Consider the following 72089-nt stretch of genomic DNA (forward strand, 5'->3'; position numbering starts at 1 on the left):
AGCAAGGTTGGGGGGGGGGGGAAACATGTACTTTAGGACTGTTTGCATTAAGTATCGGCTGCACATTTCACACCGTGTCTGTTATGTACACATATGGTGGGTGCAATTGCACAGTGTGCCTGCAATAAACCCTACCTGACAACAACAACAAAAACCCAACACGAATCGTGGTTGCGATAGGCGGGTGCTGGCCAGATGTGAGTTCAACGTCTGCACCCGAGTCACGAGCCGCATGGTTTACAGGGTTATACCTAATCAATGAAACTGAAACTTGCAGCTTGAATGCCTTGAAAAAAAATTCTAGTTGCACGTTAGATTATGGTGCGATTGTCTACGGTGAGCTAACTGACAAACACGCTATGGCATTATATAGCCCTGCGTGTGGCTGACTGTTGTAGCATCTTTGGCACGACCTATGGGAGTGAAGGTTACAGTTTCAGAAGAACTAGCGAAACTTTAACCTTGTGACAACACCCTAACAGCGGACACGAGATGCTGCTTTGCAAGTAGCTGTGTTTTTAAAAAAATATATATAAAGAAAAATGTATGTTAACGATAGCTTAAAGCAATAGATTTGTCTGTTTGATTCCCTACCAGATATGATGAATAATGGCTGACACATTGGCAACATTCACGCAGTATTTTTTTTGTTGTTGCTAAGAGATATCTAGTGATTTACAATTAAGGTTGACCGTGTTTATGCATTTGCTCAGCCAGAGGGCCTTCTGGGATTCAATAATTTCGGCAGTATTTATTCAAAACAAGCAAACTTAAGACCGCTTTCAAGACATGGCATCTCCTAACCGATGCAGAATTATCTTTGGAGGCAAGCAAGGGTTGGTGGATAACACACACATTAGTGATACTCGCAAAGCTGCTGGGCTACAGGGTCACCATCTCCTGGCTTGCAAAGGTATGATGGTAGTACGCCAAGTGGATTCATAGCCATCTGTATTCCATCTGTACGGGGATTAAGTGTTACCCCCCCTACCTCACATGATAGAGATTTTCTACAGGTCCTCTGGTTTCCTCCCACATGTATAACCGCTTGGACAAAACGTCCCAATAGGGGCCACATAGCTTGGGCTATGCATTGTTGGTGAAAACTGCACCTTTGTCTTGATTTTATTTATAACAAGTCACTCGACCTCAACTGCATCGATGTTTTATCGTGAGCACATTATTCATAAACAAGATCATGTTATCGCATGTGGTGTCATCTCATTACGGGTGACATAATTAAGTTCAGAAATAACTTGACGGTGAATATACAGTATTAACTTAAAAAAAACGCGTGTTGAGGTCTAGTACCTCGAGGGCCTGGGGTGCCTTGCCAGGTTCCCCTGCCCGGACCCCCTTCATCACCCTGGGAAAGGGAATCGCGGTGAGACCGTGGTGGGCCTCAATCACTCCTAACAATCATTATCAGCCATGATATATCCACTGCTGGATGAAGAACACGGTTTATTTGATGTATGTGTGCTCGAAACAGTGTATAGCAATGCGTGTTTAAAGATAATAATGAATAAAAGTGGAAAAGGAACTTTTAAAAATGCAGCCCAGCATAATATGATCACGTAAAAAAAAGTATAGCTTCATGCGTTTATTATTATGAAGTTCCAGATATCATTACTATCTTATTGTACAGTAGTAATAGTTTGGAAGCAATTAAATAATGTTTTACATTTGCACGCTTGTAAAATTACAAAAAAAATGTGTTAAAATTCCAACTTTGGCCATAATTTTTAATCTGCTGCCATGGCAGCAAGTGGCATAACAATAACTACCAACCCATGAAATAAACACGACTGACAACCGGCTCAGAAAGCAACGGACCGTGGAGAGAGCAAACATGAACGAAATCAGCCATCTCAACAGTGCTTTGAGACTAACCGCAGAGAATTAGGTAAAGCTGAAGAGACACATCGGCAAGGGCGCTTGCCCAAAGCCAGCTGTGTGATCACAGGCTCCCGATAACTCCCTCTCATCCTGCAGGGGTTATCCCTTCCTTCCGCCACGCACACAACGGCATGTGCAGTGTTTCCTCACTCCACGTTGTGCACCCAGGGCCTGTTCAGATGCGTACCATGTACTGTGGTTTTTTGTTGTTGTTGGGTCCTTCTTTGCCAGCCGGATGGATGCTGCCATGGTGCAATCAGTTTTATTTTGAGTAAGGGCCCATTGAACTAAAGATTATTTTTTGTTTTGGTTAGCACAACTTGACTTGAAAACCAAAGGTCGCCTATTTAAATTTGCCCCGTGAAACACTCCCCACTACAGGTAGTCGATTGGCAGGTTACATATGGTGGGGTATAGTGTGGGTAGTCCCACCTCTCAAGAGGTCTGGCCAACGAGGAAGAGTAGGCCAAAAATATCCTCTAGAGCAGTGGTGGGTAACCTGTGGCCCACGGAGCCCCTCGTGGTGGCCTGGTCTATGTGTGTATAGGGTGATGCGTGGGGTCATGATTAGTGCATAAGCACGATGTTAAGCTTGTGGCCCGCTGAGGTCAAGGAGGGCCGCTCATGGGGCTAACTAACAAATCCAGGTTGCCCATCACTGCTACAGAGGGACCCTACTGAGCCTTACGGCCAGCAGTGGCGTGAGCAAACAGTTGCAAGACTGCACCTGTACCGATTGCCAAATGTGGAAAATAGTTTTCCCCTCCGTAGTAAAGCAAGGCTGCTGCTGCTGTGATTCCCCAAGCAGGATGCGGGGAGTTGAGCTACGTTGTGGCTGGGCTATTGTGTGAAGAGCCCAAGGTGCAATTGCTGCTTTCACTGAGTGTGGACTCTCTTGCCAGTGTGGGGGGGGGGGGACTGACGCCCGGAAGTGTCACGTGGCTCATTTGTAAAACGAACCTGGCTCTCAGTACCACAACGACTTCCAGGTCAAGCCTAACAAAGTACTCTCATTACGTGCTATTGTGACGCACAAGCCCTTTCCCATTAAGCTGTCTGGGACACTGTTTGATGTGTTACGTGTGAGGAGTTGTCAAATTTCCTTGTGAACACGATCGATTAACAACGCAATGGTTCTTTAAATTTACAGTATAGTCATTGATAGAACGAAGGGACGTTATCTTCCAACCGATTTGTACACTACTACATTGGGTTTAACATGCATTTCCATACAGTGCATAGTTTAAAACAAGAGACGAGCATGGGAAAAAAATCAGCTATCGTGGAAACTAAGTACAGAAGTTAATGAAGAATAAATGTGAATCCACTTATTGGCGAACAATTGTGATGCTTTGGATGGATATGGACTTTGATGTAATCTGTGTAGTTAGCTAACGCGTGCATTACCGGCCAATTTCACCTGCTTATAATCTCCCATTGATCTTTCTAGTTAAAATTAAATCACATTTGTCGACATTCAATTATATGTATAGGAGCAGAATTATAAACTTTTGACACATTTTCAAACGTATGTGCAAGATGTGCTATACACATATCTGACTACATTTTCTATACGCCAACCATTACATCTTGAAACGCATGCATAATGCTATTTATGGCGATTAAACCATTGCATTCTGAAGCATACGCGTTCGGGTATGTGTCGACGAACTACGTGAATTATAAAGCATGAAGGGCTCTTTTAAAGACACTGTTTTCACAAAAAACAGTGACTATATATGGGCACACGAGTCTTTAAGCTATGAACGTCGGTTTTTGGTGGAATTTCATGGTGGTTATTCTTTTCAATAGCCCCGCTACGCCTGAGGGTGCATGAGTCAATTCGTAAAGATACCGGCTCTATTTATGAATGTTTACACAGATTATGATTGGCGACAAGCCTAAAGACAGGGAGTCTGAACAGGACCGGCTTGGATTTATGGTCTGAGGAGTTGCAGCTCAGTCTGGTCTCAAGAAGATGGCTTTGCATGATCATACAGGCAGAAGCTAGATATTGTGTCGTCACGGATAAGAGCACTGTGGATTACTGACGGTAGAAGAGTATTTTAGTTTGTTCCTATACACCACTGTCGGTGCATTCCTTCACACTCTACTGATAAGCACCTTCATTATGTTGAAAATGTCACAATTCATGCAAATGTTCAAAGTTGTACTCCCAGACGTGATCGTGCAAAACACATTGTGAGATGGAAGAGGTATTTTTTTTTGTTTCAAAGCATAGTTCATACGTAGATAGGCTCACAAGGCGAAGTGTCTTGCAACACAGAGGGCTAACATAAGGATATTCAGGAAGAGTTCACAAGCTTCTTGATGTGATTCAGGTAATGTTAGGTTCGAGAGGTAAGAGAGTGGTGTTCCAAAGCTGAGCCAAGTGAAGAAAGAAAGGAACAGATTAAATGTTGTGCACTGCAGAAAAGGTGGTTGCATGCAGTATTGGTGAAAGGAGTTATGTAGTGGCACTCAGAAGTAAATATAAGTCGCTCGGCTCTTTTGAGGACAGACCGTGATGGGAGTGATCTCGCCGCCACGGTGGTGAGATGTTAACTACCTCGCCGCCTAGTACGCAGGAGGTCGTGCGTTCGATCCTGGCCCTGACGCCTGCTGTATATTTGGAGTTTGCGTGTCTCTCTCTCACTCCCCATGGTCACGTGGATTTTTCTCCGGGTCCTCTGGTTTTTCCCTCCACATTTAGAAACACGCTTTTAGAGTATTTGGCTGGTATACATTTGCACATGTTAAGCCACTTTGTTGAGCTATCATTTGTATCCAGGTTGCTTCTGATAAAGAGTTGTATAGCTCAGTTGGCTTTACCTGATAAAATAAAAATAAAATATTTAAGTATTTTGATTTAAAGCTTTCGTAACTGCAAGGATTCATATTCTTGGTTCTTTCGGTAAAGTCACCACGTAGAAGGGAAACAATAAAATAATAAACCATATAAAACAATCAAATTCTCACGACGTTTCGACTGCAACACAAGCAATCATCATCAGGTGTGAAAACCACAGCAAGAAAATTTTCTTGAAAGAACCAAGAATATAATGTTTAAGTAGTTTATAGTTTAGATAGCGGAGAGATGAAGCAAGAAATCAATGATGAGAGAGTGGCAGTCACAAATCAGAATATAATATTTGAAAGCCAGAATACAGGTTTAAGGTAAGCAGGCAACTGTGGAAAATATATGTTTACCTGCGTAGTAATTTACTTTTCAGTTTATAGTCTACCACTCGACTTAATATCACCTCCAATCCGAGACATGCCACTGTGACTTTTGAGTATTTTTTTGTTGTTGTTGTTGATGTGAATCAAATAGTGAACATAATACATCTATTTTCCCATGGACATGCACGTATTTGGTATTATTAGAGTTTCCTGAGGATGTGAATAATTACAAATCAATGTTCTGATATAATAAATTATAGATGGATAAATGAATTATGACGGTGGTGAAGAAAAGCCAAAGGAAAAATAAACAATCAGTCTTTCAAACAGCATGCCCCTTTATCCTTTCAATCTCCCTACGTAAGATACAATTGTTAGAAAGGAAACATATAAAAATTGTTACATTAAAATTACACTTAAAAGCTACTTGTGGAAAATTATATAAATTCTGGCGTTGATATAAGAATTTACACGTGTACAATCTCGGTAGATCTTTAATCACACATGAGAGAGAAAAAGTGTTTCCCATCGATTTATAAATGTGCAGAGAGGGAAAAAAAACTCCTTACAACGCCCTTCCTGCCCAGCACAAGGCTCGGCTCCTGCATTGTGTTCTGCAAAATATCCGGCTTTCGATACCCATTGGTGGGCAAGCAGGGCGAGTGCAAAAAAAACAAATCACTCGCACAATACAACACACATACTGCCAGGGAGTGGCATGCCAGCAGCGAGGCCACGCACATCTCACACAGCATGCATTGCTGGCCGTGACTGATATGCGACACAAGCGGGGGGGGGGGGGGAAAGGGAGACTCTTTAAAAGGCTGGTGGCCAACTGCTCCCTCCGTTAAATGTGCAATGCAATGGCATTCTGTAATGCGTGGGTGAGCTGATCAAGTGAATTAATTTAAAGGTTTTATGCAATATCAGCGCTTGAGTTACACATGAAATGCCCAGCTGAGCAGGTGAGACTAGCTGATATGGAGGGATTGTGTTGCGTTACAAATGCTGGCATCGACATGTGTTCGTCAAAGTCAGACACACAATGTTAGACATTTACCCCTTGTTTTACTACATTATTGAAGACGACATTTCGTTGTGTATTGCGAGATAAATTTAAGTTTCAGCTTCAGCGTATTGAATAATCATTAGTATATCATTTACTTGCAAGTTATTGCCGTTACAGAAAATTTCCAAGGACTCAAAGGGCATTTTTGTAAGTGCACAAGGAAGGAATTGTTATTTCAATGTTTGTAATTTTCCAAAAGTGGATCATTTTTAACTTTTACCAAAATGTTGTTACGTTACTAAAAAATGGTGTACACTTTTTTTTATTTGGTGCTCGTATTAAACCAGATGGTTCAATTTTACTTCACAGTTTCAGTGAGCCAAGGTTGGATTTGAAATGCGGAACCCTTACACGTGAGTTTTTTTTGCTGAGGTGCCCGGTGTTTATTGGCTGCGAGGCTATCCAGCTGATATTCCTGCGTGGGTTTTTGCGGTTGTGCTGTTCAGCTCGGGTTGTAACTCCCAGCACGTGCAGCAAAACATTGGACGTGAAGTGAAGTCCAATGTTTTGCTGCACGTGCTGGGAGTTTCATATTAACGACACTAAAGTTGAAAGTTCTATTGAGCTCACAATCCACAACGAAATGTTGTGTTCAATAACGGAGTAAAACAAGGAGCGAAATGTCAGACATCATACCGAACAACACGTGGTACAACCTGAAAACACACCAGAGATCCAGATGTAAACAAACTATAACACTGTAATAGTTGGGTCTACATTTTAACAAGCCAATAATTATGATGCTGCTGGTGCTACTGATGCTCATGACGATGATGAAGCTATTGTTTTAGATGATAAGGTTATACTGATGACAATCAACGTGATGATGATAATGATGAATTTAGTTATCCATCAGAGCCCCACAGAGTCTGATGGTCTGTTTTTTTAAATGCACACTGCTTTGGGTTGTTTTAGATAATGTTATCTTAATGAGTGCGTTTGTAATTGCGAGGAAACCAGATTAAGTGGTGGAAGAATTCACCATGCAACGCAGACTGTCAGACAAAGAATCGGAGGACATACCTGAGAGGACGACCATCACGGGGGGAGGGGGTAGAGAAAATAGATCAGTTCGTCAGTTCGTGTGCAGAAGCGATATAGATTATGAGTTGGTGATGGCATGGGGGGAAGCCTTCATCTACCAGTGGATAAACATGTACTGATAACGATGGCGATGATGACATTGACAACATGATCAGAAACACGTGTACAAATAGGGTTCCATATATAAGATATTTAACTCAATCAGCATAATGCCCAGTGGTGTACTGACGGCAGAATAATAAAAGTGGTAAGTAGAGGTGGAGGGAGCAGGGCAAGCCTTCTGTGCGGCGTTGCACGCGTAGGTTGCGTGCCAACGGGGTTTTATACAGAGCAGCTGCTTTGACAACAAAGTGCTGATTTTGAGTTCAACGCTAGCCCATGCGTCATGGCCTCTATAAATAGAAGGCCGCCAACATGTCTGAGCTACGTGAGGAAATCCAACACCTACCCGTCGCGTGAACGGATATTTGAGGCAGAAGAGGCAAGTTTTAAATTAATTTATCTCTTTCCCCCATGAGTTCGCTCACTTATAAATTGATGATCAAACGAAAAGTACCGCAACACAAACCCAGCACTGATGTAATACTAGACGCATTGGGCTCATGAGTGCAAGTGACACGTTCAATTTATATATATAGTTTTTATCTGACAACTTCATTTTCTTGAATGCTAAATCGTTGGCTAACTCGGACAATAGATCTTAGTGCTTCATTAACATGCCAAGGACTGCTTTGGTAAGTGATGTAGAATCACATGCCTTCCTTATGAACAAACACCGCTCTACTACGGAAAAATATACAATACCGTAGGCTCATGCTATAGGGGAACGCCCTGTAGTTCAGGCCCTGCTTGTTTAATGAATGTACATTCACAGTGAAAAACAAACACTGATACAGCAGCACATAATACTGAACATTTGTTTGCGTTTCTATGGTGTGTGTGTGTCTCTTTGTATATATTTGTTCGTTGCATTTCTAGGACTTAAAAATCTGAGCCAAATGCTCTCTGGAGAAGGCATGGGGTAGGAGTGGGAGGGTAAGAAGGGAGCTGCCGTTGAGGTATTTATAATTAATAATGAATCCCCCCACAGTTTGACGATGAATGAAAAATGTAGTTCTTAGCAGCAACACAAATATTGACGGTAATGCTTTTAATCGCTCTTCGTTTGTCCTGGTGTCAGCAACCTCGATGGTAATCAGTGGGTTTATTTTAGTTTTTTATATATATACAGTACTCCGTTGTGCCCATCTGTTCTTCTGGTCCTGTTCGCTCAGCACTCGTCTGCTGTGTGGTGTTGCGATTTAATGCGTGGCTACCATTTGGAAGATTGGGAGCAACAAACTCTTTCTAAGGGATCAATTCAACCAATTACCCCCCTTGGATCAATACTTTTACAGCACTTCCACTTTGTTACAAGAGGTTACCCTCTGGTGCAAATCTCCCTTTCCCATCATACGAATGTAGAATTTGTATTTTTTACCACTGGCTCAGTGTCATCAGTATAGATGAGCGCTCCCCACGTTAGAGTTTAATGACTTCTTTTTACTTTTGAGATTGACAGTTCTAGATATATTTAGTGGGTTTTTTTTAACTCAAGGGTTCTGTGGTGACTGCATTTGTTTCAGGGAAAATATTTATATCAAAACACTGATCGGTGCTGCCTGCTAAAACCAGCCTGCATGATATCCTGTGCTCATACCTAAGATGCATCTTGTGTTCCATCTGTCCAGCACAGACGGGTATACAGTACTCGTATGTCGTTTGCAAGATTAGATCCTTCACTTTTACAGGGATCAAAATATAAGTAAAATTGAATGCCGTCAAATGAGAGTTATTCGGCATTGAAAAATCTGGTAAAAGCCAATATGGTTTAATAATTACGGAATAGCACATTACTTCCATACAAAATGTGCAATGACAATTAACAGTGCATTTGACACTTTGCGCGGGTCGCTTAGGAATCCCATGATTTTTTTGTTGGACCTTTCACTGACGCAATATCCAATCTTGACAAAGGTGTTGGTTTTGACTCCGCGTAGTCTTCTCACATTGGTGCCAGGTCGTAGCTTCACCCGCAATAGAGGCAGAAGGTGTGGATGTAAGAGACAGAATGCATGCTGTACTGTGATCAATTTAACACGTAAGCCTTCGCGACCAAAATTATCCATGATGACGTTTTTTATTTTGGGGGTTAGATTGTATCAACGTCGTACTCGAATTGTAAATGTGGGTTTGCTCTCCAACACTGCTGGTGTGCTGAACCAGTAACTAATTGGCATATTTTGTTTACATGACAAACCTTACTAATTGGCAGTGTCGGGTAGTGGCTGTTCGAACGACACATTTATATGTACGCGGTCTAACCCACAACAACTTCTATTATATTCTTAGCTTTTTCGGTAAAGTCACGTTGAAGGGAAACAATAATATATATAAAATAAAATAATATATTTTATAATTTTATTGTTTCCCTTCAACGTGACTTTACCGAAAGAGCTAAGAATATGAATTACTGCAGTCACGAAAGCTTTAAATCAAAATTGAACTTCTATTATCTTCTTTGGTTCTTTCGCTAAAGTCACGTAGAATGAGAATAACGTAATAAAATAATAAAATAAAATAACACAATAAAATTCTCACGACGTTTCTATTATGCCCTGATCGCTTGCGATATGGTATGGCGATGAGTGGCGCCTTACTTGGAATGCAGTTGATGCAGTTAGAGTTGGGAGAGACCAGGTCTAGCCAACCTTTTGGCAGCTGCTCAAGTAAAGGTCTCTGCCCCCCGCCACGCGCACAGTGTGGAGGAGCAGGACTGGCGTTGATGTCACAGTGACGCCAAAAAATATCTGCCTTGTTGCCCGTCGACGCATTGCAAATTGGGCGTGAGAAGGCGTTCACTGGGGATTTCCACGTGCTTTCTGAACGCCGTGGCAGCATGGCGCGAACACGTTAGCTATTACGCAGTCATAAAAAGTCAAGCTCTCGCCATGCTTAGTTGAGCTAATGATGTCACAATACAACCACTGTTGACGTCTGCAGAAATGCCGACCATTTTATATACCAAGAATGTTTTTTTTAGTTTTGAGTTGAACCTCAACTGGGATTTGAACTCTTAACCTTTTGACTGTGAGATGGCCACCCTGCCTCAGCCAGCCAGTTTGAGAGCAGCAGCAGCAAGATTTGTGATTTCTAATGGATGGGCAACTATTGGAGTGTAGCTGCTAACCTTGCTGTATGGTGGCCCTAACAGTAAGGATGAAGGGACCACTCCCAGAAAATAGTCTATGGTGTGAGGACAGGGCGATTTATATTGGAAGCACAACGTCTATGCAGTTAACGTGTCTCTAAATTCAGTGGAGAGGCAGACATGGAGGCTTGGACATTTTTCAGCAAAGGCCTTTGCTGTGTTCGCCTCTTGAAAAATATGATTCTTCCGTCCGGTGGACACTCGTCAGCTGTTTCCCGAAACAGTTTGGAGGACCGTTCCAGTTCAGCGCATGCAGACACTTATACAACTGACTGTCAAGCCAAGGAACCCACGTATGTAACATAGGTGTGGTACAAGAAATACTGAAGCTAATAATAATACTGTCAACAAAAAATACAATTATGTTACTATTAATACATTCAGAAGTCAAAGAGTCGCCATGCTCACGGGGATTGTGTGAATTCCATATCTCCATGATGGACAAGAAAATGGTATTTATTCCAGTGACCTCACGTTGGTGAAGGACTAATTTGACCCCTGATTAGAATGCCAACATATAACCCTCCAAATAACGTGCCGTCTTCTCGGCCAACACAAACCACTTAATATCTTATTATAGTTTTGTGTGCGTGTTTAAAATATATATATGAACATATATGCATTAAAAGCTAGCATTTCTGGCAAGGACTTGTATCTGTGTTTTTTAAGAAGGGTCATATACGGTAGGACGATAACATTTGCTCATTTTATGCATAAACAACTGTAGGGCAGCCTTCGTTTATACTGCCGGCGGTCTAGTATTTTTTTTATCCTAGGCCTTGCTTGTGCTGCCACGTTACGCAGGCCAATCAGAGTTGTTACTTTTCCTTGTTGTTACTTTTCTTCGCCTGCCAGAGCTCAGGCGAGCAACACAAGCGGTCCGCTAACTCAAATGTAATTATTATTTTTTATTTGACCAGGTAAGGCCCAATGAGCTATGTAGTTCTTTCAGAAGCGAACCGGGCCATCGTAAATGATAGCTCAACGAAGTGGCTTATCACGTGGAAATGTACGGCAACCAAATACTCTGATTAGCACGGTTGGCCACGTGCAGTGCGAAAGAAGTTCAACATACATGCTTCAAACGCACGTTTCTAAATGTGGAGGGATGCTACCAGGTGCTCCTCAGGAACCGTGAAGACAGCCACCTGGCTCACACGGACATGGCACCTTTCATTGAAAGGAGGGAAGGCGTTTACCTACAGCGACACGAGTGCGTGGAATAGCTTTACCTTAACCTAAGAATGTAATCATAACCTGATGCTTATAGCACATTCATGTCAGATGCTGTAACAGGTAGTTAAGAAAAAGTCCCCTTCCTGTCACGAAAGTTAGGGAAATTCTGTTGTTAATGTTGTGCAGCGATTTCAATGCTTGTACTTAGGCGACTGGTTTTTTTACATTTAAAGGGATGCTGCTGTGGTGTAAATGGTTCGCACATTGGACTTGCAATCCAGAGCTTTGCCGGTTCGATCTCCTGGCGTCGCAGCTTAAACAATGGTGCAAGTTTCTTTAATTCCCACCCTCGCCCCGCGCTTCTGTCCACCCATCAGTATAATTGAGTACACAATCGTCGATCGGCAGGTCACGTGTTGTGGGGTTAAGAGTGGGCCATCCCACTTCTTCCAAATATGTCTGACCAGTGTGCATTGGGAGGCCAAATACTATGTAGAGCTTCCTCGAGTGGAGGCCCTTCTGGCAGCAGTGAGACGAGCAAGCAATTGCAGGGCTGGACCTTTATGTTTGTAATACTTTTCCCCAGAAATTGGATACTGTGTCACAGTGGGCACCCACCTGGTTAAACAGTGTAAATCTGTCTGTTTATTAGCCCTAGTCAAGAAACGAATCAGAATTAAAATTGTAACACAATACATTATATTAATATCACCCATTGTGGTAAATGTTTCCACAAATAGAAACAATGATTTCATGCATTCTTTCGTTTTATGTGAGGCAGGAGGACTATAATATCTCTTTTTTTACGTCCAAAGCATTGAGTGCGCATTGTGTATACCCTGCTTGCATGTAGCCATGAACATAGCACATAGTGTCCAATGACATGAAAACTAAAGGAAAGTTGAACTGAATTTGGTTGTTCTTCAGGAAGGTCCTCCTGAATGTTTGCAAAACATTTTTATTGAGTATTGTATAAACAATTGATCTTAACCTGTTTTGCTTTATCGGCTTCATTCTCCGTTTACCAAACCTTATATATATTTATATTGCGCCTTATTCTAAGGAGCTATATACACCGGTTATAAAATTATCCGTAATATGATTGTCGTTGAAATAACGGGTGGGGTTATTAAAAGTGGTGGTGTAGTTATGGGGACAGTTAGGAGGACAGGTGAGAGTGGTTTAGGAGGGCTTGTGGTAGGCCTGGTTATAGCTGAGGGGTGAGGACAGGGAGTAGTATAGTACTGTAGTGGTAGCGACAGGGGTAGTGATAGGGGTTGCGGTAGTGACAGACGTAGTTCTAGGTTGGGATAGTCACAGGGGTTGCATGTAGACCTGGTAGTAGCTGAGGCCTTTGGTGTGGCCCCTAACGTGCGGCTCCCACGACAATACACAACACGTGACAACATCGTGCTCTCAAACCCAATGGTTTCAAATGTGTGGCGGCGCTCACACTGATTATGTCTTATCAGCGAAAATGCAACCCGCCTCTCGAAATTATTGAAGAAGACTGATTTATAGTGCACATGGCTCAAATTCTCAGGATTCATTGCAAGAGTCTGCCCCAAAACAATTAAGCCCAACTTGACAAATCATTAACGGTGAGACCTTGCCCTCCAGGAGCGAGCCAACAAGTTTCCAGTGATTGCACGCAGTTGCCAGGAGACTATTGGTCGGCTGTCGCGTCCCTGTGGGATAGAGCAAAGTAGATTGGCAGAAATGTTTGACGAGTGCACGGGGCGTGGGTTGTGGAAGGTGAGGGTGGGGTACGGCAGCATTTCTTAGCGTCTGGAGGCATGACCTCATAGAATTCGACTTGCAGCCACTGAGGTATGCAAAGGCCCGACCTGCCGCTTTGCTGAGACAAGCTACCCTGGTGCCAATGTGCTACTGGGCTGGTCTCTCTGGCTCCTGTCGGCTGACTGGCATTATTTTGAAAAATGTGAGACGTGTTCTGAGACACTATTTTCGGGCAGTTATCATTGTACATTTATTAAAACCAAGCCTCCTGCTAACCCCGTGATTACGCCATTGTGATCTCACAAGCAGTATTTCTGCATTCCGAATTTAATTGCGTGTCATCTCTCTCTCTCTCTCCATCCTCCAGATGATGGGGTAAATGTTAAAAGTTTATTGCCATTTGTGACTATTTACTGTTGATATTAGCAAAACATAATCATAACAGCTTGGTGCCTAATAAAGTTGGAAAAGTTGGCGAAATATTATTTATATGTATGTAAGAATATTAAATCAAAGTGCTTAAATAAATGTCTGCAGCACATAGCAGAAATATTCAAAGACAATGGTGCCTGAGGTGTTGCGAATAGCTGGTGTGTCGCCAATGTCCTGCCTTATATCTGGAGGTTTAGAGGGATGGATGTGATAACATCTTCAACCCACCAAGTTTGTTAGTGTGTGGAGTTGTATCGACCCAGCTCAAGCCGGTGTTTAATTATACTTTTTTTTTGTTACCAATGAATGAAACATTTATGAACACCCTACACAATCTAACGTACTCTGGTTCTATTCGGTAAAGTCACGTAAAAGTATAAAACAACAAAAAAATAAAATAAATTCACGACGTTTCGGCCACAACACAAGTGGACAGTCTGGTCCCTTCACCTGATGAAGGCCACTTGTGTTGTGGCCGAAACGTCGTGAATTTTGTATTTTTTATTTTTGTTGTTTTATACTTTTACGTGACTTTACCGAATAGAACCAAAGAGTATGGATCCTTGCAGTCACGAAAGCTTCAAATCTAGAACAATCTAAAGTGATAAAAGACAACAATGATTGCAGTATGCTGTGAATAAAAAGCCAAGGGATTAATTAATTTATACATCTTAACATACTTTCCATATATATGCATTGTTGTTATTTGATTTTCCTTATACGTTGCAATGTCGCATATCCAACTGGCGCATATCCGCCCTGTAGATGTTCACAAATACAACCTTTTCACGTAAAGTAATGCATGCTAAAGTGCAGTTAAGAATGTCTATGTTTAAATCAGCCCGTGTTTTATTTCTTGTCGTATAACCTGTTTTTGCATGGTGCACCTGGCATCACCTGTACGTATTAGTTCACACACCGCCGATACTGCAGTCCGCAGCAAGGCGATTATACAATTCACTGTATATAACAAAGGGGATATCACATTTACGAATACATTTTTTTTGTCATTTGAACTGTTAACATTGTAACACTAAACTTGCCGAATGTATTGCCCGATAAACGGATACATTTGCGCGACATTATCATGTCCAGCAGGTGCCCGGATTAAATGACACCGCAAATTGCAAAAGTGCTGCCCTGTCATGTTTATAACAGGACCAAATTATTAATAAGAACGTGGGAAGTTTTTGGATGTATACATTGAGAAAATTCCTCGTGGAACATCTCTCTTTGCCCTTTTGGATATAATCCACGCTCTCCCAGCCGTTGTGACTCGACTCTGACAGCCGTTTAATAAACCAGACCAAGGCACCTTTCTCGCCTAACCGAGCTGATCGGATAAAATGCCTCGTTAATAATCTCCATAATTATATATAAAAGGCAAAGTTGTGATTATGTGTGTCTGTTCAAAATGTTTAGTGTACTTCCCGAGAATGCAACAAACTGGAAATTTGCCATGTGGGTACTTTCCAGACTGTACACAATGCATTTTTTTTAAAATACACTTGCTTTTTTTTTGGGGGGGGGGGGAGCTCAATAATGTATATATTTTTTGCAGGGCAAGTGAGCTATGACGTCAAATCTGTCACGTGACCCTCGCACGTGGAAGCGTAACGCATTGTAGTGTAGTGGTTAGCGCACTGTCTGTGTGTGTCTGTGTGTGTGTCTGTGTGTGTGTGTCTGTGTGTGTGTGTCTGTCTGTGTGTGTGTGGGGGGAGCGGTAGTGTAGTGGTTAGCGCGCTGCGCTACGAACCCGGCGACCCGAGTTCGATTCCCGCTCACGGCCACCACCGGTGACGTTTGTTTTTACCGGTCTTGGGCCTCCCCTAGGTCGACTCAGCGTCAAACGAGTAACTGCTCTGCTGTGTGAACATCGCCACTGGGGAGACAAAGGCGGCCGGGCGTGGTGAATCCAAGTCCCGGGAGAAGCCGGGTAGTACAGCTAGTATTATTATACAGCTAACGCCACTGAAGATTACAAAACGTATCGCAGCATTACATGGGCTACAAATGTGCAACGTTTTGTTGCTGACGGAACGGTTATTACGCAAAAAATAATTAACAATTTACTCTACCGTGCAAGTTTGCTTTGACTGAAGTGTCTCAGAGAGGAATAGCAAAAAACACTTTGCGACTTGGGAGTGCACAAGCCACGGACAAACGTTAGGCACAGGAAGAGTTATGCATTGGATGCATGGCCGAATGGGTAACGTTGCCTGGCAAGACTATTTCAGTGGTATACAACTCTGTAAAAACAAAAAAAAGAAACGCGCTGCCTGAACCCATTTAGTTTGCAGGACGCAGTCCAAAGCTGTCATGGAAAGGACCTTTTCCAGCCACGTTTTGGACAGGAATAAGGCACTTTTTTGCATCACGTTTTTCCAACGTGGGAATCAAGCCTGTTAACACAAAGTTTTTTTTTTAACGATTATTTTCGTTACGAAACTAAATGTAGCAAACAAGTGTGATAATCAGACACATACAATCACAATGTGGTAGTCTCGTGTTTTTTTTAAACAAAATACATCATTGTAGTAAGCGGAAAATTGTGTAAACTTGAGCAAAGTTAAACAGCGCTATATGTTTAGTTCTATGTACGTATGTTAAACTTCTTTCGCACCGTATGTAGCCCACCGTGCTAATCGGGGGTATGGATATCTAGTACCAAGATATACATAACAATTGTAATTACGTTTAGAGTATGAAACAATTTTATTCTACTGTTTAGTTTTGCACAATTGTGCTTTTAGCATCATGCCATGAATCAAGTATTCCGGTAGAGTAGTGCATCGCTTATTTTTCAGACTCTACCCCGCCATAGGAATGTGTAAATTCTACCATTGGCTAATAACTACTAAACGGAGGTTAATGCCTGCGCATTGCTTGCTTTAGAACAGGCACGTGAGTAAACGCATTGCTTGCTGAAGCAATACATACCATGAACTACTAATCTGTATGGCATACAGACACAGTAAGCACAAGCTTATGTACACACCCTGGAACACTGCAAATGTGGAACGCAGGACCTGCTTGGCGTTTGCACAGCCACCAACAACTAGCTCACCAGAATGGCACTTGTCATCCGATTATTATGTATTAATACCGTGGTGTGCCGACGCTCAGTGCATGTGCAGAGTTTACTAACTGTGCCATGTGCAAACCCTTTGATATTAGAATGTATCATTGGAGCTATGGATTTTATATTCTCTAAAAAGCTCTTTCAGTCATGCATGGCCTGTTACTTCTTCATTTGAGATCTTGAAATGCCTTGAGTGGAATCTAAGTTAGCTAGCTTAGTGTTTTACGCTGGCATTTGTTAAATATAGAACTTTTTTTTTAATTGTGCAAATGTTTATTCGGTTAAATACATCGGCATAGAGTGTGCTGAAAACGTCTTTTTTTCACACCCAAATCCCCACACATCATCAAAGGTTAATTATACTAATTTTCAGTATGCTGTGGAACCTGCTGCCTTGTGGAAAGGTGGCAAACGTGTTACAGTGCATTCAAACGAGAGACAGAGCAACAGCTTGTATTACCGAAACATAATTACTACATTGCAACTTTACGTAAAGTGATATCTCAAGGCTTGCTTACGTGTCAGATTTGTTAATGTACATCCATGCCCGTGGCATTGTTTTAAAGTTTAAACTGCAACGAATAATAAAACCAGGGTGAAAATGGAAAAATCATGTGGTCCATAGGGGTCACCAGCAAGTTGGGAATTTCAGCAATTGTTTGACACGGCTTGACCTCGGCTCAGTTATTATGAGGGTGCCCTTATTGTCCTCATTTTCCTACAGGGAGGAAGGAGACAAACCTGATTAACCTGTTTGCCGAGTAATAGTGGTTGTACATTACCTACTATAATCACCCAGAAATGTCTGTCCGTCCCGCGCATGACGTCACTCCACATGAGCCCCCCCCCCGCGTGACGTCACTCCGCATTAGGCCCACCCCCTCCCCCCTCATTAATATTCATGAATGGGTGGATTTTTTTTACACAAACGCAGAGGAAGGTCGAGCAGAATTAAATAATTAATTACGCAAAGTCGGTTCTAATATGACGTTTCTTTAGAGAACATGACGGTAGAAAAATAATCTAAGCAGCACAGTGCTACATCCGTGCGTGACGTCACTGTGAAAGAAACCCCCCCCCCTTCATTAATATTCATGCACGCGTGGAAATTTACACGAACGCACAAGAAGGTCGCGCACTCCACAAGCCGCACCCCTCCCCTCATTAATAATCATGAGCGGGTGACGTCACTCCACATGCCGCACCCCTCCACAATAACCATGAGGGGGTGACGTCACTCCACATGCCACACCCCTCCCCTCATTAATAATCATGAGCGGGTGACGTCACTCCACATACCACACCCCTCCACAATAACCATTAGCGGATGACGTCACTCCACAATAACCATTGGCGGGTGACGTCAATCCACATGCCGCACCCCTCCACAATAACCATGAGGGGGTGACGTCACTCCACATGCCACACCCCTCCACAATAACCATGAGGGGGTGACGTCACTCCACATGCCACACCCCTCCACAATAACTATGAGGGGGTGACGTCACTCCACATGCCGCACCCCTCCACAATAACCATGAGCGGGTGACGTCACTCCACATGCCGCACCCCTCCACAATAACCATTAGCGGGTAACGTCGCTCCACATGGGGCAACCCCTCCTCATTAATAATCGCGAGCTTAACAATTTTTCTCTTGAATATTTCAGATTTACTGCAATATTCGCCCGTCCTTGGTACGGGCTTAAAAAGCAAGTTAACGCATGTTTGAACAAGCAATGAACATGGAAATATATTATTTACACACGACAAACTGGGGAAAAATAATACCGTGTCTACCATTACTATGAGTATTTATCTCGCCGTTGTGTTTTTGGCTTGTGTGTGCAGCGAAGATGTCCAACGTTTCATGCTACGTGCTGAGAGCTGCTTCAGGAACTGAATTGCTTCCAGCAGAATCTCCCAATAAATGCAGCAGAATCTCCCAATAAAGGCAGCAAAACGTTGAGCATCATGCCTGACAATGTACGGTACAACTTGAAATATTCAGCAACCGCGAAAACCTATGCAGTGTTGTACCAAGATTATCCTTAAGACGATCTGAGGACATTTAGCATGCGGAGAGTCATGGTTATTTATGGTTTGAGAGCAGCAGGTGTTGCTATTGTGTTGAGCAGACTTCTTGAAGCAGCTGCGGTGTAAATGAAAGTCAGTAATTACAGTAAATCTTTGTTCACAAAAACCAAATGGTTTGTTTGGCATGCATGGCAATTATTGTTATTTGAATAGGGTTATGGATCAATGAAAGTAAAGTTGATTTCTTTCTGCAGTTATATCCTAATGTATATTCTCACCAGTGGCTGATTCTACACATTGAGAAATGTGTACAGTCACAAGATGACATGCAGCTTATAAGCGCTTGTGTCTTTTTGCCCACTTGCCTTCCATTATAAAACCCACCAATTATGCGGCCACTCAGATCCACTGTTTATTATTGTGTGTCAATGGGTTTCTGTAATGCACGATGGTATAAATGCTGTATTTGGTAAAGTTAGAACAAAGATTAATATTACCCCTGATATTTGTGAGCTGTGGAGGTGTTTGTCATTCTATTCCAATCAGGTATATGATGTTTGGACAATGTGTAGGAGTTTGTGAACAAATGCAAGTAAAATGTACGAAATCGTATTTGCCAAGTGGCTGTCGTTCTAATAAGTATTGCTTAACTGCACAGTGGTATTTATGATCCGTTTTATCTGCATTTGTAAAGAGACTCCTTTATATAATGCAGAGATCATACAAACGTTTTTTTTTTAGACCTGGCTCTTTTGACACCGACACTAGGGCTTCTCTTTTCACGTGCACACCATCCGTAGCCTTGTTCAATAGACGCCAGATTTCATTATCGGGTTTGCCCCCAACGAACTGCCGTTTGTTTATTCCAGAATTTCTTCTCAATTAAAATTGGTAACCTATTGCAAACAGCAGTAAGCAATTGGCCTATAATTACGAACCCTAAGGGAAGAAATGTGCAAACAGCTTTTAAAAATGGCAACAACTGGCAAATGTGAGAAAACCAGTTGTGACATCAACCGTGCTTCGCCTGTGTTGATATTGCAGTCAATGCAGTGCCATGTCTTATGGGAGAATTTGCAGCCGTGTTAAAATTAACATTTTCTGCCATCGAGACTCGTCGTTTTGTCACGACAGAGATGGTAAATATTTGCACCGTTTTGCGCACATTGACCACATTACTCGATTGTCATTGGTTGATTATAATCGAATGTTTGTCTCCCATGCCATCACCTGTTTGCAATTATTGTCTGGGTGGGTTATGACACTCGCTGTGGCTGGGGTACGACTAAATATTGTGCTGTGCTTTCCTAGAAATTATAGCGACTGAAATGTAATTACAAATTCTGTAATGTAATTGCGATTGTCAGTTTCCTTTTAAACTATTCTAACTGCGGTTTCCACAAAAGTCCCGTAGATAATTAGGTTGCAAAATTCCACTATCCCATATGAGAAGGTATGGGAGTTAACACGTTGTATTGACAATTGTATTTAATCACTGCCACATTCACTAAATGCTTCATTACATGTGTAATGAGTTCAACTGAGTCGCAGACGTTACTCTTTAGAGGCAACACATTTATTGTAACACGTCAATACAAAGGGGTAACTGCCCCTTTACCAGATACAGCCTAGGGTGGTGACCACCCAGCTAACTACACAATACAGAGGAGTTACAGCTACGAAGGGTCGGACCCTCACTCGGGTCCCCGGCCACGTGTTGATGCCTCGTAGGACGTAGAGCTTCCAGCTTGTAGACGTGGAACTTCCAGCTTGTAGGACGTAGAGCTTCCAGCTTGTAGACGTAGAGCTTCCAGCTTGTAGACGTAGAGCTTCCAGCTTGTAGACGTAGAGCTTCTAGCTTGTAGGACGTAGAGCTTCCAGCTTGTAGACGTAGAGCTTCCAGCTTGTAGACGTAGAGCTTCCAGCTTGTAGGATGTAGAGCTTCCAGCTTGTAGACGTAGAGCTTCTAGCTTGTAGGACGTAGAGCTTCCAGCTTGTAGGACGCAGAGCTTCCAGCTTGTAGGACGTAGAGCTTCCAGCTTGTAGACGTAGAGCTTCCAGCTTGTAGGACGTAGAGCTTCCAGCTTGTAGGACGCAGAGCTTCCAGCTTGTAGGACGTAGAGCTTCCAGCTTGTAGACGTAGAGCTTCCAGCTTGTAAAACGAAGGGATCCCGGTCCCTCTCAGGGACCCACCTTATATCCCCCTGGGTCGGGGCTGGCTCCGCCCTTGGCCCCGCCCACCTTCTCGAGCATTCTAGCTCCTTCTCCATCCCTCTCGAGAGCTCTCCCCGGACAGGTGATCGCCCCCTAGCCCCCCCCCACCTGGGGGCCTCTCTGTGGACACTCCAGATCACATGTCTACGGGGTCAACCAGAGTGCCATGGCCCGGGGCAACCCTGCCCCTGGGCTGACACTCTCTCGCTCCCCCTAGTGGGAGCCCGCACTACACGCTACGCGTGGTGTCCGCGCTATCCCAGCACTCACCAAGCCCCGCTAGGGCTGGTACTACACCCGTCTATGGGGTGTACGCGATGACGGTGCATCGCACGCCGTGCTGTGCTAGAGCCGGCATCACACAGCAACACACATGGTGCTGTCCGCGACGTAGGAACATCGCACGCCACGACCCTCCCGGGCCGGCACCGTACAGTGTCACTACACATACATTACTGCAATTGTCAAAGAAATTAAACTTTAATGTGCAGTGAGCATATTTTAACACCAGACATTTATTGTTTTCTTCCAAAATGGCAGGTTTCTACTTTCAGTTTTGAGAGCTGTTTCAAATAATCGTATCTGTGGTTTTCGATAAGTACTCAGCTGTCGAGAATGATGTTGCCATACATAGTTTAGCACCAATAACCATGTTCGTTTGCTTGAGGATTACAGCTTTCTACTTGAGTCTGGGGGGAGTGTGATAGTGAAGGATTGTATGTGTACGTGAGTGGGAGATCCTGCAAGTAGTGGTCATTTAAATGTTGCGTCGAACAAGTCCATTTGGCTGCTATGACACCAAGTTCCAAAGTTACTCCTTTCCAAGCAGTTTAAATATATAACCGTGAATATAGCCATTGACTCACTGCAAACATATTTGTGCATGTGGTGCAGGTTGTTATTAGCTGGTAAAGAACCCCAAAAATGTGTCTCAGTTAAACATGCGTAGCTGGGTCTAAACATGGACCCATTTACAAAATTGTAGCGATATTATTGGATATAATTGTATTATAATGAATTAAACATACACCCATAATGTATACATATACACAAAAACACAAGTTGTGTTTTATTTAAATCCAGGTAAGAGTCCGTTGAGATGCAATGTATCTTTGTCTTGAAAGACTTTCTATGTTATGTGCATTAAGATTTGTTTAATATACAGTAGTCTATATTGCCCTGTGTACATAAGTACTAATGAACCAGATACGTTTCACAATATTAGTTAGAGTTTACAATTGTACAAGGTTCTTGAGCCACATGTTTATTCAAACACCAGACGATTCAATGTAGAATAATGCAAGCAATGTTTTAAGGTAGAAGCACATTTTGACAACATAGATATGGGGTTTTGTCATTATATCACAGAGGTTTCTGGGTATCACCAACATGGTGTTATACATATTCTTGGTTCTTTCGGTAAAGTCACGTTGATGATGACTGCTTGTGTTGCAGTCGAAACGTCGTGAGAATTGTATTGTTTAATATATATTTTATTATTTATTGTTTCCCTTCAACGTTACTTTACCAAAAGAACCGAAATGGTGTTATACACTTTATCTACTGTGGTGGACTTGCATATTGTGTTTGAATTAACAGTGAAACAATATCCAGCCAGAAAACGTTTGAAGATGAGTTATTTTTTGCGTTGGTTGGCGGTTATTGGTCACGAAGAACTGTGTTTGAATGGTGCAAATGACTCAAAGAGAGAGCCGTGTAATTTGTCACGGATGATGCACATGTTCATCAACAACCCAATGTTGTGGACTTTCACTAACACAAAATGCGTGTGCCACTCGCTTTTGGACTTCCTTTGGATGAATGCACGTGATTTTACAGCAGGCCTTTTGTTGGGAGTGTTCAAACATTTATGCACGTTGCTTGCTTACTTAAATAGCAATATCTGTAATATAATATGAAGTAATAATACAGGCTGATTTTGTTTGTTTGTAATATTGTGCTTGTGTAAAACTTTCAACTCAACAAACCAGAATACAAACAATTCCAAACATGCCGTCACACACTGAAAGCTACTGACAAAACCAGCTTTTATCTGTAACAATGGCCAATCATAACCCAGTGATGTCGGTTATTTTACAACCGTGAACAGTGCCCTATAAGTTATTTCTGGTTTGATTTCCAAAAGATAATTGGGGAAGACATGAATATATATTTATCAATGCATGAACTTTCTTATACCATTGGGGCACTTTAATGAGTGTTCGATATACAGTATGTGAACCAGGATAATACGTTTTCTCATTTGTGACAGTTTAATTCACTTCCTTGAACATATCCTATATGTAAACCATAACTTCGTCTATGCTGCTTGGTATATGGGCGTTGCCACAGATGGGAACATTCGACAGTTGCGGGAGAAGGGACATTTGTAAATATGGCACTGGTGTGTGTGTATGTGTCCATCTAAAGTGCCATCTTATGGTGTCAACAAATACTTTTGATATTATGCAGTATGAAGCCGTAGAGACGCTGTGCTTTTTCAGTGTCTGTATTACTGCAATACACTGCATTGACAAGGAGAAAGTGCGAGGCAATGTAGAGGGGATATAGCATGTAGGGTGGTGGCAGGGTTGAGATAGCCAGTATTCAAGGTAAAAAAACAACAACTATTGTACACACAATTATAAAGGATTGGTATGTCTGTATATGAGCACTGTTTACGATATGTATGCATAGTGTGTGTGTTTTTTTAAGGCAACGAGCTTAAGTTGAATGGTGTGAACATTTTTGGTAATTTCCTCGGAATGTTATAAACTATTGTAACACCAACTGACAAATATTTCTCGCTCCTTAAATTATATTAGTATTAGGATTATGTTTTTCAAATCAATGCTAGGCTGCCAGGGTTAAAATTATGCCTTCAAAACAATTCATAGAAAAAACAACGCAACTGCACGTGGTGTATGGTTGTCTGTCAATGCTGGTCGTGCTATAGAAACTATTTAACCAGAAATGCACTCAATGGGTAAATGTACATCTACAGTACATTAGACAGCACGTGACTTTGTGAATTTGTGTGTGATACATTTGAAAATCTTGAATTTCTCGACTACGACTAGCTCTCTAATGGAAGTGCATCTATAGATGCTACGAAGAAGAGCCACGTCCCAAAACTATTACAGTATATATCTCCTTTTAAGGCCACGGTGTTATTGACGAATGCGGTTAGGGGTTTTTTGTGTATGTGGCGCTTGCTACTAGCCGAGTTTCTGGTAAAGGGCAGTAGGGGTGTGTATGTGTGTGTGTTGGGGGGAGGAGGAGGAGGGAATTATCGTGCATTCCACCTCTTTGGCAACCCGCACGTTCTGACCACGGTCACACACCCACGCAAGCCTCTCCCTCCCCACCACGAAAACCAAACCCCACGCAACCTCTACCACGACCGCCAGCGCACACAACGCACACACCACACACACACAGCCAGACAGACAGGCAGGCAGCAGCAGCAGGCAGCAGCAGAAGAAGAAGACGTCCCGGCGGTAGGCACAGTCGCCAATGAGTGGCGGCGTTGGGCAGTGCCGGTGGGAATCTGCGCTGCGTCGGGAAGAGAACGAGAAGAAGAAGGAGGAGGAAGAGGAGGAGGAGGATCGCTCGGTCACGAGCCCGGCACAGAACCAACCCCCCCTTCAAAGTTCCCGGCACAGAACCACCCAACCTCTCCCTCCCTCCTTCCTAAAGTTCTCGGCACTTGGCGGCGGAGCTGAGCGGCATCGGGGTCCCGGGGTTTGCGAGCTTGGGTGAGTGGCGAGCGCAAGAGAGAGAGAGAGCGCGAGAGAGAGAGAGGGCCGTGTGGGTAGTACAGCATGACGAGTGAGCCGAGTGGGTTTTGATTGTTGAGTTCACGTGCGGATCAAGCCGGTGGCTCCCGTAGGCTCCATGCGGATGAAACGGATGTCAATCCAGTGGCTTCTTTCGAGCGATGCCCGGGTTGGTGGCATGTTAAGGGACGCGTTAAAAAAATGTGGAAGCGTTGGGGCTTGTTAATTTGACCGGTGTACCGTTGACTCGTTTGTATTGTGACAGCAACAGTGGAGGAGGGCATCTACTGGAGGTTCCTTTGCCGGTGCGCTTTAAGTGTTACTTTCAGACGCGCTTGTTTGGCTGTGTTTAATAATTAGCAGGTTATGAGAAGCTGGAATTCCTAGAGCCGAGATCGAGTCAATGGCATGCGTATCACGTATACGCAATTTTACGAGTGTACATCCTGCTTAGACATTGTTTAAAGTTTAAGTAAAAAAACACAATTGTTGTTTTTTTTTTAATCCAGATGCGTTGAGGATTAAATGTTTCGTTCACGTCCATGCCTTAAGTTGTTTCGGTCGAGGTTCAGTGGCACAGGTGCTTTAACAGTCACCCACTTAATTCCTCAGATATTAATTATCAGAGGCCAACGTTGCCCCTATCGCATGAATTAAGATACTCATAATTCTGCCCCCAAATGAATGCCAACCCTGCCCTTTACTATAACAAGGGGCATGCTTTGGGATAGTTCGAGAGCCAGCCTTACGTACCCTAGATTAGCCTCATCACATCACAGTACTGTACATGAACAATAAGCTAGTGCAGCCTTCTCAACCTACACACAACCTCAGGTAAACATTACGCAAACCTGACACTTATTTTAAAGGATACAGTTTTTTTAAATATTTGGGACACCTTTTTTATTGAACGTACGAAGTGTGTTCCGTGTGATATTATCTTTACCTGGTAATGTTCCTGCGGCGTATTCACAAGGTGGTTGGAATTCTAGCCGATGAAATGTGAACATTGGACTCAAAAGATGGACAAACCCACCCAGTGAAATTTTTTTTTTTTAAATGCTACGAAGTGAAAATGTGACGCAAACAAAATCTTAAACCGCCGTTCAAGTGACTTGAAATGCGCTCGGCATCACTCTTCGTGACATTCGCTGTGCTCTTATTCAGAACAGCCGTGTCATTTAACAGTTACTTAGCAGTATTTAGAAATCTACCGTTAAATGGCCCTGTGACATCACGGCCATGCGGAGTAGTGATGGAGCTTGCGAGATGTGGCAACACGAAAACCACACGGGAGGGAGTCTCCTGCCTCTCTGGGAAACCCACTGACTCTTCTCTCATGCTTCTGGCCAACGCGGATTAATGAGTCTGTTTTTATTATTAAGTGCCGGCTCATAAAAAAGGCCTAATTTTCATTGGGGGGTGGGGGTGGGGATAACAGCTGCAGTGTTCATTGGATGTTAGACGTAAGTGTACGTTAGCGGGAGGATGCTAATACAAGTGTGAAAACATTTTCTTGGTAAGTTGCGTTAAACTGTTTAGCGACCATGCTAGTGGCGCGTTATGATCGCACATTGCTATGACTACGTACGTTTCAGCCGCGTGAATGGCCTTGTGTAAAATGTTTTCGATGACATGCTGGTATGATTATTTTGGTGTTTGCTTTGGGTGGAACTGCTTGTTAAATAGGAATAGGTAAGGTTTGGATGGTTGGGGGGGTCCTGTGGTGAGTTGCAAAATGTTATCAAATTAGCGTAACTAATTTAATTGAATTTTGATTTAAAGCTTTCGTGACTGCAGTAATTCATATTCTTCGTTCTTTCTTATTGTTTTATATATATTTTATTATTTTATTGTTTCCCTTCAACGTGACTTTACCGAAAGAACTAAGAATATCATTTAATTCAAGTTGCGAATGTCCATATTTAAACCTACCAAACACTTTTTTTTAGGTTATGCCATAATGTTGTCAACTATAGCCAAGGAATTCCTTGTTGACTTGTGCAAATGATTTCTTGAGGGCTTGAGCTATAGACCCATGCACTCCATCTCAGTGTTTAGAACAAAGCTATGCACAGCATACATGTGTTGCCTAGTTCCATGCAATAGATTATAACAGAAATGTGAAAAAGTCCATAAGTTCACCCGAGATGAGAAAGTTTCCCCAGGGATTTTATATGCGACACAATGGTGGCTCAAAAATAGCAGGCTTGAGACACTAGACACCAACTGGTGTCTTGCAGCATTTTCGGGACAGGCGGTGGCATAATGATAATCTCTTAACTCATTCTTGGAAGAGATGAAAAGATAGTAATTGAATAGAGGAAGTGATGTCATTGATAACACAAAAAAATCACCTCTGTTGGGTGTTGGATGTGTTCTCTGTCATTTATAGAGCGGGGACATTCCAGCTCTAAATCTTTACTGTGGATCACCCCAAACCTCCTTTGAAGTTTTCACTCCACACACCAAACTTCAGCCAATGGGATATCAGTTGCCCACAGCAGTAACGTTTGATCACCAACGGTGCCCTGCATATCATTGGCTGGGACCTTACTCTGTGAGCGAACCTTGGGAATTAATCTGGGGTGAACCATACATGGTTATGGGCGAGATTATAAGCTTAATGAGCCCTACCAAAATGTGGAATGTTCCATGTAGCCCCCCCCCCCCCCTTTCACATAAGCCTGGCTTAGTCTGATCTGTATTGGTCTGTGAAGTGTGATTTACTAAGGTACCACAAAGACGCTGGAAGCTCCAACGTACCAGAAAATAGTGTCCAGGAATGTTGTAATATATTTAAAAACAGTTTTTAAACTACTTGCACATGTAGAACTTAAAGTAATCTACGGACCTACAACACATTTTGGAACTGTTACAAAGAAATACTGCATTGTAATATACGTGCTTCTCTTTACACATTGGCAACTTGAAGTTGCTTTATGGTACACATGGCTCTTTTTTTTAAGGATGATGCTGTGCTCTGTACTGTATTTCCAACAGTTTCAAAATTACGTTGAATACAGCTGGGGATAAAAAAAAACATGCCATACTAGTTGTGTGGTGTTGTGTATCACCATAATCTAGAGCGATGATACTTTTATTTTCATAATTATGGGTTACACAAGGCAAGGCCTTTCCTCTCACAATGTCAGACCCAGCTGGAACCACTAAAATGAATGCATATTTTAGTACGTGTGTTTTACGGTTGTGGACGTGCCTGATAGGACACATCTCAGTCTCATTTAGTACTGGAATTGTACCATCAACAGATTTAGTTTTCATGAACTTACTAAGTACATGCCAATTCAATTTTACTTGTTTATCTTTCACAAAGTTGGATACGTGACGTACACACCTTGCACCTACTGGCCAATCTTTATAACAGGAATGCGTTTTACGTATATGGTTGGTATGACGATAGAGTGAGTACATTATGCAGAAAGCAAACTACCAGATACAGTGACTAATACCAACCTTGATGTGGGCTTCCCTCTGATTAGCACGGTTGGCTGCGTACGATAAACAGTTCAACGAACATACATACATATTAAGTGCATCTAAAATGTCAGCTTCATGGATGATGATGACAAAAGAATGTTCCTCAAGTGATGCCAAACTGGTTCTTGGGTCCAGTGTACACATTGTACACATTAGGCAACTCTCGGCTCCAGTCCTGTTTTCACTCTCAACATTGGCGATTCTTTTTGTACTCTGTAGCACAAAAGTGCTGTGGACATTATACATTACGGAATGCATGCCTCTTTGTAAAACTGCACGTGTACACTCCCCGCACTGTTTTCGTACACAGGCAGTGTTATTATAGTAGGTTTGTGAAAGTGTGCACCAGCCCTCGTGTCCATGAATCCTGGTATTCGTGGGGCGCAGTGGAACTTTGATTCATCCTGTTTTCTGATAATTTATGGACAACGGGGTGACCACGGACGGAGATGGTGTTTCAAAATATGAAGCCTCTCACAGAGGGCTCTTCGCAATTCTGATTTGCACAATAACAAAAAGTCACGTGATAATTCCACATCCTGTAATGATTGATAATAAGGTTTAGGGCTTGTAGATACAATGGGCTTTTCATGGAAAATGGCAAAAACAAGGAAAATAAAGTGCCTTATTGATTATCCACTTTGCTGCATACCTTACAGGTAGGAGTTCTACTTTATTCATACTGTATACAACTATATTAAAATATGTTATACTGTGATAAAAAAAAATATACAGTTCAGTGTAATGGAAACAAAATATGCAGATGCGATTTGCATGTTGTATACATTTTAATAAAGCAAGGTATGCTCTTGCTCACCCAGCAATACAAGTACCATACATAGCTGTGTTGAGAAAATAAAACACAAGTGTTATTGGTGAAAACGTTTGATATGGGATTCCTCCACAGCTGTGTTGACGTCTTGTGCGCCAATGTGGGTGCCCGGTGTTGGTGGTGATGGCCGTAGTCATCCTTGCTCCTGCTGTTAGCCAAGCCAGCAGCATCAGCAGCAGGAGGTGGTGGTGGTGGTGTCACTTTGCGATGCTCCGATGGTTCGCCCAGTGGCGGCTTGGGTTGAACATCGACGATCACATTCCATTCTCATTACCCAGAGAAAGAATGCAGCGTTATTGTTGGCAGAAAGGTCGTAACGTCGCCCTCTTGACGCCAAGCGGTCTGCAATGGTTTCTGCTGCTTGGCGCTATTATTAAGGCCACCCACTCCTCCCGGATCATTTGTAAGCTTAACAACAATGTTTAACATTGCTGCAGTCTCGTGGTTTTTATGCCCAGGGGGAAAAAAAAAACAACCGCATGTAAACGCATAGAGACATATACGTTTACATGGGTCGTCCCGACAGTTTTTTGTTCCGTCGCCTGAAGAAGGCCGCTTGTGTTGTGGCCGAAACGTCGTGAGAATTTTATTGTTTTATTTTAGTCTCATTTTTACGTGACTTTACCGAAATAACCCAAGAAGATGAATCCTTGCAGTCACGAAAGCTTTCAATCGTATAGACATACTTTAAACGTATTTACACACAGACATATGAACCTTACGGCTCTCGCAAAATGTCTCCGTGATGCAGTCACTGTTAAGTCTGTTGACGGTCGGCGTTGCGACAATCGACTCATCCCGACGAGCTGTACACTCACGATGCACCACCACTACGGTGCGTTCCGAGCGTTCTGGGTTTCGGAGCAATCGCCCTCGCTGCGTTTCGACATCGCGGAGTGTGGCACCACCGATTTTGGGATTGATTGGTTGCCCCAGCCGCGGAGTTCAGTAACACCCCTGCGAAGAATAGTGTCCCAGAAATAAAATATTTTCATTTGCCTCGGCCCATTTTGTATTATTTGCTATCCCCCGGGGTACTGCCGTATTGAATAAAAAGATTGAATAAAAACCTACTCGTCATTCAGAACTGTGGCGTTCACATTGTAGCATTGCGCATTTCTGTTTGATTTTGCCGAGCCAGTGAAGGGAGTTCTACATTGCTGTTAGGATCTTTAGACTTGAAATCCGATGAGCTATGAAGCTCTTTTTTTCCCACAGACGTCCTATGGCAGTCATTGGAACAGTATACAATACTATATATGTCGACTATATGGGCCACATTCCCATCCCCTGGCAACAGTTGAAACGCATCGTCTTGGCGATATCTCTGTCACAATGAATTAACGGGAGTTTTCCCGTTAATTATAGTGTGCAGTATAATACATGCGGCGAGACGTACATGTATTTCTGAACACTACTGTACTTGGTATTCAATTTAAAAAAAATATATACAGTACATTAATACATACATCCTGTTTAAGTCGAAATTTATACGTTATGACTAAACTACATGTCAGCATTGCTGAGTTTACTTTAGTTTAACGAACATCGATGCTATGGATTTCATTATGTAAATTATATTTTCCATTAATATATAAGTACTGTAGTATGGTCGTTGACGTTTTTTCTACGTGCCCTCGTCTGAGTTTTAATAACAGCAAAAACTAATCCCAACGTCCTTTTAGCTAAATATTTATCCTGCATTAGCATGTCCCCTCTAGTGCCATGCACAATGCAGTTTGCATGCGTGGCTTCTGTCCTACTGCAATTATTAAACATCAATATTTGTACTCCAGCCAATACTACAGGATAATCTACAGGATCATACTTTCCCACCCACCCACCCACGTACTCAGAATAAATGCGAGGGAGTCTCGTCGTTGGAACCCTGGCTAACGCACAGGCCCAATTAAACTGGCTGTGGGAAAGTGTCTGGGGTGGGAAGCGTTCAAGTGCCCTTTCTGCCGTGCGAGCACGATGCGATTGCAGGGCCCACTGGGCCCTTCTCACAAGTCCGGGCTTGTCCAACGGAGAAGCCAAATTGCCCACGTGTGTTATTTCTTTCAATAAGCTACCAGCCATGCAGAAAGGGGGGTGGGGGGCCTTATTTTAACCGTGTGACTGGAAGACTGCTCGCCGCACTCTTGATTTAGTGCAAAGATGTTGTGTGCAGATAAACTGCTGCAAAAGGTAGAAGTTATCTCAAAGAAGCTTTAGTTCAGGAAATGTAAGCGTTACTTCGAATGTGTTGTCACCTTGCATGTGCGCGCGCATCACAGAAACTCATTTAGTCTTAAATTTTAATTTAAAGCTTTCGTGACTGCAGGGATTCATAGTCTTGGTTCTTTCGGTAAAGTCACGTAGAAGGGAAACGAGTTGGTGCAATGGAGATCCAGGACAGGTTCAGATATCACTTTCCAGTGAAATTGCGCATGGTCATAACAAGATAAAAAAACCCCTTTGCTGGAATCCTACATAGCGCATCACCTAAACCACTACAAATCGGCCTCGCACACAAAGATCCCCCGAGATTTACAGGGGTCGGCAACCTTCGGCTCTGGATCCGCATGCGACTCTTCAAGGACTGCTTCGTGATGTTATGTATTAAGGACCACCATCTCGTATTCACTACTTGCATTGCTGCGGCTATTGAAATATTTGGGGTTTTTTATACCGAATTTGAAAAAAAATAGCTATTGTTATTTTGGTTACCGACACCTGCCCTCGAAGCTGTATACAAATGATTGGGACAAGGTATTTGAGTATAAACAAACAAAGATCCCCCATATAGCCTTAACAGACTGTAGGGGCAAGTGCTGTTAGCGAGCACCTATGAAGGCCGGAACGGTACACGAGGGGGTGGGTGGCCAGCACCACGCCCGACCGCCTTTGTCTCCCAAGTGGCGATGTTTACACACCGCACCAGGTACTCATTTGAGGCTGAGTCGACCTAGGGGAGGCCCGGGACCGGTTCAGATAATCGTCACTGGTGTTGGCCGTGAGCGGGAATCGAACCCGGGTCGCCAGGTTCATAGCGCAGTGCGCTAACCGCTACACTACCGCTCCCACACACACACACACACGCTGTTAGAAGGCCAGCACAACTAACGAAGAGGTGGTGTGGCAAATACGAAGCCCATTGATTATGTTTACACACCACACCAGCTACGGATTTTACGGACTTGAGGGGGGGAGGCTCAAGCCAGGTGAAGACACCACTTGCCACTAATGTTAGCCATGACCAGTACAGGGTCAGTCCTCTACTTACGATGGAGATGCGTTACGACGACCCCATCGTAAGTCAAAAAAATATCGTTAAGTCGAAGATGGCCCTAGCCTACCCAGGAGTCTTAAAGAATGGTGATAATTTAGCAAAACAGAGCAATTTACAGTACCGTAATATACTCTATGTATTTATTAATTACAATACTGTATTGCACAGTAAAATGTAAAGTAAAAAGACCAAGGTGAGTTCTTAGCCTACCTATATGAACCGCAATTTAGTAAGTTTTTTCAGGAAACAATCCTATCTGCTATAAAAACTTTTAACATGCATTGAACGTATCATATCGTGATAACCCTAAAATGAAATCGCTAAAGCTACGTATCATACACGCATTTAACGTATCGTACCGTGTCATATTGTACTGTACTCACCGAGATTCGTACGCTGCTGCGTTTGCCTGCCGCGCGAAATTTTAAATATTTAACAATTTTGTCGTATCGCTGTCGCCATCGCAAGATCGAAGTATCGTAAGTCGGACCGTGGTAACTCGGGGACTATCTGTATTCAGACACTGTATAGGACGCTGGGTTTATCGTGCACTGTGCCAAGGGCACTTCTGCACCCCTCTACACACACACACCTGTTTAACCCCTTACATTATTAAAGTGTACCAAAGATAGTAATAAAAAAAAACCTCGTGACTTTGATACAAAATGGCCTCTAGCCCGCTTTCACGTATATATTTTTTTTATTTAGTTACTCGACGAGGCTGATTGCGTGCGTATGTGTCGGCATGGGCGTTGCAGGCCACGGGGGGTCGGGCTGATGCAGGATGGCGGCCCAGAGGATCCGTGCCGTGCAGGCGGCCGACATGTCCCGCAGTCACTCGGAGGGCGACCTCATCGACTTTGACGCCGACGACGAATTCTCCTCAAAGCGACTCTCCGACAGCATACCCGGTAAGGGCCGCACTCGCAAAAATTGTTTCCGCTAAGGTGGCCGCCGGTCGTGGGATGTGGCCGTGGAATAGTTGGTTCGCGCCACTTGAGCTGCGATCCAGGGGTCACCAGCTCCGATCCGATCTCCTTAAATACGTTCCCAAGCTCTGTCCGCTTGACTATTGCGATTTTTCTTTAAAAAAACTTGCAATGACATGCTCCTACAAACATTTCCAAAGAGTTGTACACATTTACACTCTCCAGCATGCCTTGGTAATTCGTTGCAGAAATCGCCAAGCGTCTGTGGGATTTGGCTCGTCGGCCACGTGTGAAATGGAAAGTGTGTTGAGCACCAAGCTGTCCGGTTGCCAAATAAAATAATATCTCTGTAGTGCTCGTCATAATCCGATGCACCATATTACTCATGTGCCGTATTTTGGGCTCATTCTCAAATACGAATATATTTGTTGTTACTGTGAGCAGTTTTCCTATCATTTTGCCGCTTACATATAATTAGCTCATGGCTGCTGATGATGGTGAAGACATGATGAAGACATGTAATGTCTCTTGTAGAATATAATTTTCCCTTGTCTTTTTAAAATATCTGGCAGTGATTTGATATTCTTAGCTCTTTCGGTAAAGTCACGTTGAAGGGAAACAATAAAATAATAAAATATATATAAACTTGACTTTACCGAAAGAGCTAAGAATATGAATTACTGCAGTCACGAAAGCTTTAAATCAAAATTTAACTGGCAGTGGTTCTAAAGTATTTATTAATTATTTTAAAAAATAATGACTTTTTTCAAATGGAAATCTGCAAATATATTTTAGGTTGCCTGTTATAAATATGGTTGTACAGTATATTAATATTGTCACGGGTGTTGTATTAAGATAACCATTGTCAATTTAAGTGGGGAATGTTCATTATTAAATAAGGAAACTGATCCAATTCATCAAAGCCATACAGGCATATATTGAAGCTGCCTTGATGTGAAGTGCCAAAGGCATCACAGTTAACATCATCACCCAAAAATATTGTTTATTTGAAGTCCGTTATAAAAATTCAATGTCTGTAGGCAATGAGAAGGCATGTCAGGTATGTTATGAATTAATTTCGATGAAAGCTAAATTATGGTGGCAATGTGTGATAATGAGAAAATATTTAATTGGAATGGTCGGTGGCGAGTTTGTCTGGATGGTGGCAACGATGATGACGAATACGCCGGACGATGCAGAAAAAAACGGTTCACAGCTCAGGGTGGGGACGCCCCTTCACTGTAAAGACCATCGCATGACGGAGCGACCCTCGTGTGTTTCCCGCACAGCGAACGCGTCATCGCCCTTCGCCAAGAGCTCGGTGTGCGAGGTGGTGGCCGTGCGTGACTTCTCGCCGGGCGCCTTCCCCGCGCTGTCCATGCAACGCGGCGACCGCCTCTCCGTGCTCGACACGGCGGGGCCCGAGTGGTGGTACGCGCGCAATCGCCGCTGTACCGGCTTCATCCCAGCGTCCCACGTGCGCCCGGTCGACGGGGCGGCGCCCCTGCGTCGTGCGCTCGCAGACAGTGGCATGGTGGACTCGGGCGAGGGGGACAGCGTGGAGAGCGAAACGGAGGGGTCCTCCGGCGAGGGGCGGCCTCGTGCAGAGGCGCCCGGCCGCGCGGAAGGCGCCGTCGCGCCGACGGAAGTTTCGCCGGCGGAGCGGCCGACGCTTGCGACCGGCGACGCCGGGGACCGCCACTCCTGCGCCAGTACGGGTGACCTACTGCTGGAGCGCAAGATGGGGAACAACCCGTTTCTGCAGAGCGCTTACATCTCGAACCCATTTCTGAGTGATATTATGACTCCAAGCCCTTCAGACGGTTTCCACAAAGCTGAAAATACGTCTGCCGAAAAACTGTTGTTTGACTTCGATTCCAAAATGGTTCTGAGAAACGGTGTCGTGAGCGCAGACTCTGAACCGCAAAATAACATCACGTCAAGCGGCATTTACAGTTCCAACGACGTCTTTGCAGTGGACAACTCTGATGCCTTGGTGTGTATGGACTTGAACATGGAAAAACTTCTGAGCCGGCAGATGCGATCTGGCAATGGCCAAAAGCCCAGCAGACACGATAGCGGGAGGAACAACAAACAGAGGTCGCACAGCCTTTCGGAGCTGAGTGCCATGCAAGCCACGCAAGCGGGGCAGGACATGATGGACTTCCTGGACCCACTGGGCAAACCCCTCTCCCAGGACTATGGTTCGCTCCACGACCGAGAGGCCTACCGGACGGCCTGGCTGCAGCAGCGTCAGATGACGCGGTCGTGCCACAACCTGGGCGCCCTGTGCCGCAACCCCGGCTGGGGCCAAACGCAGCCTCTCCAGACCCAGGCTGTGTTCCGGCTGGAAAGCTCGGGGGGCTCCGTGCAGGTACCCGAGACGTCCGTGAAGCTCCACGCGGCGCCTCTGCCGGCGACCTCTCGTCTGGACGATGACGATGGTGCCGGCGTCACCAGGGAGGTCAGACTCAGGGCCCTGCTTGACCCGCCAATCAAGCTGAGCGGAGACATGATGACGGCCGTCAGCCCCGTGGTAGAGGTGCGGCTTGTTGGCCACCCGGTGCTGAACCCACTGATGCTGGAAATGAGGGTGGCGGCTCACGTGAAGGAGGATCCGCTGAGCCAGAAGTGCGCTGAAATTGTGTGCCTGGGTGCAGAAAATCCCGAGGGCCCCTACGCCCTCCTGCCCGAATCCCATGTCCATGGAGACATCATTCGTGTTCAACTGGACAATAAAAGCCATTGTGTCTATGTGGTCGCAGTGGCACAGTTGAAGTGCAATGGTAGTTCACTTCCGTGGGATGCCCCGCAAGATGCGGAGAGCATCAAAGAGGCCCTGGTTAGCCAACCACGTGCAGTATCTGAAACCTCGTCAACGGAGCAGCAGGTTGTTTCACAGATGGCACAGAATGCAAGCGGCAGCCAAAGTTCCCACGCAGGAAAAACAATATGGGATTTCATTCAAAGACAGATGACACTGGCAGTCTACGGGCCAAAGCACCTGCACCCGACCTTCACTCTAGTGCTTGCACTGTTTGGTCACTTCGAGGCTCCATCTACTCTGCCTTCAACAGACACCAACTGGGAAGGCAAAGTGGGAAAGAAAAGCCACCAGCAGCCAATTGGGCTGACTCTTTGGGGGAAACACGAATTCACCTTGAACAGGCCGCAGAACGTGGACGTGTCGCTGTTTTCCAGCGAGCAAAATGTGCAGGTCACTGGCTCCAAATCGGGATCCGCCAAGAGCTGCTGCACCGTGCGGGGCTTTCAGCTACGCCTGGGCCGCGTGTGCCGCATGGCATTCCAGCTTTCATATCACGACTCGTCGGTAGGCCTCGCCGCGTTTGCACTGCGGGCGCAGCTGCACACCGACGCCCAGGAGCTGCTTACTCAGTTCAGCGTGACGACTCCACCAGCTACAGCGCCTGGCAAGGTGCCGGCACCGCGGCGCTTTGTCAAACGCAAGGAGCTCGGCAGATCCTTGCTCTCCTCCATCTCCTCGGCGCCACCCTCATTCACGGTGCTCGCACCTCGGTCTGCTGAGCCAGCCACCTTTCAAGAGCATGACTTCGTGATGCCTATGTGTGCCACAGCCCTAAAGACAATCGTGCGCCAGACCAAGTTCATGTACTTTTTGGAGTACAGGAAAGGAGCCACCATTGGGCTGTTGAGCAAGGAGAAGATCCGGGCCAGAGGCCATGCAAAGACCAAGGAGTGGTACGTGGGCTACACGAACGGCTGCGTAGGGCTGGTGCACTGCAAAAACTTGAAGCTGCTACCAGACAACGAGCAGGTGGCTCCATCGGAAGCCCCGCACGTGAACACCGCCACCCTCCTCGAGCTCCTGCTACGCCCCTGCCACTCCCTCAACTTCAGCTGGTCCACAGTGTCCACGAAGGTGGCAGAGGGGCTGGCTGACTGGCGGCCGCTAGCCCGGGTGCTGGGCTACCGCGAGGAGGAGATGGAGGAGAGTTTTGTGGAGGAGGATGTGGACCGAGTGTCTGCCGTCCTGGAGAAGCTCAAGGGTGACTGCGCAGGTGGTGACGGGAAGAGGAGGTGCTTCTTGAAGGAGCTGTTTTCTGTGAGTATGGCCTTGCATTTTCTTTACGTAAGCATGGTGAATCTGAGGTTCCCGGAGAAAACCTATGCATATGAGGCATTAACACTCAAAACTCGACAAACAAGTTACTTGTTTACTGCCACCTGAAAAGCACCATGCTGCTCGCTCTATGGTACTTCATACAATTATGAGGAATGATGACCCACTAACCACTTCGTATCAAGACGATCACAATTGAGTTAACGTGGCCGATCATTAACAGCTCACCCACGGACCTTTTTTCTTAGTGCAATGGCCGATGTGCTTGCCGTTCCCCAGGCCCTGCTGCGCCTGGACCAGCATGCCGTGGTGGTGCGCGTGCTGCTCGACTGCGTGCTGCTCACGGTGTCCGTGGACCTGGGCGCCCGGTGGCGAGAGCTTGCCGCCCACTTGGCCAACGTCACACGGCAGCAGGCCGAGGCCTACGAAGCCCCGCACTGCCAGGACGGGGTCCTCCTGCCTGAGGTCAGCCTCCATGCACAGCAGTGTTTTCATTAATTTCCAGAGGGGCGGCCACTTGCGCCAATATAGACATCCGCGCGAGGGCCCCCCCCGCACATTTGAAACCATTGGGTTTGACAGCACTATGGGGGTGTCTTGACACGTGTGTATTGTCAGGGGCCGCATTAAAGGCCACCACGGGCTGCCAGTGCACCGTGGGTCTTGCAATGAAGAACAATGATATACAGATAGTCCCCGAGTTACGACGGTCCGACTTACGATATTTCGATCTTACAATGGCGATACGACAAAATTAAATAATAATGTAAGGGGTTAAACAGGTGTGCGTGTGTGTGTAGAGGGGTACAGAAGTGCCTTTGGCACAGTGCACGATAAACCCAGCGTCCTATACAGTGTCTGAATACAGATAGTCCCCGAGTTACGACGGTCCGACTTACGATACTTCGATCTTGCGATGGCGACAGCGATACGACAAAGTTGTTAAATATTTTAAATTTCGCGCGGCAGGCAAACGCAGCAGCGTACGAATCTTGGTGAGTACAGTACAATATGACACGGTACGATACGTTAAATGCGTGTATGATACGTAGCTTTAGCGATTTCATTTTAGGGTTATTACGATATGATACGTTCAATGCATGTTAAAAGTTTTTTTTTTTAATGGCAGATAGGATTGTTTCCTGAAAAAACTTTCTACTAAATTGCAGTTCATATAGGTAGGCTAAGAATTTACCTTGTTTTTTTTACTTTACATTTTACCGTGCAATACAGTCTTGTAATTAATAAATACATACAGTATATAGTTTATACAGTACGGTACTGTAAATTGCTCTGTTTTGCTAAATTATCACCATTCTTTAAGACCCCTGGGTAGGCTAGGGTCATCTTCGACTCACGATATTTTTTTGACTTACGATGGGGTCGTCATTAACGCATTTCCATCGTAAGTAGAGGACTACCCTGTACAGCATCTATGTGCTCTAGGGTTTCCACTGGTCCTGGTTTTGACCAAATCGTTCTCTCTGAGGTAGCTTTCTCCAGTTGGTACTTGTGGTAGCGTAGGAGTTGTGCGAGTATATTTCTAGTTTATGCATCGAGTGAATGTACCACAAGCCTCTCTTGCAAATTAGCCCTTTTGTTTCACTGACTGTTCATGTTCTTAGCTCTTTCGGTAAAGTCCCGTGGTGCTAACGTTTTTTTATAAATAAATACACCGTTTAAAAATAAATAAATGCAAACCGCCACTTCTTTCAAATGTTTCTTACCGTTGGTTTTTCACACCTGATGATGACCGTTTGTGTTATGGTCGAAACGTCGTGAGGATTTTTATTGTTTTATATATATTTTATTATTTTATTGTTTCCCTTAAACCTGACTTTACCGAAAGAGCTAAGAATATGAATTACTGCAGTCACGAAAGCTTTAAATCAAAATTTGACTGTTCATGCGTTTTAATATTAAAGGTCAATTCTAGGTTAACCGATTCACAAATGCATGTAATAATTTCAATGCGAATTTCTATTCTGTGTTATGAGAATATGATTGTGCACCTTTATGCAGTTTGTGCTGTCGGCTTCAAACTCTAATATGAGTAAACAATCATTCTCGCACCGAGTGGGTGACATAAAAGAACACACAACCAAAGTCACTTTAGCCCATCCATCCCCATTTGTTGGGCGCACCCTTGCACATGCTGCAAAACGTCATGATGGCAATAAAGCCAACAAGCTCCTGTGCACTGACGTGCCGATTATGAGACCCCCCCCCCCGCCCCCCCGCCCCCATCTCGACCTTCTGGCCGCACCTTACGAAAAGTTTCTTCAAAAGACACCAAGCACGGTTTATCCGTTTCTCCGCCCTGTCCATCGTGCGCAGACGGTGTGGAAGCCGGCGTTCGACTTTCTGGTGACGTGGAGCGGGTCGTCGCGCGAGGGCTACTGGGACACACTGCAGGAGATGCACACCGCGCTTGACCGCACGCGTGGCAGCGGGGCGGCGCGCGGGGACCGCGCCCTCACCGGCGTCCTGCTGCTCGCTCACGGCCTGGACACGCTACGAGCGCACGCCTTCCCCGTCGCCGATGGGTGACCCGCTCCTCTTTTTGTCATCGGGCCTTTGCGCTGCTGATGAAGCTTGAGTGAAGTTGTGAAACCTGTTCAGGCTTTGAATTTATGCGTGTTGAACTTCTTTCGCGGTGTTTTTTATATATATATAGCCAGCCGTGCTAATCGGGCCGTGCTAAACACCGCAAGGATACATTGATGTGCAAAGTCGATTGATCGATGGATTCAATGCCGTTTAGTTTTGGCGTTGAGACGAGAACCCCCCTTTCCTGCGAATATACAGACTGGAAAAAGTTCGCCACATTTACCTTGAATTCTGCCGACAAGTAGAAAACTGTAAGCCAGTGTTTTAGGCAATAACGTTGAGAATTAAGCCGCTGTTGAAGGCAATGGCCAGAAGAGGAACCATTTCCTAAAATGTTAGTGTATATTTCAGTTAAAAGGCAGTGGTGATGACAATTGTAATGATGAGGTGTTTTCAGTCTGTGCTTGTACACTGCTGCCAACGCAGTTGTCTAAGGTTTATTTGTATGCTTTATTTATTTACTTTATAGCATCCACAGTTCACCTGGATGGTGCATAATTATTATAAACGACTTGTAGTGCCATCTTCGTTTGCTTTGTTCTATCACATTGCAGAATGGTGCTTAACTAACCAGGATGGGCCAAGATTAAAAAGTTAAGCAAAAGGCATAGTCATGGCGTGTTAGCAGAAAATAAGATGTTGCACACTGTTCTTCTGCATTTGATTTAAAGCAAATAAATATATACTCTTTCGTTCTTTCGGTAAAGTCACGTAAGGTAGAAATGTTTTATTTAGTTTTATTTGTACCTACGTGACTTTACCGAAAGAACCAAAGAGTATTTATTCCTGCAGTCACGAAAGTTTCAAATCAAGATCAAATGAATAGAAGGAAAATGTTCACATCAACAAAAAAGGAAGATTACACTTAAGTACAGGCCTGCCCGGAAACTTTCTTGAGATTTTGCGATAAGCACTGCCCATGCTGCTATCAATATGTTGACCAGACACAACTTGTCTGCAGATCACATTCCATTCGCCTGCATGGAGGGATATGTGAACTGTTTTGGAACAGGGAATGTAAATAAATCTGTTTTTTTTTAAGTGAGCAGTTTGCTTATCATCACAGCCATATTAATACTTTATTTAAAGCATAAACCTAACTCATCTGTAAAAAGAGTATAACTGGTGTCGTAGGATATTTTTTCCAATCTTTTTTTTAAAGATACTTTTTGATCTTTTGTAGTTAAAGAATGAAGCCATATCTTGCATTTACGTGAAAAAGAATCCCACTTTCATTCATGTTAACACAAAGTGTGTGGCTGTTGAAAGATTGCTGATAAAAAAAACCTTCAAAGTCAGTCAACATTCAATTGTAATGTTATCTTATTGATGTTAAAGTCATTGGGTTATACAGACCCTATAAATCGGTGTGCAAACGCTTGCCTATGACCAAAAAGAGAATCCGATTTAAATGAACAAGGTTAAAGTGGATTGAACTGCATGTTGCTTGACATGTAGAACATGAAAACACAGCAGATACCTAAACAGCACAACCGAAAAATAACCTTACATAGCTCGGTTAAAATAAACACATTACCAATTGTAATGACCGAGGCAGTAATTACATTTGCCTCGTTAAAAGTTCCATCACACAAGTCATGAGACACTCGTTCCATTGGCAGGCAATGTTGTCCACTATGGACCTCTAGTGCTTGAGAGCAGTATTGTGTAGGCGTGGCTGGGCTGCTTTTGAGATACACTTTACAGCAGGGGTCCCCAACCCCCGAGCCGCGGACCGGTACCGGTCCGTGGCCTGTTAGGAACCGGGCCGCACAGCAGCAGGAGGTGAGAGCGGTGAGTCCGGACGTGGCCCGCCCCCATTATTTTATTATTTATCACTTCCGTCCGCGCCTCTTTCCCGCACTGCGCACTTGTTTCAGTCGCAGTATTGGTAAGCCCACAAGCTCTAACCCCTAGTAGCCACAATGAGTAAGCCCACAAGCTCTAACCCCTAGTAGTCACAATGAGTAAGCCCACAAGCTCTAACCCCTAGTAGCCACAATGAGTAAGCCCACAAGCTCTAACCCCCTAGTATCCACAATGAGTAAGCCCACAAGCTCTAACCCCTAGTAGCCACAATGAGTAAGCCCACAAGCTCTAACCCCTAGCAGCCACAATGAGTAAGCCCACAAGCTCTAACCCCTAGTAGTCACAATGAGTAAGCCCACAAGCTCTAACCCCTAGCAGCCACAATGAGTAAGCCCACAAGCTGTAACCCCTAGCAGCCACAATGAGTAAGCCCACAAGCTCTAACCCCTAGTATCCACAATGAGTAAGCCCACAAGCTCTAACCCCTAGTAGTCACAATGAGTAAGCCCACAAGCTCTAACCCCTAGCAGCCACAATGAGTAAGCCCACAAGCTGTAACCCCTAGCAGCCACAATGAGTAAGCCCATAAGCTCTAACCCCTAGTAGCCACAATGAGTAAGCCCAGAAGCTCTAACCCCTAGTAGCCACAATGAGTAAGCCCACAAGCTCTAACCCCTAGTAGCCACAATGAGTAACAAAACAAAGCGTCGCTGGAGAACTTCTTTGAAAAGGGGGAAAGACCCAATGATGAACACCCCCACCCCAGACCGTGAAAAAAATGTGTGTTCCACGACACCGGTCCCTGGCGCCAAAAAGGTTGGGGACCAAGCTGCTATACAGTACATGTAACGTATATTAACTAGTGGACTTTGGACTACTGCTTGTGCAAATATTTGCAGGTCACCTCGTGGGAGTATAACAAATTGGAATTTGTTCTAGAAGGAGGGATACAAGCTGTGTCATTGTGGGCTGAAAGTGTGCCTTTGCTACTGCTGGTGGGATTGCAATAGCTCATGTGAATAAAAACACCTTTCTCACCCATCCTAGACATTTGAGATAATAAGGCTCTGGTTTCCCATGTCTTATTATTATTATTCTTTGTGATGTGAAGTATCGGTGGTGTCCCAAAAGGGGTGAAAGAAAGCCTCAAGGATTTCTACCCAGCCCATGGTGACGTGACATTTAAAATTAAACGTTTTGTAACGAAAACACGACAGCAATTTGAAATTAATTTGTATATATTTAAATGTTGGTCATCTTTCTTACACAGTTACGCTTTTTTTCACTTAGTTTGCTGTCAATCGTATGCCATTTTAATCTTGAAAATGTAAACAAAAGAATCACTTAGCACAACACTCCAGTATATTATCGTTTAATGTTTTATTTAATACAGTCTTTTAATTACATTCTCATTGTGCCGCATGTTCAATTAGCCAGGCACACACATTGTCAGCACGGGGTATGTTTGTTTCACTGAAATTTTAACTATTGGCTTTAGTATGACTGTACTGATGCTTTGCTATTTTCTGAAAACACGCGATTCCTATCTAAATGGCTGAATACATGTCAACATCATTGCTGTATATATTTAAATGTAGCCTTTATCCGATAACTACCAGCAGTACAGGGTGAACATTCAAGTACCGCACTGCATTAGTGTTGGTTGCTAAAAAATGAACTTGAGTCCACAACATTGCGCAGTCCCACTTCTGGGGGCATGATAACTTCATTCTCCTCGGCCAGGTGTCGGCAAACTGCGGCTCTCTAAGGAGCCCTTCGCGACATTATTTATTAAGAACCCAGCGCCTCGTATTCACTGGCCTTAGCGGCTCTTGCATAGCGTATTTTGACTAAATTCGAAAAAAATGGCTCCTCTTGTTATTTTAATTTCTGACCCCCCTGCGCTAGGCAGTGCAAAGGCCATATTTCAAAACGGCAAGATGGCAAGGTGGATTACAACGCAGGTGTTTGACGTGAACTTCCTCGTCAGAGGCCTAAGAAACAAGGGGGTCAACTGGCTTGCGATTTATGGCTCGGAGCCTCGGGCAAATCGCTCAACAAAAAAAACATGTTCAAAACTGATCCATCCAGCCCGACTGCCAAAAGAATATGGGCTGTAGCTAATGCGACTGTGAGAATACAGTGGAGAGAACTGTAGCCGAAGTACCTCGTGGCCCCAGGACATTCCCCAGTAAGCTGTTCTTGCTGTTGAAAGGGTAATTATCCTTACTCTTTGGTTCTATTGGGTAAAGTCACGTAGGTAACGTGACTTTGCCTACGTGACTTTACCCAATAGAACCAAAGAGTATGGATCCTTGCAGTCACGAAAGCTTTAAATCTAGATAATTATCCTCTTCGTGCCATCGGCTAACATTACCTCCCACCCACTTAGGCAGTCGGGTTTGCTGTGGCTTAATGTGTATTTATACATTTCTTCACTATTTATTTTCAGTTTTTCTCATTTTCTAGATTTGCATGACTGCATTGTCTTAGTTGATATAGTTATATATTTTTTAATTCTCGCATGCGTGACAATATTGTACATCAATGTGTAATCCTGTAATGCCATTGGTTTTTGTTTCACAATTGTTGAATGAAAATGTTGTTTTTAATCAACCTAGTTTCTGTACCATAAAAAAAACCTTCAATTGTACAGAGTAATTGAGGTTCATACTGTTTATCTCATCATATGCAGGTGGAGTATATATTTAAATAACAATAGGCTTTTTTTTATCTTGATTTGAAGCTTTCGTGACTGCAGGAATCCATACTCTTTGGTTCTTCCGGTAAAGTCACGTGGGTAGAAAATTAATAGATCACGACGTTTCGATCACAACACAAGCTACCGTCTTCAGGTGAGAGAGAGAAAGCTACTAAAACAAGGTCTTACATTAGGCCTGAGATCGTTTTTGCTAACAGAGAAAGGCTTAAGTGTTTAGGCTGGCTGATCTTCGGCATAAAAAAAACATTTACCGTCAATAAATTGAATCCCTATTTTGATTCCAGTAACTTAAGAGATTGTAAATTAATATAGTGTATATAGTAAATAAAATAACAGTAAATGATGTTGTGCTTATTTTTCAAACATGACTATTTTTATGACCTGACTATAGGGGTTGAATACTGTGGTAACATCTGCAAGTCATGAACGCTGAATATAGGGACTCCACCCCCCATTGCCATAATAGCACAAGAGCAGCGGTTTCTTTAGGTTCAGGCTACACGTGTATTGTGATCGGACGAAGTTCACGTGCTCGATACGCGATGTTGTACTCTTACGCCCCGCAGTTGCATGACAACGCCGCCGTGCTTTGTGAACGTGCAGGCGGTGCATCCTAGAACGAGGTGTGTGTTGGGCGCTGCAGTTGCCGTGTGGGGGGACATGTCTCATTTCGATTTAAAGCTTTCGTGACTGCAAGGATTCATCTTCTTTGGTTCTTTCGGTAAAGTCACCACCACGTAGAATGAGAATAAAATAATAAATTAATAAAATAACACAATAAAATTCTCACGACGTTGTGTTGTGGTCGAAACGTCGTGAGAATTTTATCGTGTTATTTTATTAATTTATTATTTTATTCTCATTCCACGTGACTTTACCGAAAGAGCCAAAGAAGACATGTCTCATGTTTGGCCGATGAATCTCGGTGAAGCCTACGGTTTTGATCACGCCGTGGAACGCCTCTGCCATCACACCTACACTCACGAAGGAGAGAGCCCCCCCCCTCTGCTGCAGTGTGTTTTGGTGATAAATAGTTCGATAGTCACTTAATTATGTCCTATGTTAAGTGTAGTATTTCAATAGAAAATGTATTTATACCCTACTGTTGTTGTATTAGCCATATGTTATATATAACTCCTTATTGTATAAAGTCTCTTTTTATAAGTTGGCCATAACGATGGTAGGAAACCTGAGAATCAAGTTTCTTCGTGTTTTTTTTGTCTTAGTTATTTTAAATAAACATCAAAACATTCTTTACGAGTTTTGCTTCTTTTTATATATATACACATCTGTAAAACAAATGTTAATATTGTTCAGCTGTATCATTACTCATGCACCCTAGACAATGCAATTATATATCCCATTATGGATTTTCCGTCTCTGACACTGAAGCTGCAAGTGCAACGAGACAAGCATTGGACAGGTTCCACTTGAAGGAGGAAGTCTGTGAGATGGGCGAGTCGGGAGGGGATACAAAGGATAGTTTGTCAATGCAATTTAATCTGCAGCAGCTCTGGGTTCGAAGGTTTGCACAGTGGCCCACTGCAGCCTGATTCGAAACAGAGGCACCCACACATCCAAATCAATCTCAAGCCTCCACGTTCTGTTAAGTGCACGTAATATAGCTGTTTAAGTCGCTTATCAATAACGTTACCTAATTATGGTTCTATCTTCTTAAATCTGCTCTGGAAGTGCTGCATTACAAGTAGAAATACAGTGTAGACAATGCACTCGGCCATATTTCAGTCGTCAAACTAAAACTCTAGGATGGGACAGTAGTTGACGACTTTAGTTTAAAATGATAAAATTGCACGGTCTATTCAAAGTCAAGTTGCATCCTTGCCTTGCTGACACACGCCCAGGGGAATTGCTCATTTTTCCAGCCAGTGGGTGACATAACTTCCTTAATCTCATCGTGAGAGCCATTCTACACGTGACAACTTTTTACTCCCCCCCCCCCGACCCCCCCACAAAATATTCAAAAAAAATTGTCTTAACAGGGGGATGATGCACTGAGCAACTCCATCCGCTTATAAGTCTAAAAGTGTTCCAACCACAGCTCCTAATTGCCGAGATATATGCACAACACTATCATGTTGCAGCCCTTTGTCAAGCCACTGTTGGATAAGGGCCTCCCCCTGCGGTGTCGGGGAAAGGGAAATGTTTGGCCATGCTTCGACACACTGGTGATGGAGTGGCCGGAAGGGCAGGACCCATTCGAATAACTTGCCGCTGATGTTCACCATGGCTCGGAATCGAAATCATATCGCTGAGTTCAAAAGAATAGTGTGCAAACCGCTACACCACCACTCCCCACTGTGCACACACGTGTAAACATTATATATAGGGGCCGTCCATAAATGACGTCACGCACCTGGGGGGGGGGGAGGGGTCAGACATTTGTGACGATGTGTGACGAGGGTGGGGGGTTGAGAAATGTGACGTCACATCAAAATGCGCAACTTTAAATAAATATGGAATTGTTATAACAACACTAATTGTTATAACAACACTCCTGCAACATCAGAGTGCAGCGCCACATTAAATACGCACTGCAATGACAATAGTTTAAAGCGATCAATACTCTTTGGTTCTATTGGGTAAAGTCACGTAGGTAAAAAATAAAATAACAAAAATCACGACGTTTCGGCCACAACACAAGCGGCCTTCATCAGGTGAAGGGACGAGACTGTCTGGAGGACAGCGCTGGAGTGATGAAGGCCGCTTGTGTTGTGGCCGAAACGTCGTGATTTTTGTTATTTTATTTTTTACCTACGCGACTTTACCCAATAGAACCAAAGAGTATGGATCCTTGCAGTCACGAAAGCTTTAAATCTAGAATTAAAGCGATCTATTTTAAAAATGGAAATATGGTTATGGGGGAGGGGGGGGGGGCAGAGCTTTGTGACGTCATATTTGAGGGGGGGGTCTGACTTTTGTGACGCCGTGTGACGAGGGTGGGCGGGGTCAAAAATCGTCCAAAAATCGCGTGACGTCATTTATGGACGGCCCCCTTATTAAAAATAAATAAAGGAAACTTCACCTATAATCATATTTCCGACAGGTGGCGAATAATAATAATAATAATCATGATGATGATGATAATATGTCCATTCCAGCATCAGGGCAGGGTTTTGCGGTTGGTGGAGAATGGAACAAACCAGGACATGCATGTTCCTCACCCATAACACCCTGCCGCGCACAATTGGAGGCATTCTCCTCCAGCCAGATGTGACTGACATGCGTGCTAAGCCGTCTCACAAAGATCCCATCCCCGTGCAGCCTTAACACACTCTAGGGGCAAGTGCTGTGAGCGAGCACGAATTGCTCATTTCCAGCCAGTGGGTGACATAACTTCCTTAATCTCTTTCGATTTTAAGTTTTCGTGACTGCAAGGATTCATCTTCTGTGGTTCTTTCGGTAAAGTCACGTAGAATGAGAATAAAATAATAAATTGATAAAATAAAATAACACAATAATATTCTCACGACGTTTCGGCCACAACACAAGCGGCCTTCATCAGGTGAAGGGGACGAGACTGTCTGGAGGACAGCGCTGGAGTGAGAAAGCCACGCTCAGATCACGACCTTTAAGCTGTGTGAGAAGAAACAAATCTCATCGTGAGAGCCGTTCTACACGTGACAACTTTTTACTCCCTCTCCCCCCCTCCAACACCACGCCCGGTCGCCTTTGCCTCCCTTGCGGCGATGTTTCCACATCGCACCGGGTACTCATTTGAGGCTGAGTCAACCTAGGGGAGGCCCGGGACCCGTTCGGATAATCGTCACTGGCGTTGGCCGTGAGCGGGAATCGAACCCCGGGTCTCCAGGTTCGTAGCGCAGCAGCGCGCTAACCGCTGCACCACCGCTCCCCGTCTCTCTGACACACACACATACAGACACGGGTTTCAACCCAGCTCCGTGCTGGGGTGGCTCAGTGTGGGCATAACACAGGCAGTGCAGTGTAATCCCGGATGAAGAAAAACACATCCTTTTGTAACAAATAGCATGCGTGTAAATTCATTTCCGTTAAATCGTGTCATCGTCGCCCTATCTACCACGATTGTAATCAAAATCCCCATAGGTTGTAATTGCAGAGCACTGCGCTTTGAAAGTAGTTTTGCTGGATACACAAAAAAATATAGAAGCGCTGTAATTAAAGCCCGTGTTGAACACTGTATATCTTATGATCGGTAGCAGTACATAATTATAGGTGAAGCGTGTGTTGACATAAGGGGCCGTCCATAAATGACGTCACGCACCTAGGGGTGGGAGGGGTGGTCAGACATTTGTGACGATGTGTGACAAGGGGGGGAGGGGGGGTTTGAGAAATGTGACGTCATCATCAAAATGCGCAACTTTAAATGAATATTAACTGAACAGAATTGTTATAACAACACTCATTTTCATTAATTTTCATTATGAACTATTTAATTATTTAAATTTAGTAAGGTCACCTTTTATTAATTCCATGAAGGAGCATTTTGTAAAAAAATATAATGATTGTTATTAAACATTTTGATTCCAATGATTCTACCAGGGCTTTTCATTCTGTGGAATGAATTTAATTGTTATAATTGTACTCTCCAATTTGCTTCGTTCTACTACAAAGGTTCAAGTATTTTTTATAGTTATAATTACTTTTAATATTTATAATTATAAGAGAATTTCAATATAATATTCTGAACATCTGCAGTTTTAGTTAGACGTTGAATATTTTCAAGTGAATTTTATGCGCAATTTCAGCTTTCCAACGCCTCCTTTTTAATAAATGTTTTCTCCTACAACATCAGAGTGCAGCGCCCCATTAAATACGCACTACAATGACAATAGTTTAAAGTGATTTGAAGCATGTTTTATTTTCAAAATGGAAATATGGTTTGGGGGGGGGGGGCAGAGCTTTGTGACGTCATATGTGAGGGGGGTCTGACTTAATCCAATGCATTGAGGGCATCTGTGGAAAGAGAGTGCCTCAATGACATCTCGTCTCGATAAACAAAACAATGTATTTAATAAAAAAAACACACATGAGCAATTGTCATACAAACATAAAGATTGTACTGCATAAACCCCAACGCATAAAGTATTACAGCAAAACTGTAAAGTGCTAAGACAAAGATCCCCCGTATAGCCTTAAATTGTTGGGACCAGTGCTGTTAGTGAGCAGCACCTATGAAGGCCGGCATGGTTCTCGAGGTGGGTGGGTGGCCAGCACCACGCCCGACCGCCTTTGTCACCCCAGTGGCGATGTTTTGACACACCGCCAAGATACTTATTTGAGGCAGGGTCTACCGAGACAACACAGGGCTCATATGCACACGGTGCAATACTCAAGCCCTGCCACAAGGCGGCGGCAGTCGTTTGTTTCAAATCAAGCCAACGTTATAATATTGAATCTTGACTTAAAAGCTTTCGTGACTGCAGGAATTCATATTCTTGGGTCTTCCGGTGAAGTCACGTAGATAGGTTCAAAGAAAATAACAAAAAAGTAACAAAAAACTACGACGTTTCGATCGCAACACAAGCAATGGTCATCAGGAGGAAAAAAGAAGGGGAAAGCTGCTGAGGCAGTCTGTTTTAAAGGTTTGAAATGGGTGTAGCCCAAGGGTCATAAACGAAGTGGGCGGGGCTAGTGATGTTAAAGTGAGACTAACATCGGAAGGTAGGATGGAAACATCACAGACAGTTATGACTTAAACTGGTTGATAACGTCTTTCCAATGATTGCTAAGTTTATACCCATCTTCTTGGTTGAAATTGTGTCTGCGTCTATAAATATGGATGGCTTCATGAACGAATCTTTGTTGAAAGCCAGTGGGTTGCAGAGTACCTTCGTTTTGGAGAAATCAATTTTGTGTGAGCCCATCGCATTAAAACAATGATCAGCCACGGCCGAGGTATTGGTCCTACCGTGTTTCAGATCTGCCTTATGTTCATGAACACGGTCCGAGACATGTCGCTTAGTTTCCCCAATTTATCTACTGCCACAGACACAGCTTAGTTTGTAGACGCCGGGGTATTGCATGTCAGGGATCATATCCTTCACAGATGGGATCAAATCACGAATTTTATGTACTGTGTTAAATCAAACCTGGATATTGTTTGCTCATGATTTTGGAGATATTTTTGGTGACCCCTGCTATGTATGGCAAGGTGATGGTTTTGATTGGGTCCTCAGATGGTTCTTTCTCAACGGTTGGGGTGATAGCTTTATGGATTGTGTAGTCTGAATATGAATTCATCTTGAGAGCTTGGTGCACGTGTTTCAGTTCACTGGCTAGGTGATGATGGTCGGAAATACATCGAGCTCTATGGTGTAGAGTTTTGATGAGGGAATTCTTCTGGGCAGGATGGTGGTGGGAGTCAGGTTTTAGATATGCATCCGTATGGGTGGCTTTCCTGTAGACAGTGTCCAATTGAGCCATCTGGTCTCCTTTCGATGAAAACATCCAAGAATGGTAGCTTGCCATCCTTTTCCACCTCCATGGTGAATTTGATGGCTGGGTGTATGGAATTGATGTGGTTGAGGAATTGGTTCAGAGCTGGTCGGCCATGTGGCCAGATGACGAACGTGTCATCTACGTACCTCTTCCACAAGGACGGACGTAGAGTGGATGCGTGGATGGCGTCTGTATCAAATTTTTCCATGAAAACATTAGCGCCAACTTGAGATAAGGGAGAACCCATTGGGGTACCTCCAACTCGTTTGTTGTTTTTAGTTATTATCTTTGAACCTATGCCCGTGACTTTACCAGTTTCTTCCCATCCGCTGTTGGCCTCTTAAACAAGGCCAAGGACTTACACTAACTTTAACATTTTATCTACAAAATGACACCTTGCCAATATCAACTATCTTATCCTATTTGTATTTTTTTCATTTATTTTAAGATTGTATATTATAGCTTTTTTATATTCTATATTTATTCAATTTTATATACTTTAGCCCCTTGGTGTTTGTTAGACTTTGAACCCTTATTATAGTTAGACTTGTTTACCACTTATTTAAGATTTTAGATTCCTATATGTTGAATGTATGCACCATCATGCCAAAGTGAATTCCGTGTCTGTGTGAACTTTCATGGCGAATAAAACCCTTTCTGATTCTGATTCTGAAAGACCCAAGCATATGTTATAATATTGTTTTCACTTCATAAACAATCATTATATTTATTTAGTTATTCTTTGCAATGTTCGTCAGCATTATGACATAATAATGATATGAGTATTCTTGGTTCTTTCGGTAAAGTCACGTAGAAGGGAAACAATAAAATAATAAAAATATAAAACAATTTTATTATTTTATTGTTTCCCTTCTACGTGACTTTACCGAATAGAACCAAAAAAAATATGAATCCCTGCAGTCACGAAAGCTTTAAATCAAAATGATATGAGTATTTAAACTAGAGCGGTCACTGTTTGCAACAGACGCCATAGCTCATCTTTGTCTTTTACAAACAGAGGCACCCAACCCAAATGGCTTTTTTTATTCGAGGTCTAACGCCTGTGGTGATGGAAGCCACCAAATTTGACCAGGGGTTCAATTCCAAAATTAATCCAATAGTTAGAGGTGTAAGCCATAGCTTACTGGAACATCTGTGAAAAAGAGCTCTATAGCTAATCGGATTCCTCCAGTATAAATACATATTCTGATTCTGCTAAAATATTCGAATTTTTAACTAAAATAAGTACCACAAGGCCTTTCGATTCTGGCTTTTTGAACTTTTTATTAAATGTCAATAAAATGTATTGCATACGATAGTTCCGTATATACAATACATGTATATATTTTAAAATTGTTTATGAAGAATACGTGTTTACTTACTCTGTTTGCAATGCGTTTTTGTCGAATTTTTTTCTTAAAAAATTATAGGACAGTAAACATGCCAACGTTGGACCAACGTTGTTCCAACAGTTCCATGTTTGCTGAGAGCAATGCTACTTTTAGATTGACTCTGTCAAATATTTAATATACAATGCATCCACAGATACGATACATTACAGTAACACACGCAATGTCACATAAAAGTCTCAACATGAAATGTAAGTGAATAATTTTAATAATTTACTGTAATGCAACCAGCACTGTTTAAATTGTATTTGAAAATTCGATGTTATTGATGTGAGGTTATGTTACCCGTTAGGTGGCACTATTGCACTTTCAACGCGACCTTCACAACTACTTGACAGTACCATTCGGGTCTTGTGCTTCAATGGAATGCGTGTGCAGAAGGTACACTGCCAAACACTGAATGTGTCTCTTTGCGCATTCCACTCGGCAGCTGCGAGCCATTGGTCAAAATGATATGTTCCTATGCCGAGGATCAGTCTACTTACTTTTTATACACCATACAAAGATATCTGTATATATCTCCAACAGGTACTAAATCCGTTTTTTCCACTGTCAATGAAAGTCGGAGCACATGCAAAAGCGCATTTTAAAAAGTTCTCCTTATTTGGGAATTGGCAGCCCATCCCAATGTAGATAGGACCTGTTTTTTCAATAATAGAGGTTTTTGGGTTTTTAAAGCGAGACATGAAACTAACAACACTTTCCTGAATAAACATACAATGTCGAAAATTGTAGGGGTTTTTTAAAAATTGAACTTCCCTTCAGTCCAAACTCGTAAAAAATGGTTACAGAGCACAAATGCAGATTAATTACTTTCAGCACTCATTTACATAACTGGGGTGAACCAATATCGAGAACACCTATTATCCGCTACCCTATCACCCGTGACTCCCATTATCCGCGGTTATCCGCAATTTTCCCTGGTACATAAGTGGAGTAAATTCCCAGATAATATGATCCGCAATACACTAGCACTTGCCCCCTATCATGACGGATAAGGGTTACCTAATTATTTATTGAACCATGGTTAATTCGTGTCACTATTGCCCCTCATCTGGGTGCTGGTTACGGGGCAGGGTTTAGGTACGGTATCCGTTCCGTTTCATGGATGTGGTGCTGCGTTTTAAAACGTGAATACGCTTTAAAACGTATTTATTTACGTTTTAAAGCGTTCGTGACTGCAGGGATTCATATTCTTGGTTCTTTCGGTAAAGTCACGTAGAAGGGAAATATTTAAATAATAAAACAATAAAAAACTAAAACAATAAAATTCTCACGACGTTTCGATTGTAACACAAGCAATCATCATCACACATGATGATGATTTTATTGTTTTAGTTTTATTATTTTATTATTTCCCTTCTACGTGACTTTACCGAAAGAACCAAGAATATCTGTATTCACGTGTTTGCCTGTGGACGTACTGTAGTTCATATCTATACTACACATTTGCATTGGTCCACCACGTGCTGACCAGGGGGGGTAGCTTGCGGCTTGAGCTAAGAGCTGGGTTTTATTGGCTTAATAAAACGGCGTCCTAATGTGCTGATTTACGCTCACATGCTTACGCCCACATATACGGACCGCACAAATAAAATGTTCTCCCTTTAAGTCTATGTTGGCGATAAGGGCGAATGCTGTTAGTGGACAAAAACATTGACAGGGTCTTTTGAACCTGATGAAAGTTGCCGAGCGTAATGCATGATGGAGGCTGGGAGGGAGCCGGGCATGTGGGAGCAGCCTCCGGGCTGGGTATGGGGGGGGGGATGAATGAAGAAGGAATGGAGGGAATAGGAGGGGTTGCGGTGGGAGTTTGGACTGGCGGCGGAGGTGATGCGAGGTAGTTGTAAACGGTGGCTGTGCTCAATCAACGCGGTGTGTTCATATTTCACGGTGTGTTCAGATGGCACTGCAGCACAACTGCAGACCAATGCCGGGAGCCTCAAGTACCTGGATGCCCCTGAGACAAGGGGGATGCATTAGTGTAGCAGTTGATCAGCAGCGTGACCTGCAGAATGCATTGTGGCAGAAAACGTGACGGTTGACTTCAACTAGAGCAGGCAGTTCTCCCTTGTAAAATAAATATTCTAATCACACTGTCGTCTGGGTGTACGACTGTTTATATATATATTTTTTTAAATCCCATTTATTTAATAATCCGATAAACTAAACCAAAAAGAGCACGGCAATAGATTATAACATACCATCTTCTTGGTTCTTTCGGTAGAAGAGAAATAATAAAAATAAAACATAATAACATAAAATTCTCACGACGTTTCGGCCACAACACAAGCAGCCGTCCTCAGGTGAAGAAACAGAGCTGTCGGGAAGACGGCGCTCCAGTGAACACCGCTAAGCTTGGCAGCGTATTTTAAGCTGGGTGGGAGGAGCAGAGCGCCTTGACAAAGGAGTTTACATATCAGCAGAATAATTTTGCATTGAAGTAGCTGTGTTAATATGAGAGATTAGCAGGATGTTAAAGTCAGAAATTAGCGTAACTGGGAGATTAGCATGATGTTAATGTGAGGAATTAGCATGGAACTGGTCACGGAAGTAGCTATGTTAAAGTCAGAGTTTACATATCAACAAAAATGTTGTTTTTGGTAAAGTCACGTAGAAGGGAAACAAGAAAATAATAAAAATATAAAACAAAATATTGTTTCCCTTCTACGTGACTTTACCGAAATAACCAAGAAGATGAATCCCTGCAGTCACGAAAGCTTTAAATTGAAAAATAACATACCAATGAATTATTAACACGAATATAAGTAATGTTTTCAACCTACACACGAGCTTGTCTCTTGTAAATGGCACCGATTTTGGTGTATACTGTTCAAAGTGCTCACCAGTGTAATGCCGCCTCTTATTGCTGATCCCAAGGTCATTTGCGAATGGATTTCAAACCTTTAATTGACATCACGGAGTGCACACACTTAATGATTCTCAAATGCAGTACGCAAACACCAGGCAAAGGTGGTATGGATTTTGCAAGCAATTTAATTAAGTTACCTTCATAGAGATCTCCCCAAAGCAGAAATGATGGCCTTGCAATAATTCTGAAATTACATAATCAGTTCAGTTTGTTACTGTTGTGTCATTACATATCAATGCAAATTGTAGAATTACCATGGGAGGGAGCAGTCTCTCCAATGGATGATCATTCTCAGTGAGCCTTCAATTTGAGGACAATTCACAAAAAAAATATGTTTTACGTAGTGGTTTAAAAAAAGCGAAATTTTCTGTACTTTGTATATACTGTGTGGAATCATAGGACTGTGTTGTATTTATAGCGAGGTGTCATAGGCAGGGGTTTTGTGTTTAAGGAGTTATTTTATGGTTATGAGCAGCGTGAGCAAGTGATCTCATCACTTTCAGCGTGAGGAATGGCTCTTTAAAACTACTGACAGGTGTGTGAGAAGGCGTGATGTTTACAACGCGAGGTACAGTCGATGATGATGTCAATTTTATAACTGGATGTGACATCCATTTTAAGCAAGTGTATTGTCTGTTGTTCAACGTCTTATACCATTTATCCGTCAACACCATTTAACGTTTTAAAATGCAGTAAATAATAAACTTTCTTAAAACATTCGAACATTGCTTTGTTAGTCAGTTGGCCATATTTGAAATATTTGGTCACAGAATACAATCAAAATGGTCGTGAAAATAAATCCAGACGACATCATCTTTGGATAAACTGGTGGAGTCATAGACTAGTGCTTGCGCGTATCATGCATCCGACACGTGACATTTGCATGCAGGTGTACTACTTCATCTCTGAAAACGTTACACGATGAGTTTGCGTTTATTTGATATGTTACCCGGATGATTCAGTTTAGCCAGTTTCCCGGTTATTTGACAAGGGAGATCCGTGGTGCGTGAGTATAGCAGCAACAAAAATAGATCATACAAAAAAAGCATGACGAGGACACGGAAGTGGCTATGTCAATGTGAGAGATTAGCATGATGTTCATGTGAGAGATTAGCATGATGTTAATGTGAGAGATTAGCATGATGTTAATGTGAGAGATTAGCATGATGTTAATGTGAGAGATTAGCATGATGTCAATGTGAGAGATTAGCATGATGTTAATGTGAGAGATTAGCATGATGTCAATGTGAGAGATTAGCATGATGTTAATGTGAGAGATTAGCATGATGTTAATGTGAGAGATTAGCATGATGTTAATGTGAGAGATTAGCATGATGTCAATGTGAGAGATTAGCATGATGTTAATGTGAGAGATTAGCATGATGTTAATGTGAGAGATTAGCATGATGTCAATGTGAGAGATTAGCATGATGTTTATGTGAGAGATTAGCATGATGTTCACGTGAGAGATTAGCATGATGTTAATGTGAGAGATTAGCATGATGTTAATGTGAGAGATCAGCATGATGTTAATGTGAGAGATTAGCATGATGTAATGTGAGAGATTAGCATGATGTTAATGTGAGAGATTAACATGATGTTAATGTGAGAGATTAGCATGATGTAAATGTGAGAGATTAGCATGATGTTTATGTGAGAGATTAGCATGATGTTAATGTGAGAGATTAGCATGATGTTAATGTAAAATCGAAGAGTGGTACAATCCAAAGGCAGGAGAATGCCCTCGTCGCGAAGGCCGCTTTGGATTGCACCACTCTTCGATTTCACATTAACATCATGCTAATTTCTCACATTAACATCATGCTAATTTCTCACATTAACATCACTATCCCCGACCACTTCTTTATGACCCTTGGGCTACACCCATTTCAAACCTTTTAAAACAGTCTGCATCAGCAGCAGACCATGCTTTCCCACCTGATGACGGACGCTTGTGTTGCGCCCGAAACGTCGTGATTGAATTGTATTTCCTACCTACGTGACTTTACCGAAAGAACCAAATAGTATGGATTCCTGCAGTCACGAAAGCTTCAAATCAAGATTGATAAGGCTATGTTTTAAATGAAGGTGAGGCAGGCATTAATTCTGTCCTACCAGCTGCTCGGTGTTCAGTTTGAAATTCGAGGTGGCATTCTATCCTTTTTCTGGTGTCATTCCCACCAGAAATCAAGGCCACACATTGACACATCACTAGGGCTGTGGTCCCCGCTGTTGAAGTGACGGGCCACTGGTTTGGACATGCCTACGCGGTAATCTGACAGACGAATTTGGGCAAATCTATCACCAAGGCATTCACCAGTTTCTCCAATGTAGGTGGAGGCCACAGCGTCTGAACGCGATGCAATAAACCAGATCGGTATGTGTTCTAATTCACTCTGTGGTGACACTAAAGAACGCAAGTGTAAAAAACACGGTGAAATTAATATATCTGTTTGGGAAAAGAGAACAGTAATTATAATAGAATAATGGATCGAACAGTACACACACACTGCCAGTTATTCAAGCACCTGTGCAAACACCTAAGCCAAGGGCATGAGTGGGAAGTCTTTATATCCACAGAAATCTTTGTTGTTTCAGTCAACACTAATAACGGACTCCGTGTGCAAGTGCATTTGTGGCTTGTGTGTGTTAGATTAACGGTAAATCTTAACATCTAGCCTCAGTATTCGTTTTAAAGACATGTGTGGGTGTGTGAATGAGTGCACGTGTTTCTGCATGTGAGTGTAGTGGTGAACATGGAAAGCGGTAGCATAATGGTTAGCAATAATGCCCGATGACCATTCCGTCCCGAGTTCGATTCCCAGCCACAGCTAACATCAGTGGCGATTATCTGAACCTGTCCTGGGCCTCTCTTAGGGCGACTGAGCCTTAGTTAAGTATCTGGTGCAGTGTGTAAACATCAACACTGGGCAGACAGACCCAAAACGGTCGGACGAGGCCCTCGCAACGCCACCCCATCATGTGCCATGTCGGGGTGGATGGCCCGTCCTGTCTATTTCGTAGATGCTCGCTGAAAGCACGTGGCCCAACAGGCTGTGTAGGCTATACGGGGGGTATCTCTGTCTTTCGTAGTGGTTAATGCATTCACTTCACAATTAACCCGGTGACGTTGGTTTGATTCTTAGCCAAGAAAAAACGTCAGCGCATGGTATCTGAACCTTCCCGGGTCGTCCCAAGTTCACCTCAACCTTTTACGAGTATTTGGTGTGGTGTGTAAACATCAGCACTGGAGTGACAGAGGTGACCAGTCATGGTATTGCTGGCTACAATCGCATGTTGCATGCTAGCCTCAGCAAGTGCTGGTACCAGGACGTGCCCTACAGTTTTATTAGGGGTACTTTGTGTGTTTCAATTTCCCTTTATAAAGTGATAACCTTAAGTAGCATTCGACATATCCTTCAGCTCGTAAGGCAAAGTAAATATATGGATGGGATGGAAGATATAACGCGAAACCTTGGGGAACCTGCTCTAAATGTATTTAGGTTTGTTTTAGTTACATATGTTCGTGAGTCAGTCTCCTCTGTTTAATTAGCAGATGAAATAAACTCATTGAGGGCACAGGAAATGTTTCCTCTTTTGCTAGGGTGACCTCGACTGACATGGCTGTTGATATAGATTTGTAATAACATATTTGTAGAGTGCTATGGGTGTATGTGAGTTCACGTGTGCATGTTCAGTATTGAGTCGTGCTTATGTCCTTGAATTTACCACACTAGACCTGCAATTTTGTAACGTTTTTAAAAAGAGCAGCTGCATTTGAGTGGAATATCAACATCAAGAGGCATTTACCCTGAAACATCCATGTGCACGCCGCATCACACACCCCACGTCCCGTGTTTTTACTGGGCGATAAACCTCGAATAGAGATGGGAATATGGTTCCGTATCCAGATCTTACCATATATTTGCTATATTATTATTCGCTTTGCCAAAATTTTATAAAAAAAAATAAAAGTGGCGCTGAACCTAAAAAAGCAAATTAAAGTTCATAACAATAAAAAATATATATATCTTCTGGACGTGGTGCAGTTCATGGACATAACATTGCATATAATGCAGCATATATACATTTGTAGGAGTAAAAAAAGGAGTTTATATGTATTAATGCTTCAACGAGCATTGTGTGCTTCTTATTATTAAAAAAAATATTTCACCAGGAATCTTCAGATTTTTTTTCTTGAGGGTCCAGCAATGGGATTTTTGGCAAATGTCTTTCAGAATGTACAGTATTCTTGTTCGAAGTGAGGTGTGCGTATACACTATATACACAGTACTGTACGGTGTGAACTTAGTGTAAAGTGCAAATCGTGTGTTCGGCAGGGGCAGTCATGAAGCTACACAAAGCTGAGACCCCAAATAAATCTTGCAGTGAAAATTTTGCACGGTGGTTTGAGGCCATGAAACAAAAGGTGGTCAAACATAATGTTTAAATATATATTTTGTTGATGTTACTATTAAACCAAGGAAAGCCTTGTAAAATAATAGCCTCAATAATCTATCAGGAGGGTCCATAATTGGGATGTTTGACGGATTTTTTCTTGAAATTTGTGCACTTGGACGTTAACGGTCAGAGAGCCACGTGATTTGGTCACATGCGGTATTTATTTTGACCACCTGCTGTGCTGCCATCTCCCGACCATCTCGCGTTGCAGAAGGGTTTAAGACGTTTCCACAGCACATTGTGAAAACCGTGTTCCACCGAGCCTCCCACCAAAAGTGCTATATTACAGGCGTGCACCATCATGCCTGGCGAAATGTGATTATGTCTGCCACAGCCACTGCATGATAATTGTTTTCGTTCATTGACCTAGGCCTCCCTTTGAAAAAAACAAAACATACTCAGAATTGGCCCTCACCGACGCTTGATTTCATTTAAATTGAGAATGCTCGGTACAGGCGATCAAAAAGCATCGGAAGTAACCATTTGTGCACGTTCTGACAGTGTTCTTCAAGGTGCCGGCAGAGCACAGGCGGGTGGTGGTGTGGTGTGACCAGAATGTCATTGGTAGCCAAGAGAGTGAGCGTGCACTTGTGACATCGCTCACAAAACGCTGTGCGTGCCCTAGCCACACCTTCACCGCTGACTCCCCTATAAATCAGTCAGGTAAGGTAGGCGTTCACACAGAGGGTTGGGCCATTCATAATTATATTATTGACCAGGTCTGTATGTGTACTGTACTGTGCTAGCACTCGTGGAGGAGCGGTGGCGCTGTGGTTAGCAGATTTGCGCTACAAATCCCGGTGGACCAAGTTCGATTCTCGATCGTGGCCAACACCAGTGATGATTATCTGAACCGCTCCAGGGCTTTCCCCTATGTCGACTCAACCTCAAATGAGTATCTAGCCTGGCATGTTAACTTAAGCGCTGGGGAGACAAAGGCGGCCGGGCGTGGTGCTGGCCACCCACCCCCTCGCGTGCCGTGCCGGCCTTCATAGGCGCTCGCTAACAGCACTTGCCCCTACCGTCCGGCTAAGGCTATACGGGGGGGTCTTTGTATTGTGCTTGCATTGCGAGGCAATGGAGGATAAGCCAGGCTTGACTTTTTGACAAGGGAACCCCATGTGAGCCATCCCAGGAACCGCTCTTAGCGCACCTTGCAGTGACAGACATTGTCTGCTGAAGCGCACGCGAATCGCCTTTAATGCTGCAAATAATGCGTCCCTTTCCTGCAGCTGTTATTGAAGGATCACACGTGTCACCCCCTTGAATGTGGCCTCAAACTCGCTCAAGTGTCGCCGACTGTCGATTCAAGATTATTGTTTTTTTCTTGTAAAATTGTACGCGTAAAAAAAGACATCAAATGCACTTAACTGACGAACAGAAGAAAGTCTTACATTTACCGAACAGTGCACACTTTTTTTTTGGGCATCAATCCATAATGTTTGCTATTGTTAGGTTACGTTGAGCTGAAAAAAAAAACATTCAGCTCATTTAGTTTAACAACGATGTGAATTATTTCTGAAAGCATATCTGGGCGCTGGCAAGACGCCTTTGATGGCCCACGTGTACAAATTCAGCATTCAAGCTGTCTTGTTTGCTTTTTAACCGATCTTCCCTTCAAACGTCGCATTAACCATTCGAAGCAGAACAGTATTTCAAGCAAGTCATCCGTCACTTTGTGTTCTCTGTGCCTGGCTTTCAGGTGAGCGTTTGTGTCTACAATGTTTCTATTACCCTCGCCGCAACAACAAAAAAAACTACCGTGGTATTCCACAACAACAAGCCGTAATGCACCTTCACCTGTTTTGATTCCAGCGACCACGGCAGGCCCTTGGCTGTGAGAAAGCCATGCAACAGAACGGGAGCTGGAAAATAAACAAAGCGGCATTCCGAGCCACAGTCACATGCCTGCTGGGCCCTCTCGTGCGCGTGAAGTGAAACTGTTTATAGAACACGTGCTGAATGAGGGCTGGTGTGCTGTAGCCTGTGTAGCACACACACACGCACCTTTGGTGAGCTGTCCTTTGCTCATTTGAGCCCTATCAACATGCACTTGGTGTAAAATGCTTTTTTTTGCACTTTTATTGACAATATCGCTAAACGGGGTGGTTTTTTTTCCTTCCCTGAAATAATTGTCACACGCCAAAAAAAATAACCTGGTATTATTCTCGGTGTTTGATGTGGCTTGGCACGGTTCCAAATATGAAGGTTTATGAGTTATTGTGGGCCACTGATGTCCGATGCCACTGGAGGGATAATTTAATCACCACTGGAACCATTGCCACCGACCATATCATCGTGGTATGGTCGGTACATATTGGAACTATTGTCACTGGAATGGAGGACAGTACAGTAGAACCATGCTTACAAGAAAGTATTGTACAGTAGTTACATGCAACTACTGTACTATCAAAAGATGATCGATGTTAATAATAGCAAGGCTAACTTAACGATATTGCTTTCGATTTAAAGCTTTCGTGACTGCAGTAATTCATATTCTTAGTTCTTTCGGTAAAGTCACGTTGAAGGGAAACAATAAAATAATAAAGTATATATAAAACAATACAAATTCTCACGACGTTTCGACCATAACACAAACGGTCGTCTTCAGGTGTTATGGTCGAAACGTCGTGAGAATTTTTATTGTTTATATATATTTTATCATTTTATTGTTTCCCTTCAACGTGACTTTACCGAAAGAACTAAGAATATGATATTGCTTTCAGCATTAAATTGCTCAGGTTTTTGTTAGTCAAACAAGTAATTATTAGCAATTAAACTGTTGGAATAGCCTTCACAGGATGAGACACATATTGGCCACTGCCCTGCAAATATGTTGGCCAGGCACCTACTTTTTCCATGAACAAATGGTGTCACAGTATAGGCAGATGGAGTGTTGTGTCTGTTGCTTTGCTGGCCTGCAATGGCAACAGCTGCGATTAATTCAACGCAGGTATTTTATTTGCATGCAGTCTGCTTCGTGAATTCACTGGAATTGCTTTGGAAGTGTCTGTGTCTCATTCTGTTGGCAGGAGGATACATTTTTCAAAGGCGATTCTACTCAACCCTTATAACACACATGCAAGTCGTGCGCTAAATTCATGCCGTTGCTGTAAATATTAGCCTCAAGTTGCTTTCTTTATAAAGGAGAACTCTACTTAATAATGGCAGTTTTCAATTGATCTCTCTCTCTATCGATGGGAAAGTAATGTTTCAATAGAACTCTTTTCAAAATGCAGTATTGCTTGGGGCTTCAGATACGCGCGTGGTGTGTGCGAGTGTGTGTGAATATGCTTTATGTATACGCATTGTGTGTGCCCACTGCATATTGGAACACCCGTCAATATACTTTGATTTTAGAACTGATTTTTGTGTTTAGTTTGTTGTCCTTTCCCCGTACCTCCTATTAGCAAGGTTGGCTGCATACGTTGCGAAAGAAGTTCAACATATATATACATACTGGACATCTGTGAAAAAGAGCCTCATAGATCATCGGATTCCTCCAGGATAAATACACATTCTGATACATTACTCGTGTAACAATTTAAATTGAGTCCTCATAAAAAAAAACTTACGTGCATTTTGTAGCATTGGCTTAGTGCCGTTCGTACAGCGAAAGTTGGATTAAATAGAATTAAGCTAACTGGTAGGTATTATTCTTTGTCCCTAATTGTTCCTTACCTCCAGTGACATCACCATTTTACATTGTGCTATAGGCAGCATGTGATGAGAAACTGGTAAGAATATATTTATTTCATTCTGACTGATGTAGTCGGCAGCAGTGTAAGAACTCCAAAACCCCCGTTGATTCTATTCATATTCGTTTTGATCGATCCATTGGCCTGATGTAAAATCGGCTTGGTCATTTGAATGAATTGTCAGTAGTTGATTCTCACACACTATTTGATGCATGCAATATGAGAATAATTAATTTTAATTTATTAATAAATGCATCATTACATGCCTCTGAGTACAAAAAAAACACACCTTCTTGCAGCACACTGGTGCCATATACTGTACAGTACTTTAAAAAAACAGTACAATAGCTCAGGTAAAACTAGCCTTCGTGTGTATACACATCTTGTGAGCAACCAGTATGTGGCCTGCCTTACTTTATGAATGGATTTCTACCTGTGAGCCTTAGACACGGCACACATTGTGCATCGTAGGTTCAAACCAGCTATATATAGCGTGTCTATATTTCATACCATAGGGCAAAGTTGTGGTGCTCAATATAACCACATATCGGTGTGGATTTCAGAGCCAAGTGCCCAAGGCTCAGAGAACAAAACGTAGGTACCAAAACGACTCAATGACAAGATGAAAAGGAGTGAGCGTGATGGATGGCTGGACTCCGGGGAGATGCCATTGCGCCAGAATGAAATATGAATTGGACTTAGGCAGCCAATTGCAACGTTCTTTAGTCTATGCCCTTTAGTCATTTCTACCCACGTGCAGCACAATCAATCACATCGGGGTTAATTTAGACTGTGGCTGTGCTACAGTTAAGATGATTGCAGCACTCACGATGCTTTGTGCGCCATGCATGTGTGGGTGGGTAGACTTTGGGGAGACTGTGGGGAGCTGTAGTGTAGCGGTTAGCGCTCTACGCCACGAACCCGAGTTCGATTCCCGCTCATGGCCAACACCAGTGACAAAGCAACTGAACCGGTCCTGTTCCTCCCCCTTGGTCGACTCAGCCTCAAATGAGTACCTGGTGCGGTGTGTAAAAATTGCCACTTGGGCGTGGTGCTGGCCACCGACCCCCTCTTGTGTGCCATGCCGGCCTTCATAGGTGGAAAGCTGATGCTAATAAGCTGGTACCCTCATGGCTTGTGTGTCGCAGAAGAAAAATCAAACCAACCTTGTGCTGGAGGCCCCAGTGCACCTATGACATTTCCTGGCCAAACCTCATTTGGTGGAGCTAGAAGACTGAACTCTGCCACTTGGGGGTACCTCCAGAAACAGCAGGAAACCACTGCGGTTGCCCATGTGGATTGTCGAAATGCTTTCTGCAGAGGAACGGCTGGAATTTCCGTTGTCAGGAGCTAGACTGGTACTGCCTGGACCCCTGTGGAATACAGAACATCTATTGGGCTGGTTCTAGCTCCAGTCGCTGCGAGGGGTGGAAAGAGCAGAGAACGGTGCACCTAGCCTGGCATAAACGATATGGAGACATCACCACCACTTAGTGGCGAATGACAGCTGCTGTTGTTGTTGTAGACTACTGTATAGTATTTTAAATAACTCTACATGTATGTGCAATTTAATGAGTATAGACATGGATAAAAAAAATGAGCATTGGAAGGGCGTGTCACATGAAAGACTGAGCAAGTTCTCTGTTGGACAACTATGCTATCTTATTATTGTGAATCGGCGTGCCAAAATAATGAGATAAATTATGAATGTAATATCACGTTTCCACACAGGTATTCACTTGTAATTTTCCCTCCATTCACACAGGTTCCCATCTGTGCACGTAATACCTTTGAAGCACTTATTTCTCAAACTGGAATCAAACGCTCGCTGGTAACTGTGACAACTGGCAATTGAACACACTTGTTCTTTTTTTAATATTATGGCTGCAACCATTTTATTTAAATAAAAACAGATTTTGTTTTCAGAAATGCAGACCTGGCCTGTGTAAAAAAAAAAACATCTGAAATGACATGTTGACCTTCGTCGGTATGAAAGGTTGAAAAGGCAGCTGGAATTCTGCAATCACACCCTAACCCACCTCCCCTTTATGAAGACGTCCTTCTGAGTGCCAAATTTCTGGCTGCTGTTGCACATTATACCGTAAACTGAACTGTCGAAATACAAAGGAATTTCAATGCTCAAGCAACCAATTTAAGATCGGTGCAATTCTTTGCTTGAGGATAATAATAATAATGATAAGTTTCAACTCGTAACGAGCACAGTATTCGTTCGCTCTCGTAGAGAGAAAATTACTCGTGAGATGCAGCCAACCGGGGACAATTGGGAAGGCATCCACGTGGTGATCCGGTGCCAACACTCGCCCATGCACTGCAGTCCTCGATATATGAAGGTGTTATCAGACAATTAATGAGCATTTACACGTGGAAGGAAACTGCAGCACCCGGATCAGATCCACACGTGTGAGGGAGAAACACTCTAACCCATACAGACAGAATAGCTGGAGTCTACACGTTTGCTGCAATGTGTCGTCCTGGCAAGCCAGGGTATAACACCTCGATATCTACAGGAAGGGAGTTTCGCAAAATGTGTGCTATCCACCAGCCCTTGCCTCCACAGTCTTGGATTGCATGCGTCTTGCCACCACCGCCCAGCTATAAGGTTGACACTATGAATGGTCATCTCTCACTTTGGGTAAGAAATCAAGGGCCGAGCTCAACAGTTGAGTGGCTCATTGCTTTAACATGAGCATCATCCAGACACATTTGTGTGTTCACACGTCACGTGGCACATGCCACCCAGGAGGCTGCGTCATCCATCCACGACAGCGTCACGGTGTCCTTACAGTGCAACAGTAATGCCTCCGCATCACCTTTCAAGGGGGTAGAGTTGGAATGACTGTCCTAAATGCGCCCTTAATTTTCAGCGATAAATCAATGGGAAAAGCCATTCCGATTGACGAAATTTCGCTTTACGCACGTGTTTTGACAGAACGCTTATTTAACTCATTATATCCACGAATGTTTACACAGAAATGAAATGCATCAATCAATGATGTTTCAGTCATCCTATTCAAACAGACTTATGCCACTTATTTGGAAAATTTACAGACCCATACAGGAGTATCAATGCAGCTTATACCGTATAAAAAGTACATATACTTTACGTACAGTAATATACACTTTTTGTTGTTGTTATAAACTCATGATAAATATTCATAAACACACCATTGGGTGTGTACTCAGATGCTTACCAGTATTAGCACAGGCGTAAAGTAACAATTGGAGTGGATGTATCTACATGTCTGTGCCAAATACATTGGCGAGGTAACGTTGAACATATTTTGTCGCTTTTGTGATGTAAAAACGCAGTAGACTCATTGCGATTGTGTCCAGTGCACCACCTTGTGAAATATCATGGTGTGTGTTTTTTTTACCATTCCCTTTGGGAATCTGCCATTCATATGTTGGGGATATTGTTGCACATGTCGTGCTGATCGAATTGAAACATGTATCGAATGCTGTCAGGTGAAGCTCCTCATCCGTCCAGTCTCTAAAGCAGGTGCGCTGCATTTGCCACCGAGCATTCGATTTAATTGTAGGGATAAAAGTGGAAGGGGGCGGAGGGAAGGTGGTGTCTCAGGGCGAGGTATGTACTTTATTCGTTGGCGTGTGAACGCACTGTCGGATGGTCAGCCTCCGGCCCGCAGGCCTGATTGCTGTAAAATTGTCAGGCAAGGTAAGTCAGGAATGTGTTCCCCACCTCCCTCCCTCCCCCCCGCACCGAGCGGCCAACATACATTACTGCAGCAGCGTGCTCTCACAGAGGCAACAGCTCAACTCGTGTGCAAGCACGCTGATGGAGACTGTAGGCATGGACTGAAGCAGTCGCGAAGGAGATGGTGGTCCGATAAATGTCGCGATTGTGACTGTCATTCAGATACTTTTTTTTTTTACGATGGCCATTGTCCAAATAAAACTGAACCCAGCTACCTGAGTTGGATTTCCAGGGATGGCTAATATCGCTGGGGAGTGAAATCTGAACCGGTCTGGCATAACCTTCACCAAACTGCATTGAACATTGGTGAATTATGGTAAAGCAGCTCCCTTGACCGATCCAGCACGGGGAGAGAGGCCTTCATCCAGCGGTGGATCGACAAAGGATCGTACATATGATCAAACTGTACTCAACAACACATGAAATGGGTGGGTTTTTTGGTGTATAACTGATAAGTGGATTTCCTCTAAAAGGGATTTCCAGAGAGATAGCTGACAATTCCACGTGGAATGTAACCCAACATGTTATTCATAGAGCTCGGTGTGAATTCCTAAGCCCTTACATTCTAAAGTAAGCCACCTTAAACAAAGGACATGACTGTTCTGCGATGTATATGCTCAGAAACTCTCTAGACTACAGTGGACATTGCAAGTGCTTAACGAAAATCATGCATTAATAATACATGACGGTACATTCATGCTACAATGAAGAATAAGAACTAAGAAAAGTGTCATTGCATTGTGGATATAAATATAGTTTCTTGGTCCCATACATAACAGTGGTGGCGGGATGTTAATTACCTCGCCTGGTATACAAGAGGTCGTGTAATAATAGGGCTTTTACCCTTTTTTCTGGCAACAAAACTGAAACCTTTTTTTTACAAGGATTCATGTCTGCATTAACCACAAAAAACATACTATGATAATATATGCATTGTCCCAAGGACAATGGATATATTATCATAGTATGTTTTTTTTCTTTGCACTTTGACTGCAGGTATTGTGGTTAATTCAGACATGGATCCTTGTAAAAAAAAAAGGTTTCAGTTTTGTTGCCAGAAAAAAAGGGGAAAAACCCCTATTATTACATTTTGGTACTGGCAAAGGAGGTCTAATGATGAAAAACGAGGTCGTGTGTTCGATCCCGACCCTGACGCCTGTAGATTTGGAGTTTGAATGTTCTTCCCGTGGCCGCCTGCATTTTGTTTTCCCCTCTGGGTCCTCCGGTTTTTCACTACGCATTTTTTTAAAAAAAATAATGCGCTTAGAGTATTTGGCTGCTAAAACTGTTCACATGATAAGACACTTCACTAGGCTATCATTTGTGGCCAGGTCGCTTCTGAACCAAAAGAGCTATTTAGCTCAGTGGACCTTACCTACTAAAATACAATAGTTTTAGTTTAGTTTAACAGCAAAATGTGTTTCACGTGTCAATGTATGGTATAAAATATCATTACACTTAAAATGTATCAATGATCATAGTGATACTTTGATCATGGTTGGCTTATATTAACAGGTGCCTGGCTGTTTCATATAATAATGCCATTACATTTTAATAATTATCTTATTCTTTGGTTCTTTCGGTAAAATAACGTAGAAATAGACAATAATAAATTACATAATATCATACGACGTTTCGATTGCAAAGCAATCAATCATCATCAGGTACAAATGAAAGATAAACAAACCTAGTAAACTTAGAAATATAATGCAATACAGCGCAGAAAGTCGGCTGACATAACAGTCAACACCCTACCTGGTTGATTACGTTTAAGAGAGAGATAAGACAGAACCGGAAACACATATACAGACACATAAGCGGAAAGAGTTATTTTTATTTAACACAAAATAAGCATGAGCGTCTTGGAGAACATAAGTAACAATCCAATTGAACAGACGTCATGCCTCCTTCCCGTATTTTCCTCTCCAAATTAAAAATTAAAGTACAATTTGACGTATCTCATTAATGGAGTGAAGTTTTTCACCAGCATTCCTTTAATACAGGCAATCTCAGGACTGGTTTAACATTCGGTGTCTCGTCAGCAGAGTCAAGCTTACTTAAAACCCATGCTGGTGAACTGCCAGATGAACCGTCACATAAGTATCGTATTCAGGCATATATTGCATTTCTACATTTTCACGTAACTTTGAATTGTATACAAAAAACGATACCGTCACACAAAGTTTTGCTTTTAATATTTTTTACCATATATTTTGTCAGATTTTTTTTGTTTCACTCACACATTTGATCGTTTGCTGTTTATTTTACGGTAGAAATATGGGCCATTTGCCAGCACACTACAGTTGATGAAGAGCAACTGCAGTTCCTTGGTAGGGAGGCCCATTCCTCTGTGCCTCTATGAATGCTGTCCTTAAGAAAGGCCTTGTAAGAGGACGTTTGTGTGTGCGTTTAGTTTCATAAACAGCCAGTGACATTCAGTGCTAATAGCCAGCAGTGTTTAGCCTTCTGGGCAAAAACCATTCTCCCTCTGGATCAGGTCAGCCTGCCAAGTCAGGTACATGTGCAAACTGGTAGTGCTGGCTGGCCAGCGCTGGCTAGAGGCAGAAGCAGGAGATTACTTAAGCAAAAGTGAGAGAAAAACTTTGATAAGAGGAAGTTCTGTGTTTTTGTGCAAATGACGTTGACATGATCATGAAGATAAGATGCAAACCCAGGTCTATCAGAAACAGAGGACTATTGTGCCAATGTCACAACAATTATTACGATAAATGTTCCATTATTTTACACTGTTTGAAGCTATGCCCGGTGAGACATACCAAGGTATACCAAGGGTTCCTGAATACAAGAGCAAGAACAACACTCTTTTTATGGTTCTAAAGTGTAAAAAAATAAAACAGCTGTTTTGTCTGCATTTCATCGGCATGTTAATTTTATTGTGTTCTGTTTTGCACAAATTACTCGTATTACTTCTATGACGTATGTTTTCCTTGCGTACACCAAACACTTGCTTGCAAAATAAATATTGCATCCCAATGAGCAGTCAGTTGCTTGAAAATTAAGTATGTATGTTGAACTTCTTTCGCGGCGTACGTGATAGATTGAATCTTTATGTTACGATGTCACACATCTGAGATAAACCCAGTGAGAGAGCATTGTAGCACAGTTCATTATATGAACAATGTCCCATACATCACACGGTTCTAGAGGTGTTTGTTGTATTTTGTTGTTGCGAAATTACCCAGGCTGACATGAATTCTTCCATATCCCTGCACAACATTATCAGGAATTTATTAATAACAACTACTCTGGATAAAATAAAAAAAAACAGTAACACCTTTCACAAACGTTATCTAAATATTAGTTTTATTTATATATTGGCGACGTAATACAGCCATTGCTTTCAACATCACTTTTTCAAAGCCTTTTTCTTAACGTGTCACCTAATTTCGATTTAAAGCTTTCGTGACTGCAAGGATTCATCTTCTTTGGTTCTTTCGGTAAAGTCACGTAGAATGAGAATAAAGAGACAGTCTCGTTGAGACAGTCTCGTCCCTTCACCTGATGAAGGCCACTTGTGTTGTGGCCGAAACGTCTTGAGAATTTTATTGTGTTATTTATTTTATTATTTTATTCTCATTCTACGTGACTTTACCGAAAGAACCAAAGAAGGTGTCACCTAATACCATGCAAAGTTCAGTAGCGTAACGTTAAATTCAGGCGAGCACTTCTGCAGATTTCAATTGGCCCAGTTCTGAGCCTCTGATCTGGTGGCCGAGCATGTTGACTTGCCAGCATGCACCTCGTCAAATTGTTCAGGGAGAGCATCAAAAGTTGCTGTGGTTTCCCATCTGTTTTTCCCTCCCACTCCACCTGCCTCACGTCCAAATTTTGCCATTCAATGTAAAGCCACACCTCTGTTTTGTAGCCAACGTTTAGTAATCCTCACTAGCCACGAGTGTAAAATTCATGTGGATATGATTAACACACGTGCTCCTTTAAAACTCATTCTCCCTATTTAGTACTCATGTGCCGGTGGGAAATGTTTCTCTATTATGCAAGCATTGTCATTGTTTGACACCTATGAAGGGTCATCTCCATATATATGTAAAAGGCAAAGTTGTGACTATGTGTGTCTGTTCAAAATGTTTAGCGTACTTGCCGACATGCAACAAACTTGAAATTTGCCATGTCGGTACTTTCCAGACTGTACACCATGCAGAAATTATATTTAAAAAATACTGCGTAGTGGTTAGCGTGCTGCGCTACGAACCCGGCGACCCGAGTTCGATTTTTGCCACGGCCACCACCGGCGACGATTATTTGAACCGGTCCTGGGCCTCCCCTAGGTCGACTCAGCCTCAAACGAGTAACTCGTGTGGTGTGTGAATATCGCACACTGGGGAAACAAAGGCGGCCGGGTGTGGTGAATCCAAGTCCCGGGCGAAGCCGGGTAGTACAGCTGGTCAATGATATATAAATACACATTTTGAAAATGATTACGAGTACACTGATGCAAGCGCACGGACACTTAAACTCACACAATAACTGTGGTGTACGGCTCTCCTGGCTGACATCAAAGGCTAAGCACTTTGCATGTCAAGTGCCAAAAATAGCAGTGGCGGAAGCTTTGATGGATGTCTTTGAGCTCAGATGATCAGACTGGGCATAAGCACACCAACGAGCTCTCCCCAGGGCTAGCTCCTGATATTTATCTGCCAGTAACTACAACTCAATCGTACACACAATGCACACATGCACGCACAGACATACACACGCCAGCACCATCATGCGTGTGTAACTTTCTGTGTACGTTTAACAAAATATCTATTAC

General features: G+C 43.1%; 1 protein-coding gene across 1 annotated transcript; it reads left to right on the plus strand.

Moving 5' to 3' along the window:
- The first annotated feature begins 24432 nt into the window (after positions 1-24432).
- On the plus strand, positions 24433-45936 carry LOC116944947 (SH3 domain-binding protein 4-like). The gene is made up of 5 exons (XM_032958927.2): positions 24433-24883; positions 33270-33422; positions 34730-37524; positions 37822-38007; positions 39880-45936. The coding sequence occupies exons 2-5, from the start codon at positions 33296-33298 to the stop codon at positions 40090-40092; spliced, it is 3321 nt and encodes a 1106-aa protein (XP_032814818.2). The 5' UTR covers positions 24433-24883; positions 33270-33295; the 3' UTR covers positions 40093-45936.
- Positions 45937-72089: the final 26153 nt, after the last annotated feature.

This window comes from Petromyzon marinus, chromosome 2, assembly GCF_048934315.1.
Source record: "Petromyzon marinus isolate PM22_M1 ecotype Great Lakes invasive population chromosome 2, UKy_Petmar_22M1.pri1.0, whole genome shotgun sequence".
NCBI lineage: Eukaryota > Metazoa > Chordata > Hyperoartia > Petromyzontiformes > Petromyzontidae > Petromyzon > Petromyzon marinus.

What these genes read in the sequence shown, in the direction of transcription:
- LOC116944947 (XM_032958927.2), top strand. Translation starts at nt 33,296, where the DNA reads ATGGCGGCCCAGAGGATCCGTGCCGTGCAGGCGGCCGACATGTCCCGC. An exon ending in ACTCTCCGACAGCATACCCG is followed by an intron (nt 33,423 to 34,729) that starts GTAAGGGCCGCA and finishes TTTCCCGCACAG; the next exon opens with CGAACGCGTCATCGCCCTTC. An exon ending in ACGGGGTCCTCCTGCCTGAG is followed by an intron (nt 38,008 to 39,879) that starts GTCAGCCTCCAT and finishes CATCGTGCGCAG; the next exon opens with ACGGTGTGGAAGCCGGCGTT.